The sequence below is a fragment of the Vicia villosa genome, linkage group LG6 (assembly GCF_029867415.1).
Source record: "Vicia villosa cultivar HV-30 ecotype Madison, WI linkage group LG6, Vvil1.0, whole genome shotgun sequence".
Classification (NCBI taxonomy): domain Eukaryota; kingdom Viridiplantae; phylum Streptophyta; class Magnoliopsida; order Fabales; family Fabaceae; genus Vicia; species Vicia villosa.
In genome coordinates, this window is record NC_081185.1 from 166,092,609 (window position 1) to 166,157,988 (window position 65,380).

Below are 65,380 nucleotides of genomic sequence, written 5' to 3' on the forward strand. Positions count from 1 at the left end.
CATATAATGTCTCATCCTAGGTTTCTTTGTTAAGCTACATAACCTAACAATTTCTAGTTTCCTCACTTAACCTTTATTTACATAACAACGAAGTTATTCAAACCCCCTCTGATATATATATAACAAAGGTTTACCAATTCACCTGCAATAGAACTCAACCAACAATTATAGAGTACACAAGCATCATACCAAAAGCATAACGTTCTCATGGTTCCGAACGAAAACCAACCCACGTAATCAAGCAATTCCCCGACTCTCGATTAAATAATTCTCCCCTTTTTCCAAAACCTACACTACTAGAAAGTACACGCTTCTAGCTTCCTACCACTTCGAACGACGATTAAAACAGAGTTACGATTCAAAAGTTACGATCGAAACAATTTCTCATTAAGCTAAGGAATTTGGTTAAGAAGACTTCAGTTCGCGCTGCGCAACAGCTAGGTCGCGCCGCGAACCCTCTGGCAGAAGCAAACCCTCATAATTTCCAACAATGTTCGCGCCGCTAACTGATGTTTGCGCCGCTAACTGATGTTTGCGCCGCCAACCTCTGGCAGTGGCAAGTCTCTAAGGATTCCCAATATGTTCGCGCCGCGAACCCCTGTACGCGCCGCGTACTGAAGGCAGAATCAAAACCCCTAAAAACCTGCATAGTTCGCGCCGCGCAGCCTCGTTCGCGCCGCGAAGCGCGCGAGAACTGAGTTCTCAGCTCTGCTTCACACAAGAAACCCATGGTTCAAAACCAACTAAAACCATCCTAACCTGTTCCAGATCATATTAAAGCATAGAAACAACCTATAGATGATATATTTATGGGTTATAAGCACTTATTCATGAACATTGATGAATTTGGTCCAAGACCTAGATTTCTCTATGAAATCCCTAATATCCAAACTTATGATTTCTCATCCACAATCAAATCTATAAGTTTCTAACTAGAACCCACCTCGATTATGAGTCGTTGATGTCGAAGATGAGTCGATTCGGCGGAGAAAATGATGAAGATCCAAGCTTTCTTCTCCTTTCTCTTCTTGCTCCTCCTTCTCTCTACTTCTTCTCTCTAACTTTCTCTTTTGTTGCAAAATGAAGAAGAAAAACCAAAAAGGAAAAGATATAAGAAAATATCTTTAGTTACACTACTAACTAAATGTCCAAAAGTATCTCTAATGTACCAATTTATAAAACCTCAGTGTCAGCTAATAACATTAGAGCATTTAATTTAATACGGGGTATTACAGTCTTTTGTGTTTTAAGTCACCCATGTATCTTTTGATACCATGTGGTAGACTGATTGTTAATTGACTGTTTGTCAAGTTATTGTTATCACTCTTAAAGCTTTTAGGCATTGAGTTAAGTATTGTTCTTGGTTGAAGCTTTTAAGAAAAACCAAGTACTTTGTATTTGAAGTGTAATCTTCTAAAATGGATTGTTCTTGATATAGTCATTGGGATTAAGACTGTTTGATATCACTGAGATGATTTAGGATGTGAGATGCCGATTTCTCATATCTAGATGTCAATTTCTAGGTAGAAGTTGCACGGGGTAGTGATTAGGAGATAAGATGTAAACTGAAATTGTTTAGGCTTTGAACTAATACTATTATAGTTGATTTCTTTCCTAGCTTGGTAGCCCCTAGGTTATGTGTTGTTGCACTAAAGTGAGTTAAGAATTCTCTACATTGTTTATCATTCTGCAATTTTAATTTAGTATCAATTTCAATGTGATGTGTCTGGTCTGTTTCCAGGTGTTGTAACATCTGTCTTGAAATCATGTGTTGTTGAGACATCCGTGTTAGCATGTGGCGTAAGTGCCATAATTTCAATTGGCATCAGAGCAGACACCATGTGTGTTTATTGGGTGAGCTTCATGGAGATATTTTTCTGGTACTATTTATCTTTTGGAAAGCTAGAGTGACAACATTCTGGAAATCAATGACCAGTAGAATATTAAAGTTTGTTAGGTTGGAAGAATCTTGGTGTTAAGAAGACAGAAGTGACGAGTCTGAAGTGGGTCTCTATAACCTTGAAGTTGTTAATACCATAATCAATGGAATTAATAAGTTTTTGTTCCATACTCTATCACTTGTATTGTGGCTAAAGATACTTGGGAATTTTTCAAGTCCACTCATAAAAGCACATCTAAGTCTGTTTGGAAGGAAAAAATTCAGATGTGAGGTTGATAAAAAAGAAGTACTCTGGTCTCTAATCAAGAGGTTTGACATGAAAGTGACAAGCTATTGAAGGAAAAAAACAAGAGCATTCTTTGTGTTTCTAACTCTGTAGGAACTTGTGTTCTGATCTCTAATGAAGGGTTTCTTATTGCTATTATGTTCCTTGGAAGGCAATTTGTGGAGAATGAACTAAATGTCTAGACAAATGTCTAGAACATCTGTTATAAATAAATCTATGATACTCAAGATAAAGCTGGAGGTAAAATCCAATTAATATTAAAAAATTTAATAATATGAGTGTGAAGAAAACCTTGGATTCTTTGTGGAGTAAAATGCCCTACTTATCTCAAAGAACAACTGTATGGTTTGTTTTATTTCTTGGGTTAAATGAGGGATGTGTTCCTCATTTCATATTTACCAAGGATGTTACTGGCTTGAGTGGAAGATGGACTTCTAATGTAATCTTCTATATTGAAGAATTATCTCATGATGAGCTGGCTGTTTATTCAAAAGATATGTGCTTCAAGAATAAAAGGGGTTGTCAACCATGAAGGGAATATGAGGTGACCATTTCTCATCTTATGTCTTAAGAGAATGAAGGGTTTCTACCATCTATTACTTGCAGAGTAAAGTAACTCTATATGATGATCAAGTCTTTGAGGATATCTCAGATCAATTGGAGGAATTTCCTCAAAAGGGGAGATGATTCGAAGCCTAGAAGAAAGCGAGTTTTGAAGCTATTATTAGCAAAGAGAAAACTCAAGTGACAAAAGGCTATTTTCATCAAACGTCTAAATGTCTCAACATTATGCTAGATATCAGGCTACTCAAGCTATAAGCAGATGCTTGCACTGAAGATATCTCTTCTGTGATAAGTTGATCTTAACAGGTTTTTTGTTCGTCTTTATTTGACTTCTCTAAGGTCAAAATCAATATTGATTAACCAAGCAGTGGTTAAAACTCAAGGAAGTAATAACTGCCTAATTTATCATACCTATCTTAGATCTTCAACTAAGATAATTAGTATTTTGACTCTGACTGCTCCAGACACTTGACTGCAGTAAGAGTGTTACTGGTGGTTTGTTTAGTCTCATTCTATCAACTGTTATTATTGTGGATGAAGTATCTAAGTCTTAGTAATGATCTTCTTACTAAATGACTGATGACTATTGTGATAAACATAAGTCAGTTATGTGATAAGGGTCGGAAGGTATATTTCATCAAGAAAGAATGTCTTATTTCTAATGAGATGTATGGAGTTCTTATGAGAATTTTAAAACAATTTCTATTTGTGGTCACCACAAGTATTTAATGTGTCTGGTCTATTTTCAAATGTTGTAACATCTGTCTTGACTTCATGTGTTGTTGAGACAAATGTGTTAGCATGCGTTGTAACTGCCAGAATTTCACTCCCAGAGTAGAAAATTTGATCGAACTGGATAAACAATTTAACTAAAAATCTTAAATTTTCAGCATAAAACTAATCAAACAATTGAACACAGTCCCCATAAAATCACTTAAAAGCTTACCTTCATTTTCAATTTTATGTATGCAAACTCCCATTAGTGTTTCTTCATTATATTTATTGATCATAAATAGGGTTTCTTGAATTTTTTTTTGAAATTTTCTTTAAATGTTAAATAGATCATTCAATTACTGTATCATTAAACTTGTGACTATAACACATACATGTCTATTAGTATTTCATTTTTATCCAAAGATGGTCACATAAAAGGCGTTGTGTCATACGGGACAACCTCGATCGCACATGCCTCAATTTTGTTGAGTTTTGTAACATCCCCAATTTATTGGACAACCCTTTTAATCTTTTCTTGTAGAATGATTTAGTTTAGTAGTATTTCAAATCAATTTCAAAGTGATCTTCTGTTATTATATTTCTCGCCTCTACTTTTTTTTGGGGTTTATTCTATTATCTATAGGTTTTTTACTTTAATTAACAAACACTTCTTGATATACAAAAGTATTAATTTACTCGTACTACGTATTCAGCTAAACAATAAACTTGAGACATTGACTTAGATTTAACATTCACTTTTTACTAACATTTTTTTATTTTCTTTCATATATCTAAGTTACGTATCGTATGTGTATTTGTGTGTGTGTGTGTGTAAATTAATACTTTTGTATAAATCATATCCATAAGGACCGATGTGATATCAAATTCAAAAATAATCTTTATAATTTTTAAATAAATATTCGATAAAGTTGTGTTTGTTAATAAGACTTAACCGAAATGACAGTGATTAAAATAAGGTTAAAAGTTGAAATTAGATTCTTGGGGTTAGAGTTAATTATCATATTCTCATGTATTTTCATGATTAGCAATACATATTCTAGTCTACAATTAATATTATCCCTTAGAAAATATTTAAGTTCTAAATCATAATTAATTTTATGGTCAATATTTAATTTAATAATAAAGAAAATCATCTTACCAAATGTAAAAAGATTTAAAAGTCTATAATACTTTATTTTATCATACCATGTTTTCTTTTTCCCTCATATGTTAAATAACTTTGGTAGTTAACTTGCCATATAACGTTAGTTTTATATTCAATATAATTTTGTTTTTGATTCATAGAATGGAACACGTGTATTCAATGAATAAAAATTGATTCAACCCTTCCTGTAACAACTCAGAACATTAATTTCTTTTAAATTTATTTCATATATATATATATATATATATATATATATATATATATATATATATATATATATATATATATATATATATATATATATATATATATATCATCTACAACTCTTATTTACGCCCCTTCTTACATTATATTATGAACAGTGTGAAATCGAATAAAAAAACTAAGAAATTAAAAAAAACTCCTATATAGGAGCCATGGAGAGCATCAGAAAAATAACATAGCATTAAAATGGATTGAAAATACCACTCCATGAAACTTTTGTTCTAAGACAAGAATAAAAGAGTTTCTTAGAAAATTATAGTAGGTCTCCAAACCTTGTGGGATTAAGGCGTATGCAGTTCTTTTTGCTTTAGATGATACAATCCCTTCACCATGTCCATATCTGTATATAGCTAAAAATTATTTTACAAGTTTGTGTTGTTGCCACAAGTTGTATTATCCAATAAATGTATTGATCTATTTGGTTTTTCTATAGAAGAAAGAAAAAAAAATAATCAAGCAACCCTTGACATGATCAATGAAAATAATGAAGAAATATGATGGGAGCTTGCATGTATTGAATTTAAAATGAAGGTAAGTCTTTAAGTGATTTAGTGCCTAGTGTATCTGATTGTTTGATTAATTTTATGCCAAAATAATTTATTTTTTTATCACTAGAGTTAGGTATTTTGAAAGGCATGTGATCCCTCTTAATAAGATTACTCTGTCATCCCTCTTCCACTTCCACTAACTCCTCCTTCAATGTATTCAATTTTTTAAAGATAATGTTTGTTAATTATTCAAAGTGTTGTAAACTAAGTAAAAATCAAAATATGCATAAATGGAATAAAAACATCAAAAATCAGCTACAAACTTGTGGGGTGACTGTTATATGTTGATGTTTTTTTCCAAACAAGTAAATTTAAATTTCTTCTTAGAATGCAACTGTCTGAATTGTTAACAAGCGGTATTTTTAGAAAACAAAAGACAAGACATTGAAAGGGTAGATGGAGAAAGGGGATGTGGCAGGGAAACATATTAAGAGGAAACACATGCACTCAAAAATACCTCTTAATTTAACTAAAAATCTTAAATTTCCAGCATAAAACTAATCAAACAATTGAACACAGTCCCCATAAAATCACTTAAAAGCTTACCTTCATTTTCAATTTTATGTATGCAAACTCCCATTAGTGTTTCTTCATTATCTTTATTGATCATAAATAGGGTTTCTTGAATTTTTTTTTTTTGAAATTTTCTTTAAATGTCAAATAGATCATTAAATTACTGTATCATTATACTCGCGACTATAACACATACATGTCTATTAGTATTTCATTTGTATCCAAAGATGGTCACATAAAAGGCGTTGTGTCATACGGGACAACCTCGATCGCACATGCCTCAATTTTGTTGAGTTTTGTCACATCCCCAATATATTGGACAACCCTTTTAATCTTTTCTTGTAGAATGATTTAGTTTAGTAGTATTTCAAATCAATTTCAAAGTGATTTTCTGTTATTATATTTCTCGCCACGACTTTTTTTTTTTGGGGTTTATTCTATTATCTCTAGGTTTTTTACTTTAATTATCAAACTCTTCTTGATATAAATTTGAGTGATATATATACACACACACACACACACACACATACGATACGTAACTTAGATATATGAAAGAAAATAAAAAAATGTTAATAAAAAGTGAATGTTAAACCTAAATCAATGTCTCAAGTTTATTGTTTAGCTGAATACGTAGTACGAGTAAATTAATACTTTTGTATAAATCATATCCATAAGGACCGATGTGATATCAAATTCAAATAATAATCATTATAATTTTTAAATAAATATTCGATAAAGTTGTGTTTGTTAATAAGACTTAACCGAAATGACGGTGATTAAAATAAGGTTAAAAGATGAAATTAGATTCTTGGGGTTAGAGTTAATTATCATATTCTCATGTATTTTCATGATTAGCAATACATATTCTAGTCTACAATTAATATTATCTCTTAAAAATATTTAAGTTCTAAATCATAATCTAATGGTCAATATTTAATTTAATAATAAAGAAAATCATCTTACCAAATGTAAAAAGATTTAAAAGTCTATAATACTTTATTTTATCATACCATGTTTTCTTTTTCCCTCATATATTAAATAACTTTGGTAGTTAACCTGCCATATAACGTTAGTTTTATATTCAATATAATTTTGTTTTAGATTCATAGAATGGAACACGTGTATTCAATGAATAAAGATTGATTCAACCATTCCTTTAACAACTCAGAACATTAATTTCTTTTAAATTTATTTCAAATATATATATATATATATATATATATATATATATATATATATATATATATATAGATATATATATATATATATATATATATATATATATATATATATATATATATATATATATATATATATATATATCATATACAACTCTTATTTACACCCCTTCTTACATTATATTATGAACAGTGTGAAATCGAATAAAAAAACTAAGAAATTAAAAAAAAAAAACTCCTATATAGGAGCCATGGAGAGCATCAGAAAAATAACATAGCATTTAAATGGATTGAAAATACCACTCCATGAAACTTTTGTTCTAAGACAAGAATAAAAGAGTTTCTTAGAAAATTATAGTAGGTCACCAATACTTGTGGGATTAAGGCGTATGCAGTTCTTTTTGCTTTAGATGATACTATCCCTTCACCATGTCCATATCTGTATATAGCTAAAAATTATTTTACAAGTTTGTGTTGTTTCCACAAGTTGTATTATCCAATAATTGGATTGATCAATTTGGTTTTTCTATAGAATAAAGAAAAAAATAATCAAGCAACCCTTGACATGATCAATGAAAATAATGAAGAAATATGATGGGAGCTTGCATGTATTGAATTTAAAATGAAGGTAAGTCTTTAAGTGATTTAGTGCCTAGTGTATCTCATTGTTTGATTAATTTTATGCCAAAATAATTTATTTTTTTATCACTACAGTTAGGTATTTTGAAAGGCATGTGATCCCTCTTAATAAGATTACTCTGTCATCCCTCTTCCACTTCCACTAACTCCTCCTTCAATGTATTCAATTTTTTAAAGATAATGTTTGTTAATTATTCAAAGTGTTGTGAACTAAGTAAAAATGAAAATATACATAAATGGAATAAAAACATCAAAAATCAGCTACAAACTTGTGGGGTGACTGTTATATGTTGATGTTTTTTTCCAAACATGTAAATTTAAATTTCTTCTTAGAATGCAACTGTCTGAATTGTTAACAAGCGGTATCTTTAAAAAACAAAAGACAAGACATTGAAAGGATAGATGGAGAAAGGGGATGTGGCAGGGAAACATATTAAGAGGAAACACATGCACTCAAAAATACCTCTTAATTTAACTAAAAATCTTAAATTTCCAGCATAAAACTAATCAAACAATTGAACACAGTCCCCATAAAATCACTTAAAAGCTTACCTTCATTTTCAATTTTATGTATGCAAACTCCCATTAGTGTTTCTTCATTATCTTTATTGATCATAAATAGGGTTTCTTGAATTTTTTTTTTTGAAATTTTCTTTAAATGTCAAATAGATCATTCAATTACTGTATCATTAAACTTGTGACTATAACACATACATGTCTATTAGTATTTCATTTGTATCGAAAGATGGTCACATAAAAGGCGTTGTGTCATACGGGACAACCTCGATCGCACATGCCTCAATTTTGTTGAGTTTTGTCACATCCTTAATTTATTGTACAACCCTTTTAATCTTTTCTTGTAGAATGATTTAGTTTAGTAGTATTTCAAATCAATTTCAAAGTGATTTTCTGTTATTATATTTCTCGCCACGACTTTTTTTTTGGGGTTTATTCTATTTTCTCTAGGTTTTTTACTTTAATTATCAAACTCTTCTTGATATAAATTTGAGTGATATATATAAATATATATATATATATATATATATATAGACACACACACACACACATACGATACGTAACTTAGATATATGAAAGAAAATAAAAAAATGTTAATAAAAAGTGAATGTTAAACCTCAAGCAATGTCTCAAGTTTATTGTTTAGCTGAATACGTAGTACGAGTAAATTAATACTTTTGTATAAATCATATCCATAAGGACCGATGTGATATCAAATTCAAATAATAATCATTATAATTTTTAAATAAATATTCGATAATGTTGTGTTTGTTAATAAGACTTAAACGAAATGACGGTGATTAAAATAAGGTTAAAAGATGAAATTAGATTCTTGGGGTTAGAGTTAATTATCATATTCTCATGTATTTTCATGATTAGCAATACATATTCTAGTCTACAATTAATATTATCACTTAAAAATATTTACTAAATCATAATCTTATGGTCAATATTTAATTTAATAATAAAGAAAATCATCTTACCAAATGTAAAAAGATTTAAAAGTCTATAATACTTTATTTTATCATACCATGTTTTCTTTTTCCCTCATATATTAAATAACTTTGGTGTGTATTCAATGAATAAAGATTGATTCAACCATTCCTTTAACAACTCAGAACATTAATTTCTTTTAAATTTATTTCATATATATATATATATATATATATATATATATATATATATATATATATATATATATATATATATATATATATATATATATATATATACAACTCTTATTTACACCCCTTCTTACATTATATTATGAACAGTGTGAAATCGAATAAAAAAACTAAGAAATTAAAAAAAAAAAACTCCTATATAGGAGCCATGGAGAGCATCAGAAAAATAACATAGCATTTAAATGGATTGAAAATACCACTCCATGAAACTTTTGTTCTAAGACAAGAATAAAAGAGTTTCTTAGAAAATTATAGTAGGTCTCCAATACTTGTGGGATTAAGGCGTATGCAGTTCTTTTTGCTTTAGATGATACAATCCCTTCACCATGTCCATATCTGTATATTGCTAAAAATTATTTTACAAGTTTGTGTTGTTGCCACAAGTTGTATTATCCAATAATTGGATTGATCAATTTGGTTTTTCTATAGAAGAAAGAAAAAAATAATCAAGCAACCCTTGACATGATCAATGAAAATAATGAAGAAATATGATGGGAGCTTGCATGTATTGAATTTAAAATGAAGGTAAGTCTTTAAGTGATTTAGTGCCTAGTGTATCTGATTGTTTGATTAATTTTATGCCAAAATAATTTATTTTTTTATCACTACAGTTAGGTATTTTGAAAGGCATGTGATCCCTCTTAATAAGATTACTCTGTCATCCCTCTTCCACTTCCACTAACTCCTCCTTCAATGTATTCAATTTTTTAAAGATAATGTTTGTTAATTATTCAAAGTGTTGTGAACTAAGTAAAAATGAAAATATACATAAATGGAATAAAAACATCAAAAATCAGCTACAAACTTGTGGGGTGACTGTTATATGTTGATGTTTTTTTCCAAACATGTAAATTTAAATTTCTTCTTAGAATGCAACTGTCTGAATTGTTAACAAGCGGTATCTTTAAAAAACAAAAGACAAGACATTGAAAGGGTAGATGGAGAAAGGGGATGTGGCAGGGAAACATATTAAGAGGAAACACATGCACTCAAAAATACCTCTTAATTTAACTAAAAATCTTAAATTTCCAGCATAAAACTAATCAAACAATTGAACACAGTCCCCATAAAATCACTTAAAAGCTTACCTTCATTTTCAATTTTATGTATGCAAACTCCCATTAGTGTTTCTTCATTATCTTTATTGATCATAAATAGGGTTTCTTGAAATTTTTTTTTGAAATTTTCTTTAAATGTCAAATAGATCATTCAATTACTGTATCATTAAACTTGTGACTATAACACATACATGTCTATTAGTATTTCATTTGTATCGAAAGATGGTCACATAAAAGGCGTTGTGTCATACGGGACAACCTCGATCGCACATGCCTCAATTTTGTTGAGTTTTGTCACATCCTTAATTTATTGGACAACCCTTTTAATCTTTTCTTGTAGAATGATTTAGTTTAGTAGTATTTCAAATCAATTTCAAAGTGATTTTCTGTTATTATATTTCTCGCCACGACTTTTTTTTTGGGGTTTATTCTATTTTTCTAGGTTTTTTACTTTAATTATCAAACTCTTCTTGATATAAATTTGAGTGATATATATATATATATATATATATATATATATATATATATATATATATATATATATATATATATATATATATATATATATATATAGACACACACACATACGATACGTAACTTAGATATATGAAAGAAAATAAAAAAATGTTAATAAAAAGTGAATGTTAAACCTCAAGCAATGTCTCAAGTTTATTGTTTAGCTGAATACGTAGTACGAGTAAAATAATACTTTTGTATAAATCATATCCATAAGGACCGATGTGATATCAAATTCAAATAATAATCATTATAATTTTTAAATAAATATTCGATAATGTTGTGTTTGTTAATAAGACTTAACCGAAATGACGGTGATTAAAATAAGGTTAAAAGATGAAATTAGATTCTTGGGGTTAGAGTTAATTATCATATTCTCATGTATTTTCATGATTAGCAATACATATTCTAGTCTACAATTAATATTATCTCTTAGAAAATATTTAAGTTCTAAGTCATAATCTTATGGTCAATATTTAATTTAATAATAAAGAATATCATCTTACCAAATGTAAAAAGATTTAAAAGTCTATAATACTTTATTTTATCATACCATGTTTTCTTTTTTCCTCATATATTAAATAACTTTGGTAGTTAACCTGCCATATAACGTTAGTTTTATATTCAATATAATTTTGTTTTAGATTCATAGAATGGAACACGTGTATTCAATGAATAAAGATTGATTCAACCATTCCTTTAACAACTCAGAACATTAATTTCTTTTAAATTTATTATATATATATATATATATATATATATATATATATATATATATATATATATATATATATATATATATATCAATCATATACAAATCTTATTTACACCCCTTCTTACATTATATTATGAACAGTGTGAACTCGAATAAAAAAACTAAGAAATTAAAAGAAAACTCCTATATAGGAGCCATGGAGAGCATCAGAAAAATAACATAGCATTTAAATGGATTGAAAATACCACTCCATGAAACTTTTGTTCTAAGACAAGAATAAAAGAGTTTCTTAGAAAATTATAGTAGGTCTCTAAACCTTGTGGGATTAAGGCGTATGCAGTTCTTTTTGCTTTAGATGATACAATCCCTTCACCATGTCCATATCTGTATATAGCTAAAAATTATTTTACAAGTTTGTGTTGTTGCCACAAGTTGTATTATCCAATAATTGGATTGATCAATTTGGTTTTTCTATAGAAGAAAGAAAAAAATAATCAAGCAACCCTTGACATGATCAATGAAAATAATGAAGAAATATGATGGGAGCTTGCTGTTGAAATAGTATTGTGGTGTACTTTTCGTTATTATCGTATCCACAGGGATTATTGCGATATCACCGCCGTTCTATAGCCTATTTTGTCTTGAGTTAATGTTACTTTAGTTTTAGGTTTGCAAAAGATCATTCAATTCTTTTAGTAGCAAAGAGTAAATTAATGAAAGTTCTAAGTTAAAGAAAATGTATCAAGATTCGATTTCATCGACCTAAGTTTGTATGTTTCCTTATAAATATATGCTTATGAACTTGCTAACGATCAATATAATTACGTATCGACACCTATATCGTCCGTGTCCGCAACGATATAGCTAGATTTACCGTATTGTTTAACCGACGATGTCTCCACCGTTTAAACAATACAAATAACGTTTTAAGAACCGATACTTAGTAAACATCAAACTCTAAATCCATGTCTGCAACTTATAGTTTGAAAGATGATGAGTTAGGTCTAGATACAAACATTGATGTCTCAAACATTTATACCAAAGAAAAAGCTTTAATAAACAAACTAAACCATCTATATTGATCATCACTTGTTCATACACATATATTCACAAGAAAAACATAGAAACGGCTAGGAAGATTACATCTTATCTTGATACAAAAGGGATTTAGCTATCCATGAGAATGGTAGCTTGCACAAGAAGGAAAGGATGAAGATCAACAAGCATCAAAGGCGATTAATCGACGATCAAGGCTTCCAATCTTCAACTCTATGTTTGCTACAGTGTATTATGCTCTTGTTTCTCTCTAAAAATATCTCTCTCTCCTCAAAAGTGATCTGGCCCATAAACAAATAAACAAAGTTTCGCAGACCGCGCTTAGCGCGGTGCAGCCCGCTAAGCGCGCTATCAATAATTGCTTAAACCGCCCAACCGCGCTAAGCGGGCTCCAGACCTCGCTTAGCGCGGAACTCTCTGCCAGAACTTCCTTCTTTTCTTCAAAAGCGCGCTTAGCGGGCTCAACCTCGCTTAGCGCGCTACCTCTTTTCAGCAATCCTTGGCTTTGGTCTTGGAACATCTTCAAAGTGCTTTTTCCATGGTCCAAGCTTCCAATTATCTATAAAAACTACAAAATCCAACATAGATTGCAAAGATAAGAACTATTCAACAATAATATAAATATAAGAATAAATATATACCAAATGACAATAAAATACTACTATTAACCACAAAAAGACTTGAGAGTTACCAAAAATTACCTAAGATATTTACACAAATTGGTAACTAACACTTGCATGTATTGAATTTAAAATGAAGGTAAGTCTTTAAGTGATTTAGTGCCTAGTGTATCTGATTGTTTGATTAATTTTATGCCAAAATAATTTATTTTTTTATCACTACAGTTAGGTATTATGAAAGGCATGTGATCCCTCTTAATAAGATTACTCTGTCATCCCTCTTCCACTTCCACTAAAACCTCCTTCAATGTATTTAATTTTTTAAAGATAATGTTTGTTAATTATTCAAAGTGTTGTGAACTAAGTAAAAATGAAAATATACATAAATGGAATAAAAACATCAAAAATCAGCTACAAACTTGTGGGGTGACTGTTATATGTTGATGTTTTTTTCCAAACATGTAAATTTAAATTTCTTCTTAGAATGCAACTGTCTGAATTGTTAACAAGCGGTATCTTTAAAAAACAAAAGACAAGACATTGAAAGGGTAGATGGAGAAAGGGGATGTGGCAGGGAAACATATTAAGAGGAAACACATGCACTCAAAAATACCTCTTAATTTAACTAAAAATCTTAAATTTCCAGCATAAAACTAATCAAACAATTGAACACAGTCCCCATAAAATCACTTAAAAGCTTACCTTCATTTTCAATTTTATGTATGCAAACTCCCATTAGTGTTTCTTCATTATCTTTATTGATCATAAATAGGGTTTCTTGAATTTTTTTTTTTGAAATTTTCTTTAAATGTCAAATAGATCATTCAATTACTGTATCATTAAACTTGTGACTATAACACATACATGTCTATTAGTATTTCATTTGTATCGAAAGATGGTCACATAAAAGGCGTTGTGTCATACGGGACAACCTCGATCGCACATGCCTCAATTTTGTTGAGTTTTGTCACATCCTTAATTTATTGGACAACCCTTTTAATCTTTTCTTGTAGAATGATTTAGTTTAGTAGTATTTCAAATCAATTTCAAAGTGATTTTCTGTTATTATATTTCTCGCCACGACTTTTTTTTTTGGGGTTTATTCTATTATCTCTAGGTTTTATACTTTAATTATCAAACTCTTCTTGATATAAATTTGAGTGATATATATATATATATATATATATATATATATATATATATATATATATATAGACACACACACACACATACGATACGTAACTTAGATATATGAAAGAAAATAAAAAAAATGTTAATAAAAAGTGAATGTTAAACCTCAATCAATGTCTCAAGTTTATTGTTTAGCTGAATACGTAGTACGAGTAAATTAATACTTTTGTATAAATCATATCCATAAGGACCAATGTGATATCAAATTCAAATAATAATCATTATAATTTTTAAATAAATATTCGATAATGTTGTGTTTGTTAATAAGACTTAACCGAAATGACGGTGATAAAAATAAGGTTAAAAGATGAAATTAGATTCTTGGGGTTAGAGTTAATTATCATATTCTCATGTATTTTCATGATTAGCAATACATATTCTAGTCTACAATTAATATTATCTCTTAGAAAATATTTAAGTTCTAAGTCATAATCTTATGGTCAATATTTAATTTAATAATAAAGAATATCATCTTACCAAATGTAAAAAGATTTAAAAGTCTATAATACTTTATTTTATCATACCATGTTTTCTTTTTCCTTCATATATTAAATAACTTTAGTAGTTAACTTGCCATATAACATTAGTTTTATATTCAATATAATTTTGTTTTTGATTCATAGAATGGAACACGTGTAGTCAATGAATAAAGATTGATTCAACCCTTCCTTTAACAACTCAGAACATTAATTTCTTTTAAATTTATTATATATATATATATATATATATATATATATATCATCTACAACTCTTATTTACGCCCCTTCTTACATTATATTATGAACAATGTGAAATCGAATAAAAAAACTAAGAAATTAAAAAAAACTCCTATATAGGAGTCATGGAGAGCATCAGAAAAAATAACATAGCATTAAAATGGATTGAAAATACCACTCCATGAAACTTTTGTTCTAAGACAAGAATAAAAGAGTTTCTTAGAAAATTATAGTAGGTCTCCAAACCTTGTGGGATTAAGGCGTATGCAGTTCTTTTTGCTTTAGATGATACAATCCCTTCACCATGTCCATATCTGTATATAGCTAAAAATTATTTTACAAGTTTGTGTTGTTGCCACAAGTTGTATTATCCAATAATTGGATTGATCAATTTGGTTTTTCTATTGAAGAAAGAAAAAAAATAATCAAGCAACCCTTAACATGATCAATGAAAATAATGAAGAAATATGATTGGAGCTTGCATGTATTGAATTTAAAATGAAGGTAAGTCTTTAAGTGATTTAGTGCCTAGTGTATCTGATTGTTTGATTAATTTTATGCCAAAATAATTTATTTTTTTATCACTAGAGTTAGGTATTTTGAAAGGCATGTGATCCCTCTTAATAAGATTACTCTGTCATCCCTCTTCCACTCCCACTAACTCCTCCTTCAATGTATTCAATTTTTTAAAGATAATGTTTGTTAATTATTCAAAGTGTTATGAACTAAGTAAAAATCAAAATATACATAAATGGAATAAAAACATCAAAAATCAGCTACAAACTTGTGGGGTGACTGTTATATGTTGATGTTTTTTTCCAAACATGTAAATTTAAATTTCTTCTTAGAATGCAACTGTCTGAATTGTTAACAAGCGGTATCTTTAGAAAACAAAAGACAAGACATTGAAAGGGTAGATGGAGAAAGGGGATGTGGCAGGGAAACATATTAAGAGGAAACACATGCACTAAAAAATACCTCTTAATTTAACTAAAAATCTTAAGTTTCCAGCATAAAACTAATCAAACAATTGAACACAGTCCCCATAAAATCACTTAAAAGCTTACCTTCATTTTCAATTTTATGTATGCAAACTCCCATTAGTGTTTCTTCATTATCTTTATTGATCATAAATAGGGTTTCTTGAAAAAAAATTTTGAAATTTTCTTTAAATGTCAAATAGATCATTCAATTACTGTATCATTAAACTTGTGACTATAACACATACATGTCTATTAGTATTTCATTTGTATCGAAAGATGGTCACATAAAAGGCGTTGTGTCATACGGGACAACCTCGATCGCACATGCCTCAATTTTGTTGAGTTTTGTCACATCCCCAATTTATTGGACAACCCTTTTAATCTTTTCTTGTAGAATGATTTAGTTTAGTAGTATTTCAAATCAATTTCAAAGTGATTTTCTGTTATTATATTTCTCGCCACGACTTTTTTTTTTTGGGTTTATTCTATTATCTCTAGGTTTTTTACTTTAATTATCAAACTCTTCTTGATATAAATTTGAGTGATATATATATATATATATATATATATATATATATATATATATATATATATATATATATATATATATAGACACACACACACACACGATACGTAACTTAGATATATGAAAGAAAATAAAAAAATGTTAATAAAAAGTGAATGTTAAACCTAAATCAATGTCTTAAGTTTATTGTTTAGCTGAATACGTAGTACGAGTAAATTAATACTTTTGTATAAATCATATCCATAAGGACCGATGTGATATCAAATTCAAATAATATTTATAATTTTAAAATAAATATTCGATAAAGTTGTGTTTGTTAATAAGACTTAACCGAAATGACGCTGATTAAAATAAGGTTAAAAGATGAAATTAGATTCTTGGGGTTATATTTAATTATCATATTCTCATGTATTTTCATGATTAGCAATACATATTCTAGTCTACAATTAATATTATCTCTTACAAAATATTTAAGTTCTAAATCATAATCTTATTGTAACACCCCATACATATATGTCTAGAATAATATGTAGTGATGCTATAAATGGTACAAGAGACATACTTAAGCGATAAAGAGAAGAATTTAAAATCATATACGATCCAAGTTTCGAACTAAAATGTATATAATCGGCTTGTCTTCAACAATGCACAGCGGAAAGTTAACGTCTGACGAGGTCTTCCAGCTAATTGCCTATCCATAGGCTTCAAAGCAATGCATTCAACAATCCATCTACCTCTAAACTATTCCTGAAAAATATTAAGAGAATTGGGGTGAGATTACTAAATCTCAATGAGTTCCCCTATCTTACGGGTTTGCTCGGTTCTACAAGGTACATGCCAACAAACGGATTCACCGAGAATCCGGGTTTTCCTCACGGCTAGGTACAAGTACATACAAGGTAACACCACCATTGGAAGTCCCATAACTATCCAATGAGGCAATAGCAACAAGCACAAGCCAAGTACAAACAAATATGCAGACCCGTACCCATGTACGAGGAATCCAGGAGTAAGTTTACTTGCCTACTACATAGACTATGCATCCACACCCTTGGTGAGTTACCTCTCATGCCTAATTGTCTTGAGACTTATACATGCACATCACAGGTGAAACGAATAAATCCTATGTGGTTTATCTATGACGAGTTACAACGGTGATTTGCCTATATGGCATCTCGGCTTCGTCAATCACTATACACAGATGTGATCGCTACAATGTACAAAACGCAATCAAGACTACATGAGCTCACCGGGTGAAAGCCTAGTGATATTGTCTACATGACATCACTAGAGGTGAGTTACCTGAGAAGTGCATCCTATATGGTACCACTACCTCACCATACCAAGCACGCAGATGTTTACCTGCTAGAGGAACGTCATAGAAGACCCTCTTAGCGCATCGTAATGGTAGCTCAGGTGCGTAAGACATACCAAGAACACACAACAAGATATCCCAGACCACACAGCAAGGCACGAACTAAATATCACGCAGCAATAGTCGTGGTCTTAAGCGATTTATCATCTATTAGCCAGGCCTACTCCGATTCAAGCATATACACACATCACTGAGATCACACAGCACGGTATAAGCCATCACACAGGAAATCACATCCGAATGTTCAACCAAAACAAACGGGAAACAATGCATAATTATACATAACATTACATGTGATTCACAACTCATCAAACATGCAAACCAATGTCATAACCATAGTGTAATCATGCATTCAATCATCATATAAACATATAATCAATCAATTAATCTAATGATAATTCTCGATCCAAAACAAGAGGCTTTCGGTTCCCAATTCGGAACGAAACTGCACTCAAGAAGGGAAAGTATAAATTCTGCATCAGGCCAGTTCGCTATGCGAACCTCCAACGAAGCCCCGATTCGCTACGGCGAGCAGTAGCGAGCTCCAGCGAATAAATCAAATCAAATCCCAGACTTATTCGCTACTCGTTCACTACAGCAAACCATTCGCTACAGCGAACTCTGCTTCACCCAGAAAATTCAGAACTTCTATTTACCTCTGCACTTCCTAAATATGATTAAGAGTCTAAAACTCAAGTTAAGATGACATCATACACCCTATAAGCCAAGGTTGATATCCTAACAAAAGATCAACACAAGATGTAGTATTCTATAGACATAATCTCAAGGCTATAAGTGCTTATTCCAATATCATGCAACACCTAATCATATGCCATAATTTATACCTGCATTAAAAGTATTGCATTTAAGAAGAAAAAAAACAAAGAGCACTAAAAGACTTTTCTAACGCTCCCGACGATGCTCCGTTTTGAGTTGTAGAACTCAAGTTATGGCCGCTTTAGTGAAAACACAATTTGTGCAGTCTGCAGTCATTCGCTGCAGTGAACACAGAGTTCGCTATAGCGAACCTGACAGTGCAGAACACGGATTTTAGGGTTCTAACCTCCATTTTTGCATCTCAATCAATCCTAATTCAAACTCAAACATGTAATAACGATCCAATACATTTATTATCATAATGAGAACACATTTTTATCAATTGATCAAGCATGCAAAGCATCAAACTCAACCCAAAACCCAACATGCATACATTCCCAAACTACCTACCCAAGTTCTATCTAATGGAACTCACCTCATGCCATGGAGATCTTGGTTTGCATGGTAGAATAATGGAGATGATGATGATGATGCTGATTCTGAGTTTGGAAGGATGAAGAAGATGATTCTACCACTTGATCATGGTTCTTCCTTCATAGTTGTTAAAACTTCCCACACATGCAAGAGCTTGATGAAGATGATGAACTTCTCTCCTCTTCTCCAAGTTTCACGATCCCGCTTCCTTTCTCTCTTCCAAATTCTGATTTTGCATCACATAAGAATGAGGTTTGTATCCAAACAAGCCCTTAAGTGGTTCATGCCATGATCAATGACCATATTGCCCCTTAACTATGTGAAAGTTACCGGTTTGCCATGTAGTTCCAATCTAACAATTTCCCTTTGATTTTACAAATTTCTCTTAGTCCTTCATAGTGTATAAATATACATGCTTAGACAATATGGGATATTACACTTATGGTCAATATTTAATTTAATAATAAAGAAAATAATCTTACCAAATGTAAAAAGATTTAAAAGTCTATAATACTTTATTTTATCATACCATGTTTTCTTTTTTCCTCATATATTAATTAACTTTGGTAGTTAACTTGCCATATAAAGTTAGTTTTATATTCAATATAATTTTGTTTTTTATTCATAGAATGGAACACGTGTATTCAATGAATAAAAATTGATTCAACCCTTCCTTTAACAACTCAATACATTAATTTCTTTTAAATTTATTTCATATATATATATATATATATATATATATATATATATATATATATATATATATATATATATATATATATATATATATATATATATATATATATATATATATATATATATATATATATGATCTACAACTCTTATTTACGCACCTTCTTACATTATATTATGAACAGTGTGAAATGGAATAAAAAAACTAGGAATTTTTTTAAAAAAAAACTCCTATATAGGAGCCATGAAGAGCATCAGAAAAAATAAGATAGCATTAAAATGGATTAAAAATACCACTCCATAAAACTTTTGTTCTAAGACAAGAATAAAAGAGTTTCTTAGAAAATTATAGTAGGTGTCCAAACCTTGTGGGATTAAGGCGTATGCGGTTCTGTTTGCTTTAGATGATACAATCCCTTCACCATGTCCATATCTGTATATAGCTAAAAATTATTATACAAGTTTGTGTTGTTGCCACAAGTTGTATTATCCAATAATTGGATTGATCAATTTTGTTTTTCTATAGAAGAAAGAAAAAAAATAATCAAGCAACCCTTGACATGATCAATGAAAATAATGAAGAAATATGATGGGAGCTTGCACGTATTGAATTATCATGCTTCTGACAGCCTCATTCTTGAGAATGCATTTCTGAAACAGATTTGGATAAAGAGTTGCCAAACGGCCCCTACCCAACCAACTTGAATTCAAGAAATTAGCAACATTTTTTCGTCTTCTAACTTAATTGTGATTTTTCATAAAGATTTTTACTTACTAACATCAAATCTCTCCACCAAATTGAATCTTTAGAATTAGTATACTCATCAACTAAACTCCAAAACCTTTTCCTGAATTCTCCTCCATATCTTGCTTGCAACAATCCTTTCCAAATAGCCTCCTCATCGTACATAATTTTCCAAATCCATTTTGAGAGCAATGCGTGATTAAAAGTACATATATCTTTTACTCCCAAACCACCTAACTCTCTAGATTTGCATATTGTTTCCCAACTCACGCAAGCCAACTCTCTCTTCTCCGCCACATCGTTCCATAAAAAAATCTTTTGAATGGATATAATCTTCTGCATGACCTTGGCAGGTATGTAGAAAAAAAAACAGTTGGTAAATAGGAATGTTGGTCAAAATAGAAGTTGGTAAATTAGAATGTTGGTCAAAATAGAATTCAGCTGGATTACTCTCCCTCCTACTGATAGAAATCTACCCTTCCAGCTCGATAACTTAGATTTCAACATCTTGATCACCAGATTTCTAGAAACTTATCTTCCTACGATTACCACCAATGGTTATGCCCAAGAATTTACATGGAAATTGTTCAATTGTTCAATCTTGCAGTCCAAAATGGTGAAATACCAAAATACCATACAACTTACTCTTACTCAAATTTAATTGTTCAATTATAGGAAACTTGTAACTCGAATTGGAGAAGGCTATATTCCACATCATCTAAGATTTTATACAGGTTCCCAACAACAGCCTACCTAACCATACCTACCAAGCCTTCTTCAGAGTCTACATCAATAGTAGGGTTTGAATATTGAGATTCTTCTTCCACTACATTCATAATGTTAATATCATTGTTGACATCATTCACATCATCATAGCTTACTAAGACCACCTCCAATGCTAAGTTTCACAAATTCCTCAATTTGTTTTCCACCTGACAGTTGCTTTTTGGCATACCCATTGCTACAGTTGGACATCGAGTAAAAGAGATACAACGTTCTTATTTTCTGTTATGAGACCCAATATTCATTTATAAAGTAAAATTGTTATAAAATTTATTATTATAAAATTTAATATGAATAAAATATTCATTTATAAAGTAAAATTGTGGGACCCAATATGAGTTCTTCAGAGTTGCACTATTGGAGTGAAAAGTTAATTGAATTGCTTTAAGCTGACGTGGCTTAATATTTTCCACAAAAAACCCAAAAATAGATTCATGGTTGGAGATGCTCTAATAAACCTCTAGAAAATGTCAAGATAAATATAATTAATATCACTAGAAAATGTTTTTATCTCTCCGTTCCAAACGTAACAACATAGCTTACTAATAAGCCTCTAAAAAATTCCTCATGCGTAAAGAGGTCCCATTAACAATGTTAAGATGAAGATTTATTTTGGTGAATAATTAATAACATTGATATTAAAAACAGTAAACAACACAAAATATTATTATTACAAGACACATTATATTACAAAAGAAACTAGTGATTATGTAGTAGTAGATATGTAGCAACAACATTCCATATGATGATAGATGATCATGATCATTTTCTCTCACGACGAAGCTCAACATGAACTGTGCCTTCTTCCTCCAAACGTCCCATATCACTCTTATTCACTCCCGTTGCCGCTGCTGCCCTCAACCCATCCGCCACCACTCCGGGACGACTCTCATCCACCTCCACCACCACTTTCTCTCTAGCCCTCCCTCCTCCTTCCATCCTCAAATCATCCATTCTCATCCTCGCATCTTCCTTACTCTCACGCAGAGTTTCCTGTACACACCAACCATAATGACACATTATTAAAACTGAGAGGAACACAGACACAGACACAAACACCAGACATCATAAATGAAACTAATACTAATTGACACCAAATGCAAAACCAATACTAAAAGAATGTTGAAAAGTGATCAAAGAAGGTAACAAACCTTAGTTTCATCTTTCTTCCCAGCAAAGAAACCCATAGCTCTTTTAGCAGCATCAGCAGCAGATTCCTTCAACTCCCCAAGCTTCCCTACAGTAGCATCTTTCCCTTCTTTAGCCTTCTCAGCAGTATAATCCCTAAACTCTCCCGCTTTATTCGCTGCAGCATCTTTAGCTTCCCTTGCCTTCTCTGCAGCATGCCTTCTGGACTCCTCTGCTTCCGCTTCCCTCGCCTTCTCTGCAGCATACCTTTGTTCATTTTCCCTTGCTTTCTCTGCAGCAAAGCTCTGTTTCTCCTCCCACGCTTTCGCTTCCTTGGCTTTCACTGCGGCATATTCAGCATACTCTTCTGCTTTATCAGTAACATCTTTTGCTCCTCTTGCCTTCTCTGCAGCATTAGCAGCATACTGTCCTGTTTTATCGGTAGCATCTTTCGCTACTCTCGCTTTCTCTGCAGCATAATCAGCATACTCTCCTGTTTTACTGGTAGCATCTTGCGCTCCTCTCGCTTTCTCTGCAGCATCAGCAGCATAACGACCTGCTTTATCAGTGGCATCTTTGGCTCCTCTTACATTCTCTGCAGCACTACCAGCATACTGCCCTGCTTTGTTAGTAGCATCTTTCGCTCCTCGCGCCTTCTCTGCAGCATTATCAGCATACTGTCCAGCTTTACTAGTAGCATCTTTCGCTTCCCGTGCTTTCTCTGCAGCATAATCCGCATACACTCCAGCTTTATTCGCAGTCCCGGCTTTCTCTGCACCATAATCTGAACTTTCTCTCACATTTTCATGAGGTTGGTTACTCCTACCAACAACAGCTTCTTTCGCTGCATTGAACATTGAACCAATAAAACCTGGTTTCTTCTCCTCTCGTGCATTGAATCCGCTTTCTCTTGCTTTATTAACATCTTCGAGATCCTTAGCAGCGAGTTTCGCTGCTGCTTCAGCTCGTGCTTGTTTGAACTGTGCTTCAGACCGAAGATTGTAACCTTGTTCTCTTTCGTTTGTTCTGTTTACTTCACCGATGTCTTTTGCTGCTAGCTTTGCTGCTGCTTCGGCTCTGTCTTCCTTGAATTCTTTACTTGATGCCATTGTTCTTATGCTTTGAATATGATAACCAAGAAATCTTGTGCTTTGAATATGATATGATAAATATTTGAATCTAGTGAGTTAGAGTGCTATGAATTTTGATGTATATATATGTGAAGAAAAGAGAGTCGGTGTTGAATATTACGTGGAGGAAATGGTTTAACCATGGTGACACGTGTAGAAAACTTGGTCGGTAAATTTGAACATTGTTGTATGCATGCATGTAAGTGTTACACGTAGCATGACAAGCTCCTTCGTGATGACATTTATCTTCTAAACAAGTAATGCGATGTGTTTCTTTGTTTTAAAATATTTGATAACTGAATCTTTATAGGAATATTGGGATGCTAATTGAATCTTTCATTTTGATTACATGAAGCTCAAGTGAGGAAGAAGTCTCATATTGATTAGAAAATGAAAGAATGAACATTTTATAAGTAAGAGAACTCGCACACTTAGGTTATGTTTGGGAGTTTAGAGGGAAAGGGAGGGGAGGGTGTTGAAAAATATGAGGAATTAGGTGAAAAGGATAAAAAGATTTTGGGTATGAGGGTTTTGGAGGGTTTGAGTTTATTCATAACACCAAAAACCCTATAAAATGGGGAACTCAAAAATTGTATTGAAGGAGGGTTTTGAAGATTTTGAAGGGCTTACATAAATTTACTAAATATCTTTTAGGTTGTTATAATATTTTGAAAATTAAAATTTAGTAATCATAATAACTCTTTTATCATTCTAAACAAATTCATTTTTTCAAAAAATGTCAAATATTTTCCTAAATTTTGTCCATATTTCTTTAATAACAAAACCAATCTCTATTAACGTTAATAGTTTGTGAATTGTGATAGGCAATTCACCATTAAACTCGCAGGTAGAGTCTAATTAAAAAAAAAAGTAGAAACTAGTAGAATCACTTATAGAATCGTGTTTTCTTTTATAGATTTAAGTAGACTCACACAAATTCTTATAGACTCGTGACTCTAAGCCTTTTTAGAATTTTTTTATAAAAAAAAAAAACCTAAAAAATGGCCCATGATAAAGTGTGAAACTGTGAAGAAGATTTGTATCTTCTATCTTAGTTTAATTTTGATGAAGACAAAAGAATTGAAGAAAAAGATTAAGATATTTATGAGCAAGTGTTGGCCTATGATAAAGTTAATCAAGAGAAAAATCAAGTCAAATGATCATATTTAAAGTTTTATTATAATTCATGATATATCTTTTAGATATTCAAAATATTTCATACATTTTCATCTCTAAAGTTTCTAAATGTAAGTGCATCAAAACTATTCAAATATAATCTTTAAAAATTTGTTTTTTCAATTTTTAAAGTTGTGTAATCCGTTAAGACATTGGTGCAATCAATTATATAAATATTATGTTTTTGGTTTGTGTCATTTGAACCAGGGACGGAGCTATTATTATGAAAGAGTGGGCCCATGCCCCCACCATATTTGCCACAATTTTAATAATAGTAATATTAATAATACATTTAAATATTAAGTATGCTAAATATTAAGAATAAACTCCTCTCATAGCCCCCACTTAATAGGAATAAACTTCTCTTACCACGTCTCTTTTTTTTTTTTTTAAATAATTGTTTTCATATATTAAATAAAATAAATACTTTAATAAAATAAAATAAAACTAACTCTTTTTTTCTATTCCTATTAATTTTTCTTGTTTGTCTGTTCCTATTAATTTTCCTTATTTTTCTATTCTTATTAATTTTTCTTGACTCTTTTCAAACACAAACAAATCATTTTGGTATTCCTTTGTGTAGCATGTTTAAGTCCAAGAAGTTCACTTTCTGCGTTTGATAAGGAGAGGTTAATTCGTTTAGCTCAGTTTTATCCTTCAGAATTTTCTCAAGTTGAATTATTGGCACTAAATGATTAGCTTGAAAACTATTTCTTAGATGTAAGCTCTGACAATGAATTTTCAGAATTAGAAGGGATTAGTGATCTTTCTATCAAGCTTGTAGAGACAAAAAAACATGTTATCTACTCATTGGTTTATTTACTTTTATAGTTATCTCTAATATTACCGGTGGCAACTGCAACAGCGGAAAAAGCTTTCTTTGCTATGAATATTATCAAGAATCGGATGCGAAATCGCATGGGTGATGAATGGTTAAATGATTGCTTAGTTACTTACATTGAAAGAGATATTTTTGTTGATGTTAAAAATGAAAAAATCATTCAACATTTTCAAAATATGAAAAATCGTAGAGAACAATTATGATGTAAATTTATATTTTTGAAAATGAAATTTTTTATTTATTGATTTATATATAATATATATCTATATTTATATTGACCCCACTACTTAAAATTCCTGGCTCCGTCCCTGATTTGAACCCGTCATAACAGCACATTAAAACAACCATAATTCACATTCGTTAGAACCAATGTTTTAAATTTGAATTTATTTCTATTTTGTGACAGTTTGAAACCATTGCAATTTTATTGTTTGTTTGAAACCATTGCAATTTTATTGTTTGTTTGAAACAACCCACTGGTTCCAAAATTGTAGCAGTTTGATACTGCTACTATTTTATTATTGTTGTTTTTAAACAACATATTATTTTTAAAAATATGAATCATTGTCAATGATCACGAAACTCTTCCAAAATATTGTATCAAATCAAAAAGACATAATGAAATGTATTTAAGAAAAATATATTATTTTTTCAATTATCTCTTGCATACATCATTTTTACATAATCCAAACAAATTTTTGAAGTGTTCATATATCCATCAAAAATGAAATTTTGTGCATAACTTTTATTTTATTGAAAAGAGTTTCATTCATATTATTTTGAGTAATTAAGGACATATGTTTATATTGTGATCGAGAGAAAGAGAAGACCAATATCTACATAATTGATTCAAGAGCAAAAACTTCTACATACATTATCGAAATTTGGTTATTAATCACAAAGTGCTAAGTGATCATTGTTTGACATTGAAAGTGGTGTGCTTTTGATTCAAGTGTAAAAGAAAGTTTTGTGTTTTCTAGTTTATGTTAGAAAAGTGTATGAGTGACAATGGTGTGTGGTTTGTACAGATTCTAACATAGTGAAATCTCTCACGGAGTGTGAGGGAACTAGATGCACCCTTGGTTTGAAAAGGGAACTAGTATACATCTTTATGTTCTTTACTTTCTGCACTTTAATTTTCTTTTATTCATTATTCAAAATAGCCACTACATCTTATTCTAAACCAGAAAATTAAAAAAGAAAAGAAACTTGCTTAAATATCAAGAAAAATCTAGCAAGTCTAATTCACCCCCCCTTAGATTACACACTTAATACTTACATTTGACATCAGAGCAGGTTATATGTAACATGTTCCTAAAAGATTCAGAATGGTTTCCATAAATCTTATTTTTAGAGACGTTGGTAGTAACAATAAACCCCCATTAATTTGTGGTGAATACTTTGATTTTTAGAAAATTCATATGAAGACACATCTCAAAGCACAAGGAGAAGAAATTTGGGATGCTGTAGAAACTAGTATGTTTGTTCCAACAAGGATTGTCAATGGCGTTGGTACACCCAAAATAAATATTTCATGGGATGAAGATGATAAGAAAAATATTCTCTACAACAAGAAAGCAATAAAATTACTTTAAACAACCCTTAACATTGATGAATTTTTTTGTGTCTCTCAATGCACTCATGAAGGAAATATGGGATACGTTAATGGTCACTCATGAAGGAACCACTAAAGTAAAGAGATTGATATTGGACACATTATGTCAAGAGTACGAATTGTTCAGAATGCGTCCCCGAGAATCAATCTTTGACTTGCAAAAAAGATTTTTGCACGTGAAAAATCACTTGAGTGCTCTTGGTAAGACTTTTTCTAATGACAAACTTAATCTTAAAATACTTAGATCTTTCGACTATGGTATGGAAACCAAAAGTGGCGGCGATATCCAAAAAGAAGATTCTATCTAATTTGACTTCCGCAACATTATTCGGAAAGCTTAAAAAGCATGATACTAAACTTGGAAGATTAGAAAAGAATGAAATTCAAGTAAAAGATTCAAAAAGATATTTCCTTGAAGACGAGAGTCAAAAATCATGATAGCAATCAAGAGGATGAGTCTGCTTATGATGATGATGATGATCTTATCAAGAAGTTTGAAAAGTTCTTAAAAAAACAAAGGAAAAGGGAGATCATTAAAAAAGAAGAACCAAAAAGCAAGGTTACATGCTTTGAATGTGGAGGAATAAGACATGTTAAAAGTGAATGCTCTACACTTGAAAAGAAGAATAAATTCAAAAGCAAAAAGAACATAAGGCCAAAGAAAGCACATGTAGCATGGGATGACAATGAAATAAGTTATTTCTCATATGAAGATCGTGCAACCAAGACATCGATGACATCTCATCATTCAAGTGATTAAGAATACGGGGTTAGTGATTATGAAATTGATGATAGTCCTTCTTATGATGAATTACAAAGTGCTTTTAATGAATTACTTGATGAATTTTTAAAACTTTCTAGAAAATGTTCAAATCAAAAGAAAACTATTTTATATCTAGAAAGTGAGACTAGTAACACAAAATTGAAAGTTAGACTTAATCAACAATTCAACATGAAATGATTTTTCATCTCTTGAATCTAAAATAGTTAAATTAAACCAAGTGATCATGAAATATGAAAAAGGTCAAATTGGTTTAGAAAATGTGTTAAGTAGTCAAATACTTTCAAATAATAAATGTGGACTTGGCTCAACTAATTTTGATAATCCTAGTACAAGTCAAAGCATCTTTGTAAAGGCTATTAGCAAATTCAATAATGAAAAATCAAAGAAAGAACATATTGTAAATAATCATAAAAGACCTTATAGAAATAACATTTTTGTCAATAAAAGGATTCACGTTTTTATACCTACTTATTTTTTATTGTAATGCAAAAGTTCATGCTTATAATGCTTGCTACATAAGAAGTTATGGTATTCCATATGGTGAGTATGTATGAGCGGGGAAGGTATCTAATCCAAGAGGACCCAAAGAAAATTGGGTACCTAAGTATTACTAATTGTTTTGTAGGTACTTGAAGATCATATGATAGTATTGTCAAATCATGATTGATCCTTCAAGATACAAGACCATATGATATGGTAGTTCTAAAAGTTTCATTGAATGAAAAGATGTTTTGAAGAGGCATCAACTTCAATATCAACTTTAATGGTGATTATTCATTAATTTTGAATTGTGATTGTTTTAATTTTATGTGTGATTTGATTTCCTTGTTTCACTTTTTGTATGTGATTATTAATTTATTAAATTTTGTTTTGTTTCTAATGGTTTTTGTTTCCATTCCCGTGTTTTCATTGAAATTATGTATTTATTCCCTCCTTTTTGTTTTGTTACAGTTTGTTCTCTTTGTTGCTTGCTCTCTATCTCAAAATATCATCGAGCAAAACAACCGTTATTTTTGTTACTCCCACTCCTAGAGCTAAAAGCAATAAAATAAATTTTATAGAATTCAAACCGAAATTGGATGGCAACATGGCAATTGTGGTGGAATATTCAGATTCAAATGTTACCTAGTTGGCAACATATATGACATTGGACCTTATGCTTTTGTGCCCGATGATGTTATGTATTTGTTTATAAAGATTGTTGTTGAATCTGATGAATTAGATTTCAAAAGAGACAATAGATGGACATTAAGAAAGATGTTCGTGAGTTAGAAACTCGTGAAATGGTAATTGCTACATCTCAAAAGAAAATAAAGTTTGTTGTTGGTTCTTATACTAGTGTTCAAAAACAATTAAGGTTTAAATGCACGTTTGATCCCCCCTAATATGTTGATTTTAAACTTTTAGTCTCCCCATTTTAAAAACCAACTTTTTTGTCTCTGAACTTTATATCATTTAGGATTTAGTTGGCTCCCCTCCTACTTTGCAAACGTGGAATTGATGATTATGACAAAAAGTTATATTTAATGAGTTGACAATATTGACTAAGATAATTTATTATTTAATATTTATTTACATAATAGATTAATTAATAATTGATTATTTTAATTAAATTATGGATTAAATATGTTTGAAGTCCCCATGAATATTCAAACAACCAATTATAGTCCCTCAAAACTTTTCTTCAAACAATGGTCCTCATAATTTTTTTCGTCCATAGTATTTGTCCCTCCTGTTAAATCCCCCTAACTAAAGCTGATGTTGAGTCAAATAGGGGGAAATTTTGACAAGTGGTAGTGACTCATGACAACTCGCTCTTTCATGAACACATGCCTCACCTACATGTGCATTACTTCTTTTCCCATTTTTCTCACTCTTTAAACTTAACTAAAACAAAAACAAAACACCGCCTTCTTCTCTTACCTTCCACAATAACAACATGAAGAAAAACATCATAATACTAAACACTTTATATTTATTCCTCTTCTGCATTACCCGCTTAGCTCACTCCAAAAATAAAGATGCTTCAGTCGTGTTATCTTAAAAGAAATATCACTCCACCTAGTCCACTCGTTGGCCTAACCCAGATGCAAGTAAATGGAACCATGTTCCATGCTCTGACAATAAACATGTTACTTAAACCCAAATCGATCTTCAAAATCTCCAAGGTACGCTCCTTCAGAATGTCCACAACTTATCAGAGTTACAACACTTGGAGCTTCAATTCAGCAATTTCTCGAGTTCTTTTATGAGTTTAAACGGGTTAAACTCTCTTCAATGTGTCTTTGCTTCAATTTTTTATGTAGAGATCGGATAACCTTTTTTAGTCTTGGGAGATTCCTCTGTCTCTTAAAGATTCTAATTTGCTTCAGCTTGTTTTTGTAGTGATCGAATTTTTTTTTTGTGATGATGTTTTCCCTATTATAGCCCTTATGCATTAAGCCTTCAATAATCTTGAAGGTATGTTGCCGAAGAGCTTTTCTGTTTTAAAGGTTGATTCTTTGTAGTTGGATGGTTGAATAGTTGAGTCTTTGTTCTCAACTCTTCTTCAATCATGTATTTCCACAAACTATATATTTTTAGGAAAACAACTTCATTCATTGATATTCACTTTTGAGTGTTCCTCGGGAAAGTTCATTAACAATCACCTTCTCAACCTTTACTAAAAATTTGGGAAGCTTCATGTTGATGTTAAATTATTTGATAGAATGCCAGAGAAGGAATATAATGTTCTAGGGTCTATTGGGTTCAAATGAGGGGGATGGGAGGGGAATTTTAATAGCGAGAAGAGGGTGGGAGGGAATGGGAGGGATTTTTGTAAATTATATATATGTTTGGTTCAAAAGAGGGGAGGGAAGGGGAAGGAAGGGATATTAATTAAAAATATGTTTGGTTCATAAGGGGATGAGAGGGACTTTATTAATAATTTGCATTTCTATCCTTATCCTTATAATATCTTTATCATCTTATATAACTTATATGATATTCAATTATCATCTTATATAACTTATATGATATTCAAAGTATAAAAATTATTAAATATTTTTTTGATAATGAAATATGCATAAATAATTAAACATAAAATTTTTAATGTTGATTGATTAAAAAAGTTATAACTTACCACATAGGTTAAAAAATTAAATATATTAGATTCAGATCGAAAGTCTTTGAGACAAATTAAACTATGTGTTAATATAACAATTTTTAAATCGTGATGAACCATCTAACAAAACAAATACATAAAATAATTTATACTAAACAAAAAAATAAAATGAATAGTTTAAAATTTTATATAAAAGAAAATATAATATAATTGAAAAACAAAAAAAAAAAATATATGAAAACACAAAATATAAAGTGATTATAATTTACATTAACTATAAAAATACGAAAATAATTTAAGGTTAGAGTAATTAAAATAAATTGATGAAAATAATAGAAAAATAATCATTCAAAAGAGGAACAATAACATAAAAATTAAATAATTTTAAAATATCAAAATAAAATTGAAGATATTTTAGTAAATATAATTATTTTCTTATTTTAATTGGTTTGGTTAGATTTTTGGGACCTCTTGGGCCTATGTCCCCTCCATAATTTTGTTTCTACACATATCCAAAGCAATCCGTACCCCTGGTTTTTTCCATGTTATATTTAATTGTTTATTTGATCATTTTAATCCTAGTTTGTATTTTATTTTCTTGTGTCAATTGTATATGGTCTTTATTATTTTTTTAGTTTTATAAAAATGGTTATATTGATATATTTAGGTTAATTTCATGATTAAGTTAGTTTCTTTAGCTTAGACTTTAATTTAGGTTTCTTAACTTAGGTATCACCAAAAAAAATCATTAAAATACTTCTTTTTGTCCATTGTATAAAAAATACAAATATATTTATATATATATATATATATATATATATATATATATATATATATATATATATATATATATATATATATATATATATATATATATATATATATATATAAGGGACGTATCAAATGAGAACTTTGACTATAATGAGAACTGAGAACTTTTAATAATAACCATTGAATCTAATTAATAGCTCAGATTTACCTCATATTTTAAATACATATTACATAAATATAATTAAACATTAATTAAATATTTTAAAATATGAGGTAAATATGAGTCATTAATTCAAATGGTTATTATTAAAAGTTCTCAGTTCTCATTTAATACGTCTTTTATATATATATATATATATATATATATATATATATATATATATATATATATATATATATATATATATATATATATATATATATATATATATATATATATATATATATATATAACAATTTCTCTTTCCTTTAGTATTAAATTAATCAAAAAAGTTAAATAAAACAATTTTCTATTAGTATAAGTTAAACCTGCTAACCAATTTGAAACATTATTTTATTAACTTAACAAAAATTAATATTTTTTTTTAAAAGGAACTTCCTTAAATGCGAATTAGAAGTTAGCGTAAATCTTCACAGTCGAGTAGCATAAGTTTATCGCTCGAAGACATTTTTATGTCGTTCCATTAAAAATACTAATTAATAGTTACGAACTATGTAGACCCTGATTCCATCTTTTGATGCATATGTAAGCATAAGGTGCGACGCCTTAGCAAGTCCATTAATCACTAACGTTTAGCATAGTTCACTTTCCCTTGAGAATATTTAAAGGCAAATTGAGCAGAAATAAATAGAAAACACAGGTTCACTAATCTTAGATAAGGTTTTCCTTGAGTACAAGGGAGGTGAGGCGTGCCTAATACATTCTCCTTACTTAACTGACTCCCGAACCCTTTAGTCTTCCATTTTAGATTTTTCCTATTATTTTCCTTGTCCTTAGAAGGAATAAATGATGGTGACGACTTCATTAATTTTGTCGACCACGACATCATGTAACTAGTTACAACTGTAAGTAACAAACAAAGAAATCAATTTTATCTTTATGTAACCGATTACATCATTTCATGTAACCGGTTACCATTGAACCGAAATATTTTATTTGTTTTTCAGAAGTACTTATTTAATTGAGAAACTGAAACTTGAAAGCCACCTCTATTAGTCTACATGCATTTGAATTATTATTATGAACTAACAAAATTGTCAACTATGTCTCTTATTTTCTACCTTTAAAAAAGCCTTTATAGCATTTGAGTGTCTTCAAATATTCCTCGCCTTTAAGAATCTGGATAATATACTCTTAATCATATTTATGGCAAAACCTAAAATGTAATTGAGCAAGAATTTGTACCCTTTTACTACCACACTTTCTCATCCTTTTGTATGATATACCATCATCATGCATATGTAATTTTCTTTGATCTTTTTCCAAAAACCTCACTTTAGGAATAGAACATTGCGATGCAAGTTCTTTTATCACTATTTTTTCTAATTCTTTATTCACAATTTTTTGAATTAGTATACATAATTCTTCGTTCATTCATGTTCATATATTTTCTTTAATGAATACAATGACACTAAAGTCGAATTGAAATATGCATCATCCATGATATTTTTCCTATTAAAAAAAGTATGTATATATGAAATAGATTATATTGTAATAAAAATAAAAGATCAAAATTATTAAAATATATAAATTATAAAAATGATTGACGTGGTACATAAAACTTCACACAGCAGAAAAGAAATATTGAAGCTAGTACAAGACTTCAACTTCAACTATAAGAATATTCATTCACGTTCATTCATATTATTAATTTTAGTAATATTTTCTTTTCAAACAATTGGAATTACATTGGTCATTGTCCATAGTTGGTTTGGACATCATTTTCTACTTGACTAAAATGTACAAAAATTTAAATGGTAATCATACATCTTATACCATTAATGCTTTATTTATTGAGTTATATATTCCTATATTTATGCACTATGATACTACGTATAGAAGAATTTAAACAAAAAAAACCAAGTCTAAATATTAAAAAGATAATATCTCATGTGATAAAGATGCTTAAAAATATTATAATCCTATTATTTAAGTTTGATTGTGACTATTCTGTTATCCTTCCAGATGCTCGTCGTCTTCCACAACTTCTTCCACTTGCATATCACCTTCATCAACTTGTCATCTTCCACAACTTCTTCCACTTATACATCACCTTCAATAGCTCCTTCCACTTGTTCATCATTTTCAACCATGGTATCATCATTTAATTTAGCGCATATATATATATATATATATATATATATATATATATATATATATATATATATATATATATATATATATATATATATATATATATATATATATATATATATTGGCGGAGCCAGGAATTTTATGCAGCCTGGGCAAAAACTTTACACCATTGATTATTTATCTGTTTTAATTTTCACATCCTATTTTTACTAATTTTGCCCCTAATTTTGCCCCTGATTTTGTCTAAAAATCGACTATTAAATTGGTGGAAGTACAAAGGTGTCCGGGCTAGCTGGGCCTTGGCTCCGCCCCTATATATATATATATATATATATATATATATATATATATATATATATATATATATATATATATATATATATATATATATATATATATATAAAATCGATCAAAAAATTATTTGATGCATATTAGAATTGATATTAAATATTATATTGATATTACAAATGATGGAAAAAAAAAACTTTAAAAATCAATTAGAATACCACTTGTTGACCGGTTGATGCAAATCAATTTTCCCTTAAATCTCTCATTAACACATTATTGTTAAAATAGTATTTCTTAATTTTGCAAACTAAATTCTACGTTATGTCGACCACAAGCTCATGTGTAACATTTAGAATGTTTGACTATATATATATTATCATGCTCATGCTTGCTTAATTTAACAAAAACGTATCACTTACGTATAAGAGGTTCCTTCTTTTGTTTACCACAATAAATAAACGCTCCCTTTAGTTGTCATACTAGAAATTCATTTAATAATATTTTGGCACTACTTTGTACATAAAATATTTACATCTTTATTGTTCATTGTAAATAGTGTGTTTTTAAATAAATTTAAAATATTTTTTATGAAAATATTTTGGGTTAAATGAATTTCACCCCTGCAATAGTAGTGAGATTTGATTTACTCCCCTTTTAAAAAAGAAATTGGATTACCCCCTATAATATTAAAATTGTAAGTCTTTTGTCCCCTAAGAAGGAAAAATACCCCCTGTAAAATATATTTTTTTGATTTACCACCCTCGTTTTTACACGCTTAGGGGGTGTCCAAATATTATAGGGGTAAATCAAAAAAAAAATTTAAAAGGGGGTAAATCAAATCTCGCTACTATTACAGGGGTGAAAGCCATTTAACCCAAATATTTTTTATTTAAAATCTATTTTATAACATAAATATAAAGTTATATTATTAACCAACTTCACCATTATATAAATATATGTTATTAAATATATATATATTTTTAATAAACTATTAAATTTACTATTTGATTAATCAATAAAATATATAATATTAACTATGTTGGTTAATAACATAAAAATTTAACACAAAAATTTGTTATGAAGTTGATTAATGATAATTTCTTACAAAATAAATTTTAAATAAAAATTGTTTTTTATAAATAATATTTTATTTTTAAAAAAAATACTACGATGAACAACTAGGGTAAGAAATAGCATGCAAACCACAACAAGTTGCTTCCAATAATATGATAAATTAAAGTATCACTTTTACTTAACTCTAGACATCACACAAAAGGTTAAGAATCACATTCACAACTTCACACCATCATCATAATATTACATTACAAATTAAAAAAATCATAATATTACATTTCAAATCAAAACTACCAAAACTAATTTTCAAACCTTACATGGTAAAAATTAATCAATAATCTTATACATGTTATTGATCATCATGAACTCTAAAATTCAATCTTCTAAGCCATATAGAATGAAGTATCATATGAAACACATCAAATCTCTTGGGTGGAGAATTCACTTCAAAGTGTTTCCTAATTAGTCCTATTCTTCTTTGCATTCTTATATATTGTCTTGGAGAAATACCCATCAATATTTTCTTCAAGTTTGGTATATCCTTAACAGAAACCTCAACAGAAAATGATTTCCAATTCAAAACATCATTGAATGGAGGAATATAATGATCGGAAATCAACACCGGAACACAACCTGTGTAAATTGCTTCCACGACTCTCGGACTCGCTACCTCGTATCCGCTAGGACAAAGACAGAACCTGCTTTTTCGGAGCATATCGTAGTAGGAAACACCCTTTGGGAGGTACTTGTGAACTTGAATGTCTTCGTCTTTGTTTTCCCAATGTTCGAGTAGAATCGGCCTAATGGGCCCGTGAAGCCCGCCCGCGTAGAAAGCTAAAAGTGATCTCTTGGATGGTGATGGCCCGCCGATGTAACCGTGTGTTGTACCAAATTTAAGATTGATTTCTGGAATAGATACGTCCTTTGTTGGTTTGAATGCTTCGGAGGTGTTGGCGTTGCATAGGGCACGAATCGAGTTTTTGAACAAGTTTGGAACTGCCTTTGATGTCTCTGGCCCCTGAAAATAGAAGCAAAACAAAAATTGAAAATTTTCTACATAGAGTTTTGAATAATATTTGCGACCACAATATAGATCGCAAGTAGTTAGAAGTTAGTTATGATTGATTGAGAATTGATTGAATAAAAAAATTGATTACAATAAATGTATGATACATTCTATAGAGTTCATCTAATTAAATTAACTAATTGTAACATATTTTTAACTAATTATAACTAAATTGTAACTAACTCGAACAATATTCAACTAATGCTAAGAGTTGTATCAACAACATTTGATTGCAACTCTAGTTATAACTAACTTGTAACTACCTCAAGCAATATTCAACTAATTCTAATAGTTGTATCAACAACATTTGATTGCAATTCTATAGTCGCAACATAAAACATTGTTAGTATGTGCAATTGTGTCTAAAATCGAAAATGCATAGACTAAGATTTTTAAGAGATAATGATATATTTACCCAATCATGGCAAGCAAGCATGAAATGATCTGTTCCAAGGCTTCGATTCCAAAAGGGATATTTTTCGGACACGACGTTGATATAGTCCTTGACGGTTTTCTTAATGGGACCAAAATCATGAGTTTCGCGTACATAAACGAATTGGACCATCATTGCAACACTAAAAGGAAGGAAAAACACATGTGCTTTTTCAGGGTCTTTTGTTCGAAATTGATCATTCATCTCGACGGCGTGGATGAAATTTCCTTCGATTGAGTATATGTTTTTGCACGGTCCATTATGGAAAACCGGAAGTTCGCCTTCTTCGTACACAAATACTTTGAATTGTTTCTCCATTTCTAAGTAACTCCTGAAACATAACAAATAGCGATTTCGCAAAGTAAGGTAATAGAGTTATATCAAACCAATAAAATGTGATTAATGTGGTGCATTATTTACCTATGAAATGAATTAGGATTGTGATACATTGGACCTGTTGGAACATAATCTATGTCTTGTGTTTGATTCCCATATTTTGCTTTTCTTATTGCAGCTCTAGCTTGTAGTAAACCAGCTTCTGTTCTGTCTAAGATGCTGAACTTTCTTGGGAGGTTTGGTTTCTCTTGAATAATATTTGATTCATTCATAGAATTTGTGTTGTTTGGAAGAATTTGGGAGGCATTGAGATTTTCATTATCTTTGTTCTCCTAAAGAAAAAAAGTGATGGTTCATCAAATTCTTGTTAGTTAATTTTGACTATATTAAACTGAAGTATTTAAACTTTCGACATCTTTCGACATTCTATTAAGTTTCGAAATTCTTGTAAATTAAATCAGTTCAGATGGTAATTATGGATGGACATCTGGATATCTGACTACTACGTGAATATTTATTTTTAAACGGTAAAATTCTATTTGCTAAACAAATTAAATAAATAAAAAGATTAGGATGTAGAAATTTAATTCAATAATAAAACAAGAGAAATTTATGTAATCTTTGACTTTTTCACTCTTCCTATAGAGAAGATGACATTTACTTTTTGTCGAGTTGAATGTACAAAAATGGATTAAGAATAATATGTTGAATGTACAAAAATGGATTAAGAATAATGTTGAATGAACAAAAATGGATTAAGAATAATGTGGTCTAAGAATAATGCAAAAGACTTTTCTCCAAAAAATTAAAGTTGCATGAGTAACTTGAAGTTAAGGGAACTAATAGTGAACTTTAATGTAAAGTAAAGAATAACAACTAAGAATATATAATTAAGAAGAATAATTTATACACCAATATATAACAAGAATAATTTAATAAAAAAATTCTCCTCTCTCAAGCTTATTAATTTATTTTCTTTTATGATATGTTTGAAATTATTGTCAATTAGCTATGTTATTTAGTAATGGGGTGTATTTGGACAATGGGGAAATTAAGAAATTTAATGTCTTAAATCAGTAATTAATTCTTAGAACCTACATTACGGCAACAACAAGGTAACATCATACATCAATTGCCATATAATCAAATATTTCAATTTCTGAGACTAAAATTATCAATTTTATATAAATAAATTATTACAACTCTATTGCAATTCTCAGATGAAAAGGAAAGGTTCTGTTAAATGTCAATTTTAAATTATTAATTATAACTTTGAAATTTGTAAATTATGTTAAATGCCAATTTTAAATTATTCAACATAATTTTGAAATATGCAAATTTACTTAAATCAAAATATAATTATAAACATTGTTCTTAATATGTACCAAAATATTTTTTTTATTCGTCAAAAAATAATATCTTACTTAGATATTATGAAATTGAAATAAACTTTATAAAAAAATATATTCTAATTTCTCAAATTTTTTTTTTTACAAAATCTTGCAGATTCCATCTCTAGTTATTCATCACATCATGAAAGAAAAGAATAGCATAAAACTTTTCTCTCTAACTTTTATCACATTCATAAATTCTTTCCTTTTTTACTTTCATTCCTTCTTAAACACATTTACTAACAATCAATTATACTATAAAAAGTTCAATCAAAAGAAACTTCTACAGTACTCTAAAAATCCTATTGACTTTTCAAAAAAATACCAAAATAAAAAAAAAATAATAATAATAAAATCTTACCAATTGTTTATCAATAACTTGAATAGAAATTGGAGGTGAAGAAGATTGATTATGAAAATCAACAGCAACAACATTTTGTGAAGTCCATGAGAGAGGTGGATTTTGAATTAGAGTCCAATTAGAAGGATTAGGACCTAATACAGAAACTAATCCTGCAATAATTATGAGTGGAACCATCAACAATAAAAGCTTCATAGATGAAGTTGAATATGAATATGAATATGATGTTGAAGCCATTCTAATGATGATATATTAATATTTGATATACTATATGGTTTGAGAAATCATGATGATTGTGTTTTATGATTGTAGAGAGAAAGAGTAGAAACAGAGAAGGTTAAAACAGAGAGGTTTTTGGTGGGGTTGTATTTATATGAGGAAATTGAAGAAATTTGGTAATAAATTGGTATGATTTTATTCACAAGCTTATGGAAATTCTACCTCTTATATTGTGAGTTTTTGCATGCAATTTTTTGGGTTTCCTCTTTTACCCTTTACTTCAGCTTTTATTAATACTACCTCACAACCGATTCACACTAATAGTGTCTTCAAAAAAAACTGCCTCTTTATTTAATGCACTCGTCATCATACATATGTGTGTTTTAATATATGTTTGATCTAGAGGTGAAATTGATGGAGCTAAATTTTATAAGGGTTAAAATGAGTATTACTTTTTTTGTATTTAAGTTTAGTATGACATGAGTTTATTTTTAAATATATTATATATGGAAGTATTTAAATATGTAATTTAAAATTTATTTTGATTTAGTTTTAATATTTAATGTGATATTTTAAAAAGTTTAATAACACCTATTATATATATTAAAACAGACATTTTATCTCATATATTACTATTTTTGCTATAAAATGATGAAGATTTTAATATTTTTTAAAATATTAGAGTAAAAAAATAGAAAGAAATATAAAACAAAATTATTAAATTTTTTTACTGTGATGATTTATTGCATAGAATTTGAGTTGTTTGAATCTATAATTTCTCTCATTTATAAAATAATGAAGATTTGACATTTAAAAAAAATGAAATATGAAATAAAATTATTGAAAATTTTGACTATGAAGATTGGTTACATAGAATCTGAGTCGCTCGACAGCAGAATTTCTTCCATCTATAAATGATAATGATTTAACATTTTTAAAAATATTAGAAAAAAGAAAATATAAAATAAAAAAAGCTTAATTGCAATTTTGGTCCCCTTATTATTCTTTTTTTGGGGTTTTGGTCTCCCTATTTTTAAATTCGAAATTTTAGTCCCTTTATTTTAGTTTTTTGAGGATTTTGATCCCCTTACAAATTCGAAAACAATTTTTAATGAAATGGAACTCACATTGTTGACATGTTCAACATAAATCTTAAATAAATTTTTTTTTTAACATTTCACTGCTGAACAGACACTGACACATCATCAATGTGAGTGTCATTTCATTTAAAATTGCCTTTGAATTTGCAGGGGGACCAAAATCCTCAAAAAACTAAAATATAGAGACTAAAATTCCAGATTTTAAAATAGAGGGGTCAAAATCCAAAAAATAGATAATAGAGGGACCAGATTTCTATTTATTTGTCATTTTAAATTTTAAATAGCAGCATCTTATTTATCATTTCAATAATTCAAGCATTTTTTAAAAAATTGTTCTCTCTTTTATTCTCTTCATCTTATCATCTCAATTACAATTCTTATTATATTAAATAAATTTAAAATATCTATAATCCAATATTACTTAAAAAATTAACCAATGTGTCACGCACTATGCGGGTTTAATCTAGTATATATTATATTTGAAATAATTTATATTTTTATAAAGTATTTTAATTTTAATTTATATTAATAGTAATAAAATGCAGCACTAATATTTATTTAAAATATTGGTTTAGTAGATTTAGTAAAATGTATAATATGGTATCTGTAACCGGTTATATGTGTGAAAAAGGGTAAAAAACGCAGTTTTTGGGTCATGTAACCCGTTACGGGTTCACTCGGTTCTACAGGGTACATGCATTAACAAACTGAATCCATCATTGATTTGGGGTTTATCCTTACGGTCAGGTGCAAACACACAACAAAGATACAATCCACATTGGAAGTCCCTTAACTAACCAATGGGATCAACAAACAATCATGAGTACCAGTTTCCTCTAGAAAAGGTCTTCCGGGTTTACCTGTCTGTCTGCCTCCTGTCGGGCGCGACCCTCGAGGTCAGGTCTTCCGGGTTTACCTGCCTTTCTACTCTCGGAAGCTTTCCTCAATCAATGCAAACAAGTATGCAAACCCATACCCATGTACGGGGAATCAAGAAGTGTAATGACAACACCTCGGGGTAGATTATGGAATAAATGCACCCTCGATGGGTAACCCCATGCCTATTGTCAAGGGACTTGTACAAGCACACTACAAGACGGTTAAACGGGTTCGCACAAGCCTAAATGGCTGCGAGATGACCTTAGCCTAATTGGCGTCATTGTCCCATTAACCTTCTTCACGCAAGTGAGTTACGCCGAGTACAAACCGCCACCTTGACGCATGAGCCCATCGGGCGAAAGCCTAGTATTAGTCTACATGACTTCACTAGAGGTGAGTTACATCATTATGTATTAGCCTACATGGCCACATAACCCCACCATACCGAGCACGCAAGTGTGTTAACGTCAAGTGAGTAAAAAGCCCCGTACGGCACTCACGAGCACACTGCAACGGTAGCTCAGATGCACACCTTATCGAACAATACACAGGATCGGGCTATTCCATTGGACCGCACGGTCCGGGAAGACTCATTGACCACATAGTCTGAGTAGCATCCCAATCTAGCCCTCCGGCCATTTCGATTCAAGCATACGAAAATATGACATAATGTCAAAATCACATACAATACAATCAATTCTGATCGTTTAACAAAAACGACGGTGTCCATAGATTTTCATGTATAAAACATAATGGCATAACATTCTCAAATATGGATGTCACATTCATAGTAAGCAATAGATAATCTATGCCATGCATAACATAAGAATTGTTAATCAATTGGTAAAGACATAAGTTCTTATACTAATTCAGTGATTCACTAAGTGGGGTTCCAATATTATTAAATCAAACATCCTGGTTTGGGGACCTATTTCATTAGATAGTACATGTTACTAGCTTTCCAACGATATAAAGTTTGCGCGAAACGAACTTACGACGCAAAAGTTATGAATTTCCGAAGTTGTGAAAAATCTGCCCAACAGTGATGTAACCGGTTACAGTATCCTTTGTGACTGTTGTCAGCTGTCAGTATTAACGGTGTGCTATTTCGCATCTCTGGCCTTTTTTTCAACATTGTTTTCCTCGTCCTTAATATATCACTTGACATGTGTTACCACCTCAGCCAATGAAGATGCAGGTTTCTGAATGAGGAACTCATTACATTGTCCCGTCATGAGATTGTTTTGAAATGCTCCATAAACATCTCTTGGTTCGGGTGGACGACTTTGATGGTCACCACATTTAAATGAGCAAGATACTCCCTCAGACCTTGATATGGGCCTTGATGAATGTTGAAGAGACTGGTGGCGGTCATCTTTCTGTGTCTGTTTGCTGCAACCTACTAGACTAGTTTTTTTACCATGTCCTGATAGTTTGTGATGCAAAGTCGAGGTAGGACCATAAACCACCCCGGGGTTGTGTCTCTAAAGGTGTTAGAGAGGAGCATGCATTTTAAAGAGTTATGAGATACAATGATTGTCATCTGCGTGTTGATGGATGCGACATGTTTATATGGATCGTAGTGCCCATCAAATATAGCTAACAAAGGCGTCTTAAAATTCTCTAGAACGAGTGTTTCCCATATCTCATCTGAGACAAGTAAATAGTCTAACATCTCCACCCCGTATGTAGGTTCAACCTCCTCCTAGCAGTGTAGGATATGGAGGATGTTATCCTCCAAAGTTTGGTTCTGGCAACGTAGATCATCCATGCTAAGGTGCATCTCTGTCACGACGCTTTCCTCGCCTTTAGATTTTTCATTAGCTGAGGTTGTTGTCTTTTTGTTCACCATGATGGACAGAGAGTTGAACGTGGGGACAATAATCAGGTTGAAAGTTCTAATGCTGGGACATGTCATTTTTATCAAAGGTCAATTGTACTTGCTAAAAGTATAATATATGACAATCCTGATGACCAAGGGTTGTCAAAGGTTTTAAGATTTGTTGTAGTATTTAGAGCTAACTCGCATAGGGAGATGAAAAGCTCTGTGTATCTAGTATTTGTGTGAATGTAAGACTGTCCCTCTCAACTTCAAGGTTGCGGTATTTAAAGCTACACTAGGCTTGGATCCTACTTGGATCCTAGATCTCTTGGGAATAGCAAACACTTTCGAGAGAATATGGTTGTGGACAGTTAATCTCTTATTATTCGGAGGAGTGTGTTTAATTTTTCTTTGACTTCTTCCACACCGTCGTGGGCGAGAGATATATCACTTCCCATGTTTGCATGCTTCGGGCAAGTCGTCTAGGAATTGAGTGATGTATTTAAGGAAATGATGTCACATCCAATAATTGGGCACTCGATCTAAAAAATGAGCGATCAGAAAGAAATCACGGGCAAGATGTTAAATCAATTGTCTCCTGTAGACCTTTTTCAAATACATTTTTATATTTATAAATATATCATTTTATTTTCGGTGTATTTTATTATATAATTTATTGCTATAAAAATTAGTCTGTATAATATGTATAATATTTATTTGGCTTAAATGCACCTTTGGTCCCTGTAAACTAGCGAGTTTTTTTATTTTCGTCCCAGTAAGTTTTTTTTGTTGGTATGAGTCCCTATATCTTACTTTTTGCTTGCGGTTTAGTCCCTAAAGCCAAAATCCGCAGGAAAATCTGCAGGTTTTTCTGCGAAATTTCCTGCGAATTTTGATTTTAGGGACTAAAACAAACACGAAAGTGAAATATAGGGACTCAGACCCAGAAAAAAAACTTACAGAGACAAAAATCAAAAACTCGCTAATTTACAAAGACCAAAGGTGCATTTAAGCCTATTTATTTTATCATTTATCACATTCATATTGAAAGGACAAAAATAAATATTTTATATATTCACAAATTCAATTCAAAAGTTTTGTGGAAATTATATTATTATTTCATAACGAGTACTAAAAACAAAATTAAACATATTTGCAAGGATAAAAATAAATAATTCATATTTAGTGTAAAACAGTTTTACACTGTCATCCAATAAAAAATAAATAATTTTTCATGTTATTAAAAATTTTTAAAATAAAAGTATGATGAAATTGAATACATGATTATGATTTGTTGACAATGTAGCACTATTTTACACTGTCAGTGCATTATTCATTTTTCTATTTATAAAGGCCAAACACAAATTTATATTTACATTTTATTTAATGCAACTATTACATTTTATTTTAAGATAAATTCGCTAGTAAAGACAAAAAATAAAGATAAACTCGTCATTTAGTCAAAATAAAAATAAGATAAACTCTTTATTTTTTTTAATTGGAATATCCTTATCATATGAGTAATGAAATTGATATAAAATTTATTTTAAAAATAATGAATTATTTCCAATATTCTACTATTTTTGGAAAAAGATAACCATAACAATGAGAAGATATTTTGGTTTGTATTTGTTTCTTTGTGAGAGTCCTTTGATCGGTCCCCCACGTGTCGTTTTTTACTTCTTTTTGGTTGAGACGTGTCGTTTTGGAGTGTTTAAAGAAAACTAAAGACGAATGCATCGTTTTGTTGTTTTCTTTTCATAGTTAGTTAAGTGCTAATTGTTCTTCAAAGTTGCCTTTATTTTTTAATATAAGTTTGGGATAGTAATCACAATTATTAAAATAGAAAATTTCTTTGCCAACCTCCCAACTCTCTAGCCCACCTCTGGTGAAAAACTCAAACTACCCCTGACTTCGGAAGTTCATTTTCGAAATGCAAGAAAAAGGTGTTTTCGGAGATGCATCTCCGAAAGCGCCTTTTTTTTTGAAAAAATTGTCTTATTTCGGAAGTTCATTTCCGAAAACAGCATTTCGTAAATGAGCTTCCGAAATAATGCGCGTTCTGCAGATTTAACAAAACACTCCCCCTCCCCCATTCATTTACCCTAACTCAAACCAAAACACAACCCCTCTTCAAATTTTCTGCCAAAATCAAGTGTAAGATCAAAGAGCATTCCCAAGTCTTCTTCCAAACTCATCATCAAACACTAATTGGTAAGTTCTACATTGTTTTTTCAAGTTTTAGATCTATTTGAATAAACTCTAATAGGGTGTTTAGAAACTGAAAAAATCACATTAAGATAGGTTAGTACTGATATTAGGATGTTTAGTAGGCATAAAAGTAGTTTTGGTTTAGGTTTTTTGGGTCTGCCATTGAAGGTTGCAGAAAAGCTCTGCGCAGGGGTGTTTCGGAAGTTCATTTCCGAAAACACCTCCATCCCAGTTTCGGAAATGAACTTCCGAACTGTATCAGAAGTGCATTTTTTTTGTTTTTTCATTTGTCTCGCATATTAATCGATTTCGATTGTTTACAGGAACATGTCAGGCAACCAGCCAGCACGCATCAGACAGGGTAGGGAGTCCCAGATTGCGTCGGCTAGACCCGAGCGGGCGGCGGCGCAGCTGGCGTCGACCCAGGGACGGGGTCGGGGACGCCGTGTGCGCGTTCCACAGGACTTGGTGGAGAGTTCATCTGCTTCAGGCTCTAGGAGTAGGCTGGCTCGGGTATCTTCTTCCCGCCAGCGAGAGGAGGAGGTGATATCGGATGTTGACCCTCCAGTCGGGGAGGAGGAGGAGCAGGAGGAGCAGGAGGTGGATAGCTATCCGGGAGGGCCTTTTGACACTTCCCTGCTGATTCACTACCAGGATCACGTCGCTCGGCGGATCTGGGAGGGAGAGGTATTTTTTTTAACTTAGCCGTTTATTTGTCACCATTTTTTATAATTTTACCGTTTATTTCTCGCTTATTTGTTTTTTTTTGTATCAGGAGAGAGCCATTGAAAATGGTGAACCACTCCAGGAAGATTTTCGGTCTGTTTAAACCATCAGCTCAGTGGTTTAACGACCATGTGCGAGGTTCAGGGCTTAGCGGGCTCTGCATGACCGGGTACACCACCATCAGCACCGGTATGCAGGGGGCATTTGTGGAGCGCTGGCACAAGGAGACGTCTTCTTTCCACTTGCCGGTGGGGGAGTTGACGATCACCTTGCATGACGTCCAGTGTCTTCTCCACCTGCCCATCAGGGGGTGGCTGTTGGACCACTCCAGGATCTAGAGGGTCGAGGCCATTGAGTGGATGATGCACTATTTGGGCATGCCGCACGAGGTTGCTCACCTGGAGTGCGTATCGACTTCTGGGTGTCATGTCCGGTTCAACACACTGAGCCTCTATTTTGAGTTCCACCTGGACGCGGTGGCCGAGGCCGAGCAGGAGGGTAACGACCTATTCAGGGAGTACCACCGCGGCTGCGCTCTCCGGTGCTGGTACATGCATGTGGTAGGCGCTGCATGCTTTGTGGACAAGAGTGCCAGGTACGTCGACGTGGCCTACCTCCGTTATTTCATGGACCTGGATACCGTTCACCAGTGGAACTGGGGGTCAGCTACTCTGGCATATCTCTACCAGAAGCTGAATGAGGCCTCCAACTGGAGGACGAGGCAGTTGGTCGGATCCTGCACACTGCTTACGGTACGTTTTATTTTAATACATTATCGTATTTATTTATTTATATGTTTCGTATTTAATTTTAATACATTATCTTGTTTCTGTTTAAGAGCTGGATCATCTCCTACTTCTCCCGCATCCACGGCTACCACCTCGATCCTGCGTACGTGGACGCCTTGCCCAGGGCCGCCAGATACGATCTCCAGAGGGGGAACGATGCGGTGGGACCATACCGTGGATACCTGGACCGCACTCTGCACGACGACGTCACCTGGAGGCCGTTCATCGACTACGCTCAGATTGTCCCCTTTGACGGCATTGCACTTTATTCTGGCTGGTTGGCTTGCGGGACCGGCATCATGGTTCGATATCTCCCTGAGCGGTGCATGCGTCAGTTCGGATTCGTGCAGCGGATACCCAGGTCACCCTTTGAGGCTGCTCCCGACACTGTGACCCGAGTGCAGCTCACTGCCATATGGGAGCATTGGGAGGATCATGTGGTACCGCTGGAGTACCGTCTCACTCGGGTCACCCAGGACTGGCACAGTGAGGAGGGATACGTCACATGGTTCTACCGGGTGTCACATCCTCTTCTGAGACCCGACATTCCCAGCGCTCCTAGGCCAGCACACGAGGAGATCCTGGAGAACCAGCAGGCCGAGGATGATCACGCCATTGATCTCATGCCGATCTGCCAGCGGATATCGATGCTTGGGCGGGACGCGTTGGGTCGAGGTATCGTGGAGCGGGGCGGTCCAGAGGCAGTCGCCGTGATGGAGATGATTGTCACTGATGCGGACAGTGCGGCGACATACAGGCGGCAGAGGAGGTCTCAGGGCGAGAGGTTTAGGCACACCCAGTAGTGGTCGGGTTTATATATTTTTTGTTATCGGATTGTATCTTTAGCACACTATTTTTATTTTTTTCGGTTTGTATATATTATTTTCATCGGATTAGTATTTTTTTTTGTTTATTTATCATCTTAGTATTTACAGTTTATCTATTGCTTATTTTATTTGGCGTTTACGTTTAATTAAAATGCGAGACTGTTTTAGATAAAACATAAAAAAAAAACACAGTTTCTGCATAATTCGGAAATGAACTTCCGAAACCCCCCAAAATCTGAACAAAGGTGTTTTCGGAAGTTCATCTCCGAAGACACCCCCCATGAGGTGTTTTCGGAGATGCACTTCCGAATTAAGGAAATTTTTTAAAAAAAAAGGGCTTCGGAAGTTTATTTCCGAAGCAGGGGTATTTTGGGATTTTCGCTGGGGTGACCCCATAGGGAGGTGGGTAAAGAAAAAATCTTAAAATATATCAAATCGGACACTAGTAATAAACAGTGAAAATTTAGTATATATAGAAATTGTATATTGTTTGTTTGTACAATAATTTATTATTATTATTAAAAATATTAAATTAAATATAATTTTGATTCCTTAAAAATAGAGTGAAACTATGAGGGACAAAATGGTATTTACATTGTTGAATATTCTCTCAGGTTTGAGGTTGTTAATGTGACATACCGCCCACCATAAACACACCCTTGTTTCATCAGCGGCATGCAAGAATTAAGATTTCTATTTTTTTTATTAAAAATAATTTTGAGCAATAAATATCCTTGGACTTTAGTTACACAATTTCATCTTTGGAAGCAACAAAAAATTGAGTAATGAAAACGTCATTAACATTACTATAGTAGCATATAAGAGTTAAATAAAAATACATATAGTAAGCAATACTATATTCTACTATTAGTTGTTTATTTATGGTGATGATGTTTAATGAAAGCAACATTCTACGTGTAGCGGTGAGAGAATAAAAGAGACAAAGCCATAATAATACTAAAAATTTGTGATTTATTGTTTGAGAGTTACTAACGCAACGGCACCGTATCGATGCAATAAATTTAATTAAAATAAACAATTTCCTCGTTTGAAGATGTACTCTAGGGTTCATAAATACATGTCCTCCGTGGAGTAAAAGTTGCTCTGAAATTCATACTACATAAATTGAAACAATTGCATAGTTGTTATATTTTACATTCATGCATGTTTCATAATTTCTTCATAAAAAAATAGGTTCATCTGTGCGCAACTGTAGTCAAGACCGTTTTTAAAGTCAAGTACGTCATTTTTTTTCTAGTGCATAGGACATCATCTTTTTTTATTGTTTAACATATATAAAAATGTTTTATAATAGACTTTTCAAAAATTTAAGACGACTCTGACTCTGATTATATTAATAACTAATATTGTGGCATGCACAGAACTCGGACTATATTTCTATTTTTAGTTACAATTTTTTTTAAACTATGCAAACATATTTTTAGAAAGGTTATATACATTTAAGTAATTAGAATACCAATTTTGAATGAGATCCGGTTTAATAGGTGGTGTTGATGTGGTCAACCGTAAGCATGTGTGTTTTATAATATTTCTTCTTGTACAAAGGTGGGGGAAATGATGACTATGTTTTATTGTATTCACATGTAGAGTTCAAAATGAAACATAACTCCATATTTGATAAATTTCTCATGACAGCTTTAATTTTCTGTTTTGATGTTCTCATGATATCTTTAACCATAGTACCGTGGATATTTGATTGAATAATATGTAACTTAGGAAATTGTCATATCTTATTAGTTAGAACTAGAAGATTACTAGTACATCTAATGTATAAATCATGCTTTGTTATTGAGCGGAGAACTTTATAATTATATCATTCAATGAATTTAAATATTTAAATATATAGAATAAATTATTATTTATCTAACAAAATCTGATACATTTAGGTGGGGAGTTTAGAGGAGAAGAAAAGTGAAGGCTTTGAAAATTGATTTTTTTTTTAAAATAGAGAAATTTTTAATATTTTTTGAAAACAAGATTTTGTTTATAATAATAAAATAATATTTGAGGTATATTTACTTTTTGAAATACTATAACAATAAAAAGTATATTTGAATATTTTGTCTAAACCTTCCAAAACCCTTGTTAATATAAATTTTGAAATTTTCAAATTAGGAGGTTTTTGGTGTTATTAAGAAAATCAAATCCTTCAAACTAAAATCTTTTTATTCTTTTCCCTCAATCCTTCATATTTTTCAATGTTCTTCCCTCTCTTCTCCTCCAAACTCTCAAACATAACCTTAAGGTTGACACAAATGGCGCAGCCAGGAATTTTAGATAATCTAGACAAAGAAGGAGGGAGGTTTAGGGGTGAAGCATTGTCGAAGATTCAATCTTTCACTTCTTTGTAAATGGAAATGGAGGATCTTGGATGGTGGAAATTTTTTTTGGACTAACTTTCTTTCTTGTAGGTACGGTGATATAAAGAGAGCTATGCTCATGGCTCCGTCTTTTAATTCAAGGAGTAAATCTTCCCTTTGGTGGAGGGACCTTTGTTCTATCGGTGCGGATTCTACGGTCACTTCTCCAAATTGGTTCGCTTCTTCTATATCCCTTAAGCTTGGTTCGGGTTCCTTCATTCTTTTTTGGATGGATCGTTGGTTGTGTAACATTCCGCTAAACACTATGTTTCCGGAGTTGTTCTTGTTAGCCGAAGACTCTTGGTGCAAGGTAACAGACATGGGGTTTTGGAATGGAGATTTTTGGAGTTGGCATTTGACATCTTTTATTACACCCATGGATCGGGCAGCCGCGGCTCAGTTTGAAGAACTCCAGATTCTTCTAGTTCCGGTTCATCCCACTAGGGTGGAAGAGGATGGTTTCAAGTGGTGGCGTCACGCTTCCGGTTTTTCGGTTAGTAATGCTTATGATTCTTTCTCCTTATGTGTTGTTCCGGATTTTTCTTTGGAATCCTCTTTCCGTGTGGCTTTCTCTAGTATTTGGAAAACAAAAGTTCCTAGTAGAATCCTTATTTTTGGTTGGAGATTGATTTCGAATAGGCTACCAACCAAGGTTGAATTAGCTAAGAGGGGCATTTTGGTTAATCCAAGTGAGCTTCGTTGTCCTTTTTGTCTTAATTTCGAGGAAGATCTCAATCATCTCTTTTTTGAGTGTTCTTTTACTAATCGTTGGTGGAGGAATTTTCTTTATTGGTTACATTTGATCGACGATTCCGCGGTTGATTCGATAGTGGGTCGTCTTTGTTGGTTGGAGAAGCATTGTGATAAAGTGAGGGGCGTTGGTTTGAAGTGGTTCCTTGGTCTTGTTTTTTGTTGGATTGTGTGGATTGGTAGGAATGAAGTAATTTTCAATGGTTTGGATGTAAAATCCTTTGATGGTTTATCTCGCATGAAAGCTCTTTCTTGGGATTGGTTTAGTGTTTTCTTTAAATGTTTTTGTAATAGGTCCCGGGAGGAGTGGTTCTTAGATCCGGGTTTTTTTCACGTTATGATTTTAGATGGATTATTCGTTGATAGGTCGGTTAGTTTTTGTTACACCAACCGGTTTTATGTATTCTTGTATTTGGGTTAAGCACCCCTAGTGCTTTTTAATTCCAATTTGCTTATAAAAAAAAAAAAATAATTAGGCAGAGTCATTGGTCATTCATCTACTTTAATTTTCACACTATGTTTTTACTAATTTTATTCTGATTTTGTCTAAAAATTCATTATTAGATTAGTGGGGGAAAAAATGAAGCTCGGGTAAGACTGCCTCTAGTTGACACTAGAGTTTAATTTGGTACTCTCGCGATTATGTTTATGAATTTTTAATAGTTACACTTCATTTACATATAAAAAGATTTACTCTTTTCTCTCATTTTTCGTAAAAATATACACTTACTCTTTTAAGACAAAAGATATTTCGTTTTAAATCAATTTTATTTGTTTTGATAATTAAAGTTAATGTATGTTTTATAATACTTTTGTCAGCAAAATATCGATTTACTTTTTCTCCTATCTTCATCGTCCAATCAGAGATGTAAACATCGTTGCAAATTAATCTAATAACTAATCATACAAGATCTAGATTTTATTTGTTTTGATAATTAAAGTTAATGTATGTCTTATAGTATTTTGTATTGGCAAAATACCAATTTATTTCATCGTTGGAAGAGATAAGTCATTTATTAGGAAAAAAAGAAATTTTCCTTATGTATTTCTAAAAAATGCTAAATATTTCTTTAACATTTTAATAATTTAAAATATAATCTCACATTTATGAGTATGTGCCAAAAATAGAGTTTTTAAGAAATAAGATTAAATATATTTTATGTTTTCATTCACACTTTTAATCTCTCCTGTTAAAGCAGTCTCTAATTCACTCGCTAAGTAGAAATTATCGTTAAAATCGTCGCTAACTATATCGCTAAATTGTAATTGTCGCTAAGTTGCAGGAGTGGTCAAAAGTGTAAAAATCTCTCGCTATTGGATATATGATTGTGACATGTTGTCTCATTTTTATGAGATCATTCATATAATGATCCCGAGGAATTTCAACCACTAACAACTGTTGAGAAACGATGTTGTGGACATTTGGCTCATTTTCAAAATCATCAAGACCAATTGGGACAGTAGGACAATTCAAAATATCTTAGATTGCATAATGAGTAACACTTGGTTGGGGACCTGATCACGAAAATTTGGATTAATGGTGGAGCCAATTTATACGGGGAAGAGTATTTCTCAAGCTATTCAAAGATTTGAAAATCAACTCTGAAACAAATGAAATGGTCTATGGGTGTATAATGCACCTGCTAAGCAAGTTCTTCATGCTCCCCAGCAACCAGAGCCATAAAATTGGAAATACTTTGACTATAAAATGCCTCGTAAACTCTCCTCAACTCCATCCTAGCAAGCACTCAAGATAACAACATTATGCTTACTATAATATCTTCAAAAGTTGACTTCATCGCTGAGCACTTGAGAAATATAAGGGTACAAGTTCCTCTTGGATTTTCGAACTGTGATAATAATAATGGCGCCAATTAGTAGCTTTATGTATTTGTTGCTTGATTTCTCTATTTTTCTTATTTTGTGTTTTATGTATTTGTTGCTTGATTTCTCTATTTTCTTATTTTGTTAGTACTATATTTTTGTAATCTCATTTAGTTATCTATGAAGTTTATTTTTGCTAACTTCTTTAAACATGAATTATGTATTGTGTATATTATCTGTCTATAATGGCAAAGGGAAAAAATATACTCTCATGAAAGTAAAGTATACTCTATATATTTATCATGTACGTAATTTTTATTTTGATGATGTCAATAAGAACAAACAAAATTTTCATAAGCATCATCAAGAAATAAAAAGGAATGAAAATTTTAAAAAGCGAGATGGTTATGATGCGCACACATACACTTAAATCTTTTTCTAAATATTAATTTATTCTCAAAATATTCTCAAAAATGGTTTTGGCCCAAGTCTAATTGATTAAGAAGCGTATTTAATCAATTAGAAGGTGAATATTCCCTCTCTAATTGAATAGGAACATTTATCTAATCGATTATGGAGAGAATTCACCCTACAATCAATTAAGAAGCCTTTTTAATTGATTAGGCATCCGTTCTATATTTTTCTTTCCTAAAATGCTAGGTCATAATTGATTAACATTCGTGGCTAATAGATTAAGGAGCGGAGGCCTAAAATACTTTTCTTTTTTGGCCAATTTTTTTTTGTTATATAAAGATGACTTGCATTCACTTTAAAACAACACAAGAAATAATATTGTTCTTCTTTAAAAAATTATACACTTTGAATTGTTATTATTTTTTGAAAAAACTAAAAATTATATTAACCACAAAACAACCCTTCAAGCACAAGATGTACTAGAAGAGTTGCCCAAAAAAGATACAATCATATAAAGACAACCAAACCCCGACCTAGCCACCAGTGCCTATGATACACTGAAGCGGATTAATCCTCCAAACCTGATACTCAACCCCAAAAGAAGACATGTGAGCCTTTAGCCACCAGAAGGCGTGGATTTTAACCTTATCACACATAGTCATCAAAGAAAGGCTCTTATTCTCAAAAACGTGTTGGTTCCTCCTTTTCTAAATGAACCAAACAGTTGTTACCCAAATAATATGTAAATCATGAATACATTATTTTCTCCAATCATCCAAAGACACAAATTGGTCATAATGAGCCTTACAATTTTCTTGAAAAATAAACTCAATCCCTAACCACTCAAACAAATACAACCATAAATATTTTAGTGTTCAAATAGTGAAATATTTAAGAGTTGTGCTTGTGTAACTGTTGTTTGAATTTGATTAAGTTGTAATTATAAATCAAGAGTATCATTAACCTGTAACAATGATATTATTATAAAGGTTGAACCTGGTTAAAATTTTGGTGTAAGAAAATTGTCGGTTAATCATATGATAAAAGCTTAAATAGTTAGTGGAACTCTCAAATAGAAATCTTTAGGAACTAGAGTACATTGTATGGTTTAAGATCAAACCTATATAAATCATGTTGTGCATTTTGCTATCTCTTATTTCTTTATTTTTCTGTTACTTATTATTATGCGCTGAAATTTATGCTTAATATCTTTCACTACTAGAAATACACGTATTACCTGTGGAATTTGCTGCGGAAAAATTTCCGCAGGTTTACCTGCGGAATTTCCTGGGACTTTCTTAAACAAACTAAATTTTTCTGTGGATTTAGAATTGGCAGAAAATTCCGCAGGAATACCTGCGGATTTTTCTGCGGTTCATATATTTCAAAAAGAAAACGAAACTATAATGTAAAATCCGCAGGTAAATCCGCAGGAATGTTTCCTGCGGATTTTGCTGCGAATAACTATTTTAATAAAACCAAACTATTATACAGAATCCGCAGGTAATTCCGCAGGAAACTTTCCTGCAGATTTTGCTGCAAAATTAACTATTTTCTTAAAATGATAGTAATTTTTGTCTTTTTTTTAAAAAAAATGAATCATTATATTTAATGGTTAATTATTTAATATTATTATATTAATTAATGTTTGTGAATTGTGCCATTTTTAAATTTTTTATCTTAATTTTTGACGAAATAAAAGGTATAAAAAATTTTAAAAATAAAATTAATAAAAGGTATTAAAAATTTTGAGAATGGGTATCAAATATTTTTTTATAATAATCAATTTTTTAAAAAAATTACATAAGTAACTCATATTTCAAAAATATTATCTCAATAACCTAAACATGGTTGACACTGTCAATTAATATGTTTTAAAATTATTTCTAAATTTCAAATTTAATCTTATTTATCAAATATACATTTTGTGTTATTGAAAATTATATTTGTTCAATTGTTAATTATTATAAAGTTTTAATTTTAGAAATCCTACTCTAATAATAATGATGTGTTATATGAAATTATATTGGAACTCTTGTTAAAATATCAAATTTTATATAGGATTTTAAAATTATAAATTAGTTTTACTATTTTTGATAGCTTAAATTTTGACTTTGTGGTTGAGTTTGCTACAAGAGTGGGCGGGCTAAATACATTTTCAATTCAAGTTCACAAATTGAATATAAATTTTTATAATTTAATAATAAAATTATAAAATATGTGATAAAATTATAGCTAATTGAATATAAATAATAGCATATATATATATATATATATATATATATATATATATATATATATATATATATATATATATATATATATATATATATATATATATATATATATATATATATATATATATATATATATATATATATATATAAATTTATTGATTGATAAAAAAATATTTATATGTTTAATTTTTTATTGTGAATTAAAATAAATGATGTTTTTTTAATTTATCTCTAGATAATTTTATTTAATTTTATATTTTAGTAGAAAGAGAATTTAATTAAATTAAATTATTTTAGTTTTATTATTATTAGTTTTTCTTAAACTATTTTATTTTATCATTTTTGCCTTAACATTTATTATTGATGTTACAAATTAAAATTAAGATATATTAACATAGAGAATAGATAAAGGAAAACCTAATCGTGTGTTCCAATCTTAACCTTTGTTTCTCTCTCTCGCCGTCGTGAATCGCTCAGGGGTTTCCAGCCACCAGAATGCTCCTGCATCTTCGTGAGTCCTCCGTCTCCGTCTATTCTCCATCGTGAGTCCTCTCCTTCGAATGCTCCTGCACCTTCGTGAATCATCTCCGTCAAGCGCTTCGGCAACATCGTGAATCATCGTTATCGACTATGTCACATCCATTTCGTTCATCGGGTTGTTTCACTTTCTATTGCGCGTTTTGTTACTCGGATTATAGTGTAAATACTTATTCTTCTCCCCTACTTCACTCCATTTTAACCCTGGGTTCTTTGTTTCAGAGTTGATAAATAGTAGATTCGATGTTGATGGTGATGAGGTTATCTAGACGAAACAGAGGACAGAAGGAAAAGATGATTGAAGACTTGATCCTTACATAATCCAATTGTGAGATGACAAGAGGTAAATAAAACCTAATATTTTCAAAGGTTTATTATAATCTGTATCTTGCACACATAGTGTTTGATAAAAGCTCTCAACCAAGTCCTTTCTTTTCTTTTGACACTAGATTTTTGTGTTGTTGTTATTATTTGTTTAAGGTGATGGTTGTTAGTTAACAGTAGTTTGTTTTGTTTGAAAAAAGAGAAAACTCATGTGAGGAAGGTGATGGTATGAGATATGGTTTACGTTACTAGCATACACTTATGGTAGTTTTTGTCGGGTCATATTAGTTGCAAACTCAAAAAAAGGAATATTAGCATATAAATTGTTAATGAATATTAGCATATAAATTGTTATGGGTTTTGATTTGATTTTGCAGTTGGTTGATCTCATCTCAAGTCATCTGAGTTGTTTTCTACAAAGCATAATTCATCTCTGGTTGGACCTAATCTTGCTGTTCAAAGGCTCACTTCACCACTTCTTACAAAAAATCAGTATTCCATCTGTGCCTTATAATTACAACTAGTGAATCAGCAGTTAAAATAAAACCAAATTGTTGGAAATATATAGCCAAATTGTTGATAAATTGTTGGAAATATATAAGCCAAATTGTTGATAAATTGTTGGAACCGAAATTCTTACAGTTACAGTAGCACGTAGTTAAACAATTTCAGCTTCACGAAATCTGTATAGAAATGTATAAAAATTATTTGTCTTGGATAATTTTTGTTCAGATTATAAAAATTAATTGTATTTCCTTGTTAGTTCTATGAAATCTCTTCTCCAAATGGCTACATCAAACAACAAGGTAAATTAACTTTTTAGGTCTTTATGATACTGTATTGATGTGATGAAGTTTAGTGGTATCAATATGTTACTTATTACTTGTCACCTGCTTCAGTAGTGCTAGGCTGCTAACTTTCTGCATGTGATAAATAATATACACATACTTGAAAAAAACATGATGAAAATGAATATTTTAGCTTCTGTTATGTGTGCTATGATAGCTTTTTAAGATACATATAAGTGCATTAATAATTACTTTCACCATCTTCAATAGGCTAGCTAGCTGCATGAGATAAATATATAGGTTGGGAAAGTTTCCAAGTCATTGTAATAACATATATGGGTTTAGACCTTGGTTGTTCCTGTTAATTAATAAGTAATTATTAATTAATTATATTTTAGTTAATTATTATTAAACAATAATTTTATTGATGAATTGTTTGATTGAGTTTTGTATTGAATGGACTGTGATGAGTTTGACCATTCAATTAATTCTAATGTGAAGTCTCTTTCCTCAACCATTTAGTTATTTAAGCATTTTCCCGTTTGATGATTAAGATACTCTAAAAAACATAAACGATAATGAGGATAATGATTCTAAAAGGAATTATGTTATTTTCTAGGTTTTAGTTTAAGCAAAATTGTGTGAATAATTTGATGTTTCGTTTTATTGTAGTGGCAATGTAGGTACTGCGAGTGGTTATGATATCAGTTGCATTGTTGATTAATTATGTTTTGTAATTGATTAGGTTTTATTTCGAATTCTATAATTTCTTGCTTATTACGTACTTACGAGTGAAATTAGTAATGACTTATGGAATTCCAACAAAACAAATTAAGATAGGTTCTGAGAAATTTGTTAGAATTTTAATCTAACAAATTATGCTTACTTCCTCAGTGTGTTTTGTTGGTGGTGTTATGTACTATGTCCTTGTCAAATAAATTGTAAGTATCTTCACTGAAACTAATCATGAAATCGTTTTACTATGCTATTGTTCTTCATGTGATTAATCGGTTGATTTTGATTATGAAACGTAGTATATTACTTGATGATTGATACAAAAATATTTTAGTATCATGCTTGTGATATTGTTGATTAATGGTTGTTTCAAATGAGCTCACTCATCTCTGGAAATTGTGGCTACTGTTTCAGATTAAGATCAATTTTTGTATATATTAAATGAACTTATTAGATTATGTGTTCTTTAAATTCAATACTTTGGTTGGATTGTGATGTTACTAGTGTTATTCTCCTCCAACTATCACTTATTGAGGTGGTGCTGCCAGGTGTTTTAGAAGTTGTATTATAACTTGTTTGAAGCAGTTTACGTCGTGCTTAAGTGTTAAAGTGATAAGAGACGTAAATCTCTACTCTAGTTTGAAGACATTGCAGAGACATAAGGTGTGTGAGTATCATGCTAAGGCACCTGCCGTACACATTGCAGAGATGCAGCAAAGGTTTTGTCAGCAATGTAGCAGGTTCATAACCCTAATCTCTTTTAACTAAATCTTGAGTTTTCTGAATTTTTTTTGTATTTTGCTATGGTTGCCACTGAGTGTTATGAGAGGCTGTTTGAAGGATTTACCACAAGATTGTAATTGATTGTTTGCTTATTAGGTTTTGAAAGTGAATGTTATCTATACTTTGTGGTTGCGTAGTTTTTTATTTGAAGAGATTGTTGGAATCTTACTGATAGAAGCTATAAAACAGCCACTGAACTTGTTCCTTTGAGCTTATTTGAAGGAAATAGGGTCAATTAATGTTTTATTTAATGCTTAGTTTCTCCTGCCATTGCTGTATGCAGGCCACACCTATCAAAAATGCTTAGTCTCTTATTTGGCGTATCGAGGTGACAGATTTATGTTGCTTTTATTAATTTCAGAATTATGCTATTTGTTTGTTTATCTGTTGGATTTGGATCAGTTTGTATTGAGGATAGTGTTAATTGATTGAGAGTTGTTAACTGATATTACTTCAATGGGGTTATGATTGTTTAGGTGATTTTGACTCCTACTCATTTAGCAATAGAAGAAAGTCTAAACTCAATTACCTCACAATCAACTAAGCCATGGCTCTCGTAAGTCCAACCAACCAGATTCACTCACTATCTGCTTTACTCAAACACTAAATCCAACTTCAGGGAGGTTGCAATCAAAGGTATTGTTGTTATTCTGTTCCCTTTGGTGTTATTGTTTTCAACTTCATCAAGTATTGTTATTGTTGGCTCACTGTAGTAGTTTCATTGCCAAATTTGTTTTTATGAATGTCCTGTCAATTCAAAGAATGTCATAGATTTCTGTATAGGCAAAGATCATTTTAAAACCTTTTTCTATCTTGCAGGATTTTGGGATATGTATGATCCTGAAGGATACTCTCTCTGGTTTTGTGACTACAAATACCAAGGTTGGTGGATTTCTTCAGCGGATGGATTTGGCCCGCAAGGTTGTTGCCGTGTACTATGACAGTTGTAGCTATTCATGATTCCTTGATCTGTGTGGTGTTGGTGTAGTTTAAGAATCCATGTTGTACTGTTTTGGTAGGATCTGTGTGGGCAGTAATGTATGATTTCTTAACTGAAGCGAACCCTATTTTCAGGTATATAGTTGAATTGAATCTCCATTTGTATTTATTTAAGTCTAGTTTTATATTCCAATCGCTAATTATATGATATCAACTGTCCTCGATTAGTTTGTGATGAGCTGTGATAATTAACTAATCTTTTTAGTTTCAATGCACACAAACATATAGTTGAATTGAATCTCCATTTTATTTTTATATTATGATTACAGTCACATTATAAAAATATTTTAGATTTTTATAATGTTTCAAAAGTTTATATTTTTTTAATTTGAGATAGAAATTACCTGCGGATTTACCTGCGGATTTTAGTTTGCTGCGGATTTACCTGCGGAATTTCCTGCGGATTTACCTGCTGAAAGTTTCCTGCTGAAAGTTTCCTGCGGATTTACCTGCGGAACTTGCTGCCGAAAATATTACCCCCGAAGGTTTTAGCTGGGGACGTGAAACCGCAGTTCCTGCGGAAATTTAACTAAAATCTGCAGAAAAATCCGCAGGAAATTTGAGTATTTCTAGTAGTGTTTTCTTAAAATTGACCAAATAAATTCAATTGTTTTTGTGAAAATTTTTTAATCACAACCCCTTCCCCTATTTTTTTTCTCTTGTGTTTGAAGTATTTTGGTCAACATAAAATATTATATAGGCATGATTCAGGGTCACGTTTATATAGAGAATAAGGTTAAAGTAATTTGGTCAACATAAAATATTATATAGGCATATTCAGGGTCACGTTTATATAGAGAATAAGGTTTAAATCATTCTCAGATTGTCGGGTTGGAATGGGACAATTGTTAGATGTAATCAACGGTTTAGATGTGGAAAAAGTCGTGCTCTTATACGGTATTTAAAAACGAAGGTTCATATGTGAGTTACTGAATGAAACTATTTTTGTTGGATTAAGCCTATGAGTTTTCTCGGTCTTAATGGATCGTATTGGTGTCAAAATGGACTCAGTTTGTCAGTCATGCTTATTTTTTCTAAATTTTTTACATGAAGCATGTTAATGTTTCAGTTCAATACACTCTATTATGTTCCTTTTTTATAGGTTTTCAAAGTACGATCTAAACGAGATGAGCATATTCGTTTGTGACTCCTTCGTCTCTGTCTAATATAAAATAGTTTGTAAATTAATATAATGTATCTGCCTTTATCATATTAGACTGAATTAACTAATTAGTAATGAAAATAAGTTGTTGAGAAATCTCTCATTCCCTAACAAATTTAATATTAAATATTATGTTTAAAAAGAAATGGATGTCGACAAATACATAAGCAAAAAATTATATACATACAAAAAAATTCCATTGTGTTGAAAGTGTATATGAAGTGAATGAGTCTAGTCAATATACTATTGAAGTAACTTGATCATTTTATGAAACGAGCCATTTTTTTCTTCAGTATTAAATTGAATATTCTGTTTTAGAATTCAAAATTTTCAGCCCTCTATTTCTCTAACATTAAAGCACCAATCCAAATCTCGCCATCTTTCAAGCTTTCACCATCAATTCTTGGGTATACTTTGACGAATTTCACTACAGTTGATTGTCTTGTTGTTCTTCCATGAAAAAAAAACACTTTCTTATTTATATGTTTAAATTTATTAAAACATAATTTTATAGAGCATTTTGACAAAAAAATATATTTAAAAATAATTCTGGTAAAAATCTCCTTGTTTTTAAAAGTAGATTGAGAAATTTCTTTTTTAAAAATCATATTAAAATCATTGTTTCTGGTATGGAAAAGACACAATTTTATTTGTCATTCGTTTGAGTGATATATAGAGCCTGTTTGTTTCAGCTTTAAAAAAATTGATTTTTTCTTTGTATTTTTTAAAATAGATTTTGTAAAACTGTTTTTCAAAATATTACAAGTTTTTTTATATTCGGTTTTTCTAAAATGAAACACTAATTTTGACATCCTATAACATAATCATATATTAATGAAGATTCAAACTTTGTCAAAATTGTAATTTTTTCAAAAAGTTGTATTTCAAAAATGATTTTTATGAAAATCTATTTGAAATAGCTTCAAAATTAAGTGATTTTTTGAAATTTTGATATCCAAATTTTTTCTCCATAAATAAATAAAATATCTAAAATTACATTTTAATAATAACTATTCAAAAAAGATTTTCATTTGAAGCTTTTATAAAAAAAAATTTTGTAAAATTTTTTTTCACAAAATTATGTAACACTATAAAAATCTTTTTCAAAAAAAGTCAAAACAAACGGGCCCATAATAGGACAGAAATTGTGAATAAAATATTACAATTAAAACTTTTGTTTACTTTGTAAAAATATTTCATAATTATGATGCAATTGAAAATTCGAAATGAATAGTAAGCACTAAATTTAAAATGAAAACACAGGATTGCAAATGTAAAATCTATCAGATGAGCTCTAAAATTTACCAAATAAATTTTTTTTAAATTTATTATAATAAAAGATAATTTTTATGGTCATTTCAAAGGTCTTTAAATATAGAAAGCAAAGAATTTCTAATGGACTTAAAAGAGACCCTAATGGGCTTATAATCCAAAATAGAAATAAAACTAAAATTTGTTTAAAAATTAAAATAAAAAATTGATTAAATATTAAAAGACTTTCCGACGCGTGATTTCTTCTTCAATACACGCAGTCGGCCTTCCTACATCGGTCTCTTCTACCTCTAAAGAACTCGACTCCGAGTTCTCTTCTGGATAAAGAGCCTCATTTGCTTGATACTCATGAATGTCAACAACATTAAAGATATTGGATATGTTCATGACATTCGGGAGAGCTACCACATAAGCATTATTTTTTATCTTTCGGATCACTGTGAACGGGTCATATTTATGTGGCTCAGCTTGTTATAAGTACCAACTGAGAACCTTTATTTGCGCAAAAACACCATCACGTCGTCTCCTACATTGAAAACTTTTGCTAGCAACTGCTTTATTCTTCTTCTCAGTAGCCTCTAACTTAGCCTTGAGAGCTTCTTTAACAACCACCATTTCCTCGGCCATATTATCAGTTCTCGCACTAATTCCAGGCGCCTTAGGCAACTTAATCAAATCAACTACATGCTTAGGAACAGAAATGTAAACCATAGAGAATGGTTATTTCCCTATAGCTAAATGCACAGCCCTGTTGTAAGCAAATTTGACCTGAGGAAAATCTAAATCCCACTGTTTTGGCTTGTCACCACAGACACTCTGAATCATATTTTTCAAAGTTTTGTTGGTTACCTCAGTTTGTCCACCAGTAAGAAGATGATTTGTAGAATTCTTATTCAGCGTAGTTCCAAACAATATCCATAGAGTAATCCATACATTACTGAGAAATATGATGTCCCTGTTTGACGTAATTGACATAGGAATCTCGTGAAGACGCACGACCTCCCTAAAAAATAGTTTGGCTATGTTGGACGCATCAGCAATCTTCTTACAAGCAATGAAGTGGGTTATCTTGGAAAATCTCTTTACTACAACTAACACTGAATCTACACCTCATTGTGAACGAGGCAAGCCCGTTACAAAATCCATGGCTCAATCTTGTTAAATATCATCAGGAATAGGTAAAGGTATATAAAGACCAGTATTTTGAGACAACCCTTAGAAAAATGACAAGTATAACACGACCTTACTATAACACTAGCGTTCATCCTCAAGTGTGGCCAATAATATATCTCTCATCCAAGCTAGCAATGGTCTTGTCTCTACACAGATGACCACTAAGACCACCATCATGCAGTTCTCGAATTAGCTTCTCTCTTGAAGAGGATCAAGGAATGCATAGCCGATCCCCTTTAAAATATATCCATCTCAAATATGAAAATATGCACAAGGATGTTTTCTACTACACTGGGCCTGTAACACCCTTCTAAACCCCGCGACAATTAAACAATTTAAAATCAGAGTAACATGCACAAGGGCGTCATAATTCATAATAAAATAAACATCATCAGTCGTAAGTCATGCATTCACTGACGAAAACACCTTAACATAAATCATAAATCAATAACTCATGTTTACACAGCGGAATAAATCATCAACTAGCATTACATCACTAATGCTTTCAATCTTCAAAATAATTCAAAACAAAACAGAGCTAATGTCATAAATTAAAAACAGCGTTTCCCAGTGTTACATAAGCATGACCCGGCGCTAACTGACACATTGACTCATGAGTTAATCCTCACCGAGTCGAGCCGCTATCCTCAATCTGAAAAATATAGTGTAAGGGTGAGTCTCATTCGCAATTAACAAATATTATTGCATTATAAATAACAATACATCCATAGTTATATTATTCACCCACAAAAGACATATCACCAAAGCATAATAATGAAATACATTCAATCATGTTATCAAATTCATGCATATGAATGCAACTGACTCTATGCATGTGGTACCAAACATCACCAGTGGAAATCATCCACCGACCGATCTATCATCATCAAGATACGGTCCTGCCAGCACAAATTCCACACAATGGGAATTATGCCCTTCACTGAATCCTCTTATCATTAGGATTCAGCCCTCATCAAATGACTATGAATGAATGCAAACATATATATATATATATATATATATATATATATATATATATATATATATATATATATATATATATATATATATATATATATATATATATATATATAACATACCTTTATCATCATAATTTTATGAGTAGCATCATCTTTACTCACCTCATCATCATTCATCATCATCATAAGCATAAGTATATTCACATATATACATTAACATCATTCAATATAATTCAAATCATCAGTAAACCACAAGACCATATCACAATGTTTACTCATTCTCGAACAGCACACAAAACAGGCCTTCAAATCGAAAGTTACGCATCATTGAACTTTCCAGAAAAATCACAAAACAGAATATTTTTTAGACACAGCAGCCATACGCATATCATCAAACCCATACGCGTATCACCTTTTTCCATACACGTATCATACGCGTTTCACCAGAACCAGAATTTGCCTAGAAACAACCTCATACGCGTATCAGCCTTGCCATACGCGTATCACCAGGATCAATTTCTTCTTTAAAATTTCTCATACGTGTATGAGCATCCTCATACGCTCCTCATACGCAAATCACCAGTACATGGTATTTGGGACAGGGCAGTTGCGTATCATACGCGTATAGCCCCTGGGGATTGTCCCTCATACATGTATGACCTCATCCCATACGCGTATGACATTGTTCCATACGCGAAAAACCAGAAAAATGCCCAGAATTCTGCAGTTTCGTAACAGTCCAATTCTCACTCGTTTCTACTCATATCAGTCCACGATTTTGAGTCTAAAACAGTCCATTTTCACGTTTTCATTCATAGGATTCATTCATACAGATTAATCTATCATCCTATATCAATTCACACATCAAAAACCCAATTCCCAAATCAAATCTTAGAACCCAAAAACCTAACTCTGACATACCAACCAAATTGACTCAAC

At 31.1% G+C, this 65,380-nt stretch overlaps 3 protein-coding genes and 1 long non-coding RNA gene across 4 annotated transcripts; 2 read left to right on the plus strand and 2 right to left on the minus strand.

Moving 5' to 3' along the window:
- Positions 1–22,337: 22,337 nt before the first annotated feature.
- On the minus strand, positions 22,338–24,021 carry LOC131613123 (embryonic protein DC-8-like). The gene is made up of 2 exons (XM_058884827.1): positions 22,851–24,021; positions 22,338–22,692 (listed from the first exon to the last, which is right to left on the minus strand). The coding sequence occupies exons 1-2, from the start codon at positions 23,934–23,936 to the stop codon at positions 22,462–22,464; spliced, it is 1,317 nt and encodes a 438-aa protein (XP_058740810.1). The 5' UTR covers positions 23,937–24,021; the 3' UTR covers positions 22,338–22,461.
- A 12,193-nt stretch (positions 24,022–36,214) lies between these two features.
- LOC131611016 (probable glycosyltransferase At5g03795) lies at positions 36,215–39,923 on the minus strand. The gene is made up of 4 exons (XM_058883135.1): positions 39,511–39,923; positions 37,843–38,090; positions 37,405–37,753; positions 36,215–36,941 (listed from the first exon to the last, which is right to left on the minus strand). The coding sequence occupies exons 1-4, from the start codon at positions 39,745–39,747 to the stop codon at positions 36,273–36,275; spliced, it is 1,503 nt and encodes a 500-aa protein (XP_058739118.1). The 5' UTR covers positions 39,748–39,923; the 3' UTR covers positions 36,215–36,272.
- Positions 39,924–50,358: 10,435 nt separating this feature from the next.
- On the plus strand, positions 50,359–51,576 carry LOC131615254 (uncharacterized). The gene is made up of 3 exons (XM_058886725.1): positions 50,359–50,405; positions 50,515–51,403; positions 51,508–51,576. Exons 1-3 carry the CDS (start codon positions 50,359–50,361, stop codon positions 51,574–51,576), a joined length of 1,005 nt encoding a protein of 334 aa, XP_058742708.1.
- A 6,733-nt stretch (positions 51,577–58,309) lies between these two features.
- On the plus strand, positions 58,310–59,550 carry LOC131613125 (uncharacterized). The gene is made up of 3 exons (XR_009287575.1): positions 58,310–58,812; positions 59,139–59,183; positions 59,332–59,550. It is a non-coding gene; the product is annotated as an uncharacterized LOC131613125 (long non-coding RNA).
- Positions 59,551–65,380: the final 5,830 nt, after the last annotated feature.

What these genes read in the sequence shown, in the direction of transcription:
- LOC131615254 (XM_058886725.1), top strand. Translation starts at nt 50,359, where the DNA reads ATGGCGCAGCCAGGAATTTTAGATAATCTAGACAAAGAAGGAGGGAG. An exon ending in CTAGACAAAGAAGGAGGGAG is followed by an intron (nt 50,406 to 50,514) that starts GTTTAGGGGTGA and finishes TCTTTCTTGTAG; the next exon opens with GTACGGTGATATAAAGAGAG. An exon ending in TGTGGATTGGTAGGAATGAA is followed by an intron (nt 51,404 to 51,507) that starts GTAATTTTCAAT and finishes TTTTTGTAATAG; the next exon opens with GTCCCGGGAGGAGTGGTTCT.
- LOC131613123 (XM_058884827.1), bottom strand. Translation starts at nt 23,936, where the DNA reads ATGGCATCAAGTAAAGAATTCAAGGAAGACAGAGCCGAAGCAGCAGCA. An exon ending in GGAAGAAAGATGAAACTAAG is followed by an intron (nt 22,693 to 22,850) that starts GTTTGTTACCTT and finishes TGGTGTGTACAG; the next exon opens with GAAACTCTGCGTGAGAGTAA.
- LOC131611016 (XM_058883135.1), bottom strand. Translation starts at nt 39,747, where the DNA reads ATGGCTTCAACATCATATTCATATTCATATTCAACTTCATCTATGAAG. An exon ending in AAGTTATTGATAAACAATTG is followed by an intron (nt 38,091 to 39,510) that starts GTAAGATTTTAT and finishes TTTTTTCTTTAG; the next exon opens with GAGAACAAAGATAATGAAAA. An exon ending in TGCTTGCTTGCCATGATTGG is followed by an intron (nt 36,942 to 37,404) that starts GTAAATATATCA and finishes TTCTATTTTCAG; the next exon opens with GGGCCAGAGACATCAAAGGC.